The 65,317-nt window shown below is 35.5% G+C and overlaps 3 protein-coding genes across 3 annotated transcripts; all 3 read left to right on the top strand.

Moving 5' to 3' along the window:
* Positions 1–1,089: 1,089 nt before the first annotated feature.
* On the top strand, positions 1,090–17,018 carry LOC130047623 (aldo-keto reductase family 1 member D1-like). Its single transcript, XM_056142998.1, has 16 exons — positions 1,090–1,293; positions 3,105–3,272; positions 3,565–3,681; positions 3,885–3,974; positions 4,079–4,195; positions 4,382–4,497; positions 4,718–4,796; positions 11,459–11,626; positions 11,877–11,993; positions 12,669–12,758; positions 12,873–12,989; positions 14,591–14,703; positions 15,441–15,522; positions 15,790–15,873; positions 16,397–16,482; positions 16,844–17,018. Exons 1-16 carry the CDS (start codon positions 1,108–1,110, stop codon positions 16,872–16,874), a joined length of 1,761 nt encoding a protein of 586 aa, XP_055998973.1. The 5' UTR covers positions 1,090–1,107; the 3' UTR covers positions 16,875–17,018.
* Positions 17,019–20,373: 3,355 nt separating this feature from the next.
* Positions 20,374–42,719, top strand: LOC130047624 (aldo-keto reductase family 1 member B10-like). Its single transcript, XM_056142999.1, has 16 exons — positions 20,374–20,580; positions 22,327–22,494; positions 23,291–23,407; positions 23,896–23,985; positions 24,064–24,180; positions 24,361–24,473; positions 25,394–25,475; positions 36,229–36,396; positions 37,148–37,264; positions 39,035–39,124; positions 39,306–39,422; positions 39,510–39,622; positions 39,826–39,907; positions 41,570–41,653; positions 41,849–41,934; positions 42,621–42,719. Exons 1-16 carry the CDS (start codon positions 20,506–20,508, stop codon positions 42,652–42,654), a joined length of 1,653 nt encoding a protein of 550 aa, XP_055998974.1. The 5' UTR covers positions 20,374–20,505; the 3' UTR covers positions 42,655–42,719.
* Positions 42,720–51,598: 8,879 nt separating this feature from the next.
* Positions 51,599–60,535, top strand: LOC130047567 (aldose reductase-related protein 2-like). The gene is made up of 8 exons (XM_056142884.1): positions 51,599–51,673; positions 52,165–52,332; positions 53,121–53,237; positions 55,377–55,466; positions 55,575–55,691; positions 58,329–58,441; positions 58,824–58,905; positions 60,455–60,535. Exons 1-8 carry the CDS (start codon positions 51,599–51,601, stop codon positions 60,533–60,535), a joined length of 843 nt encoding a protein of 280 aa, XP_055998859.1.
* Positions 60,536–65,317: the final 4,782 nt, after the last annotated feature.

Genomic DNA, 65,317 nt, shown 5'->3' on the forward strand with positions numbered 1-65,317 from the left:
CATAAAATTGTGGAAGATACCTTAAAAGACCGTTTATAATATTCAGTTCGAACGTTTGGTAAATATAAAATGCCACTATCACTACTTCTTGTTGTTGTGGAACTAACTTGGTTGACAAAACTAAAAATATTTTGGTGTCATATTTTTACCTTGATTCTAAATAATCAGACTTATATCGTATTTTGGAAGATTACCGATGAGAAGGAATTGAAGAATTTGTAGAAATCTATCGGATTGTACAATTCCAGTATGTCACAGATTGAAAGGGCAAATAAGGTGATCGAATCCCTAACACAGCAAGTAAGTTAGGTGAGTTTGTTTATTGAGTTTGGTCATTTTAAGTAGGAGTGTAAAATGTATACAGTTTTAACTTGATGAAAATAGATTAAACATGATTTATTAGTTTACACACAATTCGAGTTTACCTTTCCATTTACATTGGTACAGTAATTGTTGCACTCCTCCTACACCCTGTAAAATATAACAGTGGACTCGACCTTTGACCTTTGGCCTGAGGTTATGTAATACACATCTTACCCATTTCCTATAAATGCTAATGGATATAGCTAACGTTATCTAAAACTTGTTTCTTTTTACTAGAACAAACCGATATACAGACAAGAGTTAAAACATTTTAGCTTGAACATGAAAAGGAAAGGGAAGGAAGAGATAGTGAATATATCTCACAATCTCATGGAAAGCGATGATTACAGCTGTGCAGAAAATCTTACGTACACACGCACCTCTTGATATCTACACAAAGACTAAGTAGGGAAGTCACGCATGTAAACATCAATATGCGCGGAATATACACTGAAATCTTACACAGCAGACGACAAAAACATTCTATTAGACTATTCTGTATACTTGTCGTTATAGTTGTAGAGATATTCTTTTGACCGATTAATGCAGATCTGTAGAGATATTCTTTTGACCGATTAATGCAGATCTGTAGAGATATTCTTTTGACCGATTAATACAGATCTGTAGAGATATTCTTTTGACCTATTAATGCAGATCTGTAGAGATATTTTTTTGACCGATTAATGCAGATCTGTAAAGATATTTAATGCAGATCTAGAACTGTGTGTAACCTGAATAGCCTGCATGGTGAATCATACACAGTGTACTTGTATTTTGTTAATACTTAGAAAAGAAAAGAAAGTTCCTGTTCATTCATATCCCTTTAGTTTGCACAACGTGCACACATTCATCAGGATGACTGCTTTAGAGCGAACTCTTAAGCTTAATAATGGACAGAGCATACCCATCATCGGACTAGGAACATATCTGGTGTGTATTTGTGTATTGTATTGTTATTGGGGACCCGGGACATATCTGCTTTGTATATATGTTTATTGTTTTGTTATTGGACTAGGGGCTTATCTGCTCTAAGAATCTGTTTATCATGTACATATATAATGCATAGATGTACCACGATAGACATTTTGTTCTTAATAAGAAAGCTTATCGTAAGCATTCGAGTTGTTAACCTGTAAATGTTACATAATTCCCATTTGTACTGGTATATGTATCGAGAGCTTGTTGCCGTTCCTATTCACTGAGATACAAAACACGTGGAGAACACTCCAATTCAGTTGCTATACCTATTCGAAAGAACGTGTTAAAGTGCAGTTCATCCTTATCATGTTGTCAGGAAATGAAAACACATACCAAATATGCGAGTATATCCAATAAGAACGTTATTTCCCACATGATATTAATAATCATTACCAGTGTTCACAGATAAATTTTGAAATTTTAAACATTGATTACAGCTGACTCATCACTTAAAACATAATCAGGTACAAGTTGATCATCTTGAAATATAAGCCTCCTAACACATTTATAATTTGTTAATGACATTGGAAGTCATGTCTAGTTATTCATTTTGAATTTGGCCTATTATGGATGAAGTTCTTGTTTCTCATAAACGTGCTTTTTACCGGCGCCACCGTCGTTTTCAATCCTCTTGATTATTTGTCGGTTTCGGTTTGGTGAACAGGTATTTAAGTTACTTGAATTGAAATGCATCGTTTTTGGAAAGAATTGTTATGTCAGTAGAGGACAGGTATAACCAACGAAGATGGTATCTATCTGGGTGCAGAGACACAGATTTGGTCCTTGAGTTTCACTAATGAAGAGATTTAATTAGATACCACCAAATGTCAGCTTATATATTTGGGTATCGCCATAGAAAGAATAATTATCTTAGTATCACAAACACAGGGGATGTTGTTTGGCATCACAAACGGAAAGGATAGTCATTCAAATATATGTAGTGAAGATGGTTATTTACTAATATCTAAGTATCACAAGGATGGTCATCAATAAAGAAGGGGATACTTATCTAAGAATCACCGAGTCCAGATGATAGGCTTTTGGATTTCACCGGTAGAGAGGACGACTATCTAAATATCAGAAATGAAGAGTCTCGATTGAAGTCAGCATTTTGCAAATTCTATGGTCGTTATAACGATCTAGTTCGTCAATACAACCTCACATTGGGTCAAATGCTGTCTGACGTGTTTCATACCGATTGTTAAGCCGTTCTTGGCACACTGATTTTGACTGCGGATAACTCCGTTTACCTGATCAGGATATAGGGCTCACGGCGGGTGTGACCGGTCAACAGGGGATACTTACTCCTCGTAGGCACCTGATCCCACCTCTGGTGTGTCCAGGGGTCCGTGTTTGCCCAACTATCTATTTTGTATTGCTTATAGGAGTTATGAAATTGTTCACTGTTCGTTATCTTCACCTTGCATTTATCACCAACGGAAAGGACACTTATTTAGATATCACAATATAAGAGCATAACTATTTTGGCACCACAAACTGCATACTCCTTTCAGTCTTACAGGAGACTTTTCTTACATTAGTTCTATACGTCCTGGAGTAGTGGTTAAGCTGTGTAAGATAATTATATGTTTTGAATGGAATATAAAAACATCGATATTATTAAAAATAAACGAATTAATTGTCTGCAAGATCGACAAACAATTGTAGTGCAGGATTGCGATATCGAAGCATAAAACTGTTATGAGATTGATCACTGTTAGTTATCTTCAGGCTTCATGTGTATGTTGTCACATTTTATGCAGAGTCCTAGAGACAAAGTTCGCACAGCCGTCCGTGCGGCGTTGGATGCCGGCTACCGACACATAGACACAGCCTACAATTACAAGAATGAAGGCGCCATCGGAGAGGTTCTACACGAATACATAGATAGTGGAAAAGTTAAACGAGAGGATTTGTTTATCGTTACTAAGGTAACCTAATACAATTCTTTAAATTGCTGTTTGTTAATATCATCGACGTCTGTGTCAATGGCATATAAATCGAGTTTTACTTTCTAAGTGTAATTTAAGTTATATCTATCAAGATGATTGCGTAGGTTAATGAGATGAAAAGGCATATTCGAGATATGCATAATGATTTATGCTTACCGTCAATTTCAAGAGAAAGAAATGCAAAGTATCTAAATATACAAAATTTGTTTTTCTTTTTTCTAATGAATCTTTTTAGCTATTATTAGAGTGCAATAACATGTACATTATTCAGTTGCCAATGATTCATATGGACCCAAAGCTGGTTAAAAGATCCATTGAGATGAGTCTGAAGAAACTGCAGTTGTCATATATAGATCTGTATCTCGTTCACAGTCCAATACAACTAGCGGTAATCTGAGTATATGTTTTTATTACAAACTATCATAAAATGATGCACAGGGTATTGAATTATACTTTTGGTGACAATTACAATAAATAACTGCAAAGGACAAATTTGACCTGTGTCGTCAATGTGTTTGAAATTGCCGAAATGATGTTATGGAATTTGTAACTAAGGAGATCGTTCTTACCAATCAATATGTTATTTGACAGTACGATGGGGATGATGAAAACGTATTTCCTTTAACTGAGACTGGAATCTGGAAAGCTGCCGACAAATTCGACCTTCTAGGAACATGGAAGGTATGCTATATGGCTCCTCATTAAAAAAAAGATATGTAAGATTTTCATTATTTGGAAAACTAAACAAACTTTAGAAAATCGATCACAAAGCAGCTACTTTATAGGCAATGGAAGAACTGGTCGATTTGGATCTGACCAAATCCATAGGAGTTTCCAACTTCAGTATTTCACAGATTGAAAGGATTTGTAAAGTGGCCAAACACAAACCTGTCACTAATCAAGTAGGTTATCATAGATTTTAATAGCCTCATCATGGTAATGTTATTAAGATTCAAAGGTTCACATGCAAAATGTTCATTTCTCAAGTAACATTAATCAGATCCCGTAGTATCAACAAAAAAACAATATTGTCTTAACATAATTTAAATCTAAATCTGCTATATTTTCTATCCTTTCCTTTTTCATAGGTGGAATGTCATATTTATCTACAGCAGAAAGAGTTATTGGAGGCATGTAAAAAGCATGCAGTAACAATCACGGCTTATGCTCCCATTGGATCTCCAGGATCGGCTGCAGCACATGCGTAAGTTGTGCATCACAAAATGATCTGTTATCATACCACCAATGACACTTATCTATTATAATGAAAACAAGTCATCAGATATTTCAGTTGGGTTGCATACAAATGTTGAATAATTCATTTTCATCGTTCAAAGAAATTTGAATAGGGGGAGATGTATTTGTCTAAACATGAACACTTGTATAGTTTGAGCAGAAAATGTTTTGCTTTTTATCATTAGAAGGGGAAAGGGGAATGGTCTCGCTCTGGAAGATCCTCTTGTCCAGAAATTAGCTCAGAAGTATGGGAAAACTCCCGCGCAGGTACAAAAGCTAAGGAACACATGATAGTATATTTTAGATTATATTAAAGAGAATATCTGTTCAAAATGCAATGTTAAACCAATGCGCTTTTAAGGGATAACTGAAAGACCCATGAATTCACTTCTAATGCCAGGTGTTTGGCGAAGGAATACCATTTTTTTTCAATTGCGAAAGACACATCGGATTTCAAACATTTCGGTTGAGCATCACTGAAGAGACATTATTTGTCGAAATACGCATCTGGTGCATCAAAATTGGTACGGTGTAAGTTTTACTTCCTATAGCATTTTAACGAATTGAACATGCATAATAACTACAAAGTTGAAAATAAACGGTCAATTCTTACAAAGATATCTAGCAGATGTAAATACGATAGTATAATGAAAGGTGAAGAAAACGAACAGTAATCAATCTCATAACTCCTATACGCAATACAAAATAAATAGTTGGACAAATACGGACCTTTGGATATACCAGAAGTTGGATCAGATTGCCCATGAGCTCTATATCCTGCTCAGGTAAACGGAGTTATCAATAGTCAAAATAAGTGTGCCAAGAACAGCCTAACAATCGGTATGAAACGTCAGACAGCATTTGACCCAATGATAGGTTTTATTGGCAAACTAAATTGTTATAACGACCATAGGATTTACACAATGCTGACTTTAAACGAAACTGTTGCGAGCTCTACATCATCAACTTTTTTGTCAGTAGCCTGTCTCGATTTAAAAACAGATCATACGCAGAACAAGCTCTTGTGTATCGAATCAGTTGAGAGATATAAACACCAAATGCAGGTGATGATGGGGTATTGCTACAAAAATATGGGATGTTGACGATGGAGAAGCTGAAATAATCCCTTTTATCGTAAAGTTGAGTCGGTAGTTTGCTGTAAAATCTATTTACAATAAAATATCTAATATGAAGCAGACGTGGACGGTTCTGTGGCGTCTTTTATTTCAAGTTCATTAAGATATATAGAATCGACATATAAATGAAAATTAGCATCGGTAATAGATAAAACGTCGTCGATATATCTAAATGTCAAATTGAAGACCACAGCAAGAGGTTTTTTTCTCCTTACGGAGAAGTTTTTGAATAAAGTTTGCTTGATATGAATATAAAACAGGTCATAGTAAAATATGAGATTGACGATGCAAATTACATATAATCGACTGTTCCTAGTTCAAGAGCTTTATAAATAAATGATAATCGTCTGAAGTTAGAGGAGGCGCCGGGATCGAGAATTTGATCTGGGCCTTCTGGTTGCTACGCAACTGCTATCACCACTAGGTTATATGATTGATTGATTGTTTGATTGTTTCTTGCTTAACGTCTCACTCGAGAATTTTCACTCATATGGAGACGTCAGCATGACAGGTGAAGGGCTTCAAATTTAGGCCTATGCTCGGCGCTTATGGCCATTGAGCACTGAGGGTTATTTAGCGTGCCACACCTACTGTGACACGGGTCATCCGTTTTTAAGGTCGTCCATGAGGACCCGTGCCATTCACACCTGATGCCGAGCGTTTGGCGATTGAACTGTCACTACCTGTTTTAATGACTTAGGTCTGTCGCGGCCGGGATTCGAACCCCGGTCTTCCGCATGCGGGGCGAACGCTCAAACCTCTCGGCCACCGCGGCGGTCCACTAGGCTACAGTAACCGGTGTAGTGATATTCTGATATTCATAACGATAGGTTTGAAGACTTTTTATTTCATATTCATACAGGTATTTTGAAAGTGACCAGATTATTTATCATTCTTACCGTTTCATTCATACTGTATTGCAGGTTTTGCTACGATTTCTCATGCAGAGAGGTATAATTGTGATTCCCAAGAGTGTGACCCCGGAGAGAATCCTCAGTAATATTCAGGTATGGATGTCGTTGGCATCGTGCAATCTGTTGTAACAATAAGGTGTGAATGACTTTGTTGACACAGCTTTATCACATCAACGGGCAGTGGTAAAGCGTTTGCTCAATACATTTGAGATTAAAAATTTGATAGCTTAACTCCTAACTAAGAGTTTGGTTTAAAATAAAATTGATATAACTGTCGAAAGCATGAAAGGTGAAGATAACGAACAGTGATCAATCTCATAACTCCTATAAGCAATACAATATAGATAGTTGGGTAAATACGGACCCCTGGACATACCAGAGGTGGGATCAGGTGCATAGGAGGAGTAAGCATCCCTTGTCGACCTGTCACATCCGCCGTGAGCCCTATATCCTGATCAGGTAAACGGACTTATCCGTTTAGTGTAGTTATTCATAACTCTATTATGTTCAGGTACAAACGAGTTGATAGGAGTATTCAGAAGAAGTATATTAGTTATTCCAGTTTTGACAAGCTGGGACAAATGAAAGAGACAAATCATAGACCGTTCTTGGCACATTGATATGACAACGGATAACTTATGAGATTGATCACTGTTCGTTATCTTCACCTTTCATGATAAAGATTTACATTCAATGACATATGCTTCAATTGTTCTACCTGAATTATTCCAGGTATTTAATTTCTCTCTCTCCAATAAGCTACTATTCACCGTAGAAACTGTTATTCATTTCCGGTTTTCACGAGTGGTCAATACAGGATATTTGGTAAATGACAGAGATTTACATGTTATAATATATTTTTCCATTGTTCTACGTGAATTATTGCAGGTGTTTGATTTTTCTCTCTCCAAAGAGGATATGGAGGACTTCTACAAGATCAAAGAAAATCGACGCTACTTTGATACGTCTTTCATGTAAGCCGCATGTTAATTTACTATGGTAATTTATTATAATTAAATGGATAGTTTATTGACTGTTATCTCTGATAAAGTGGGGGGGGGGGGTACATTTCGCAGAGAGAATATAAAATGTTCATGAAGAAAGAATTCCGGTTCAGACAGATCGTTTTGATTTGTAGTGACACCAATAACGAGTTACACAATGTTTTGTTTTTTAACCTTAGTATTCACAACATTTTATTACGAATACCTAAATCTAACTTTTTCATGTTGGAATTTATATTAAATATCAAAAGATTATGTTTTCAGGTTCCAAGGTCATCCAGAATGCCCATTTTGAAATTTGTGAGAACACACAGAGTTAACTTTGTATTCATGTTATATATAATGTATGACTTATGTCTCTTATGTTGAAGTTGCTTTCTTTGATATGAAATAAATACCGGTACACAAAAGTGTTTTTCTCTGCATTTCATTGAAATATTACTATAGCAACTGATGTCGATTTTTGAACTCCAAAGCGTTCCTCGTCACAGTGAATGGATGCGTTATCAACCTAAATTTTACTGATTTAGACCAAGTTTAAAAAAAGATGTATTTATTTTCATGTACATGGCTATGCATTTTCTAATGGGTACATTCATATAAATACCTTAGCTACTGGTGTACCTACACAGAATTAATTTCTTTTCAATTGAAGTGAAACATTCCTAGCACAGAATTCAGGGAAGAATATAAAAGTGATAGTAGAGCTAGGAAAATACGAATTTTAAAATATAAACACCTAATCACTCAAAATCATTCAAATTTCTTGCAAAATGCTCATCGCAAATATATACTACTCAAAATTTGATAAGGATCATAGATATTTTTCTGTTTAAAAAATTAATAACTGCATAACTGGGAATATTGTGTCAAAGTGAAATCAAAAATGTCTTCAACAAACTTGCACGTGCATATCATGCCATGGGAAATGCGTTTCTCATCACAGTTTATGCTTTTGCTACAATTGCACGATTTTCACTCAGACATCGGTTTCTGATTTTTTCTAAAATTTCAAACTCACTTGAGAGTTTAAACTACGTTTATCAACACAATGCCCCCTCAACGTGTAAGGCGTCGCCTGACGACAGAACAACTGGGCAGATGTATTGGAATGCTTGACGCGGCTATTCACAACGTGACGTTGCAAATGCACTAAACGTCAGCTAGAGCTTTGTAAACAAGGCCTGGAACCGACAGCAAAACGTTTGGTACAGTAGCACACCGACATGGGGGTGATCGTCAGAGGTCGACAACCCAACGCCAAGACCATTTTGTGGCTCTTCAGGTACGACGCCATCCCTTCTGGACAGCAACCAGCCTACGTAACGACCTCCTGAACGCCTCAGGGGTGAATGGGTCCACTCAGATGATACGGAGTCGGCTTCACAATGCAGGTCTCAACTCGAGAAGGGCATGTGTCCGAGTCCCTCTGACTGTTCGACACCGGCGAGAGCGATTGGACTGGGCTGAAGATCATGTCACTTGGACACAGAACGATTGGGTTCAAGTTCTGTTCACCGATGAGTCCAGGCATTGTTTGGACTTTACAGACAGGAGGCACCGACTGTGGCGACGACAACGTGAACGTTTCCATGATGCCAACAGCAGTGAACATGACCGTTATAGTGGTGGTTCCATCATGGTCTGGAGTGGAATCAGCAGGGATGGAAGAACAGATCTTCATGTCCTGGAGAGAGGAACAATGACGGGAGTGCGGTACCGGGATGGGATCCTCGATGTTTACGTCAGCCCCTACGCTGGTGCTGTTGGCCCTGAGTTCATCTTGATGGATGATAACGCCCGTCCTCATCGCGCCAGGGTGGTGAAGCAGTACCTTCAGCAGGAGACAATTGTTCGTATGGACTGGCCAGCGCGCTCGCCGGACTTGAACCCGATTGAGCATGAATGGAACATGCTGCAGGTTGCCCTTTCACGCCGCAGAGCACAACCCACGACTTTGGCAGAGGTCGGAAACGCCCTCATGGAAGAGTGGAACAACCTTCCCATTGGAAACATCCGGGTGCTTATTGACAGCATGGCTCGACGTTGTCAAGCCGTCATTGATGCAAGGGGGGGGGGGAGGCATACCCGGTATTGACATTTCATCGACTAAGTGTAATGATGGACTATCCCCCAAAACTGTGTAATGCTTTCTCTGGTTTGCTGTTAACTTTTTGTAATGAAATGTCTTTTGGTGTTGTTATCAGATTTCAGGCATTCCGTATTGATAAAAGTTCATGCCGTTCTTGAATTTTCATTCATAACCCCAGTAAACACGTTTCTGGGTCAAATTTATGTCTTTTGTTATTTTAGTGGTAAATTACACACATATGACCTAGTGATCCTTATCAAATTTTGAGTAGTATATAACTGTAATTTCGTCGAAATTAAGGAAACGGGTAATTTGAACGATTTCAATTCCATTTTTAAATATATGTACATGAATCACTCAAGAAATGTATTTTACAGTTTGGACATCATAATCTGCAACAAATATCAATTTAATGTTACTCAATACATTCAAAATTTGCTCATTTTATCCAAGTGAAGTTTAGGATTTTCTAACGTTTTGTCAAAAACTATATATTGTGACGTCATACTACAATATATGCACTCTTGATTCATCGCCCTGGATCTCTTCATTGTTAATATAGGCGTAGTCTTTGGTGATGGTGTCTTTTTATGAGGCATAATTTATTCAAAAGTTTCTACACGAGAATAGAAATATTTCTTGCTGTAGCCTTCAACTCGACATACAGACATATCAACGATATTTTATCTAACAATATTTAATTTCATTTTTATATCAATTCAATGTATTCCAGCGATCTCGAAATAAAAGACACCCCAAAGTCTTCCATAAATGCTTCATATTTTTAGAATTTAATAAACATAAATATTATCGGCAAACCAACCACTCGATTTTATGATAAAGATGATGATTGCAGCTTCTCCATCGCCATCTCCCATATTTAGTTAACAAATTTCATTTTCTGTGCATGTTGTTTATGTCTCTCAGTTGACTCGATACAAAAACCTTTGAAGATTTTTGACTCTAGACAATATTTTTGTCACCTCCATACAAATATAACAGAACCTCATTAGTAATACTTTGTTAAAAAAACCCCACGTAACCATTAAGAATAGTAAGCGTTTTAGGACATGAAAAAGTTTACACAGTGATAAGGTGATATATTGATTTAGGAATTTAGATGATAACACGAGAGGTGAGGTTACAGAACAAGTGTAAGGCCAGGTAAGGTAAGAAAAAGGTTCCAAAAGTTGCCTAGCCTCCACAATTCATCAGGATGATGTCTCTAGAGCGAACATTTAAGTTAAACAATGGGAAAAATATGCCAATCATCGGACTTGGGACTTATCAGGTATGTTAATTTATTGTTTGATTATCTTTATCGATGCAATATTTTTTTTAAAGGCTAAGTGCATGCTAGACTGTTGGGATATATAGAAGACATTTAAAACATGAACTATTTTATACTGACTCTTATCAAAAACGTACCAAATATCAATAGAATTTTGGAAGCAATAACACGTAATTTCAAGTATAACCTATCTATATCGCCTGTTTCATTAAAATAAAAAGATGAAATTAAGAAAATTGAAAAATAGTTGAAAATCTTAGTACGTTGAGCACGCCAGTTCATTCTTAAACAATGCGACTAACTGTTCGTGATAATGAGATATTGCTACACAGATACGGGTAAATTAGATATGTTTTTAATTGAATGATACTTTATCACAGTTTATTTTGGATATAAGAGTGATCAGTCGTAGTCTAACAAGTATGTTAATGAAATGTGAGGATAGTAAAAATATATAAGGTATATCTGTGAACCTTACCATACTTTATGCAGAGTCCAAAAGATGAAGTTAAGACAGCAATCCGTGCGGCGTTGGATGCCGGCTACCGACACATAGACACAGCCTACAATTACAAGAATGAAGGCGCCATCGGAGAGGTTCTACACGAATATATAGATAGTGGAAAAGTTAAACGAGAGGATTTGTTTATCGTGACTAAGGTAACGAAATAAAAGCGTCAATTCTAAATAGGATATTTGTCAGTTTCATGGAAGCACACACTTGCACAAGTCACATTTCCACATCCCAGGCAAAATCAAATATCTATGAGGAAAAGTATTTAACGTTTCTATAATGGAAAGATTATATCATGTAAAGTACAAGGCAGAAAAGAAAAAAAATATTTAAAGATAAAGTGAATGTGATATGAATTGTAGACAGTTCCAACAAATATGCTTAACTATTATTCAGTTGCCTATGATTCATATGGACCCAAAGCTGGTGAAAAGATCCATTGAGATGAGTCTGAAGAAACTGCAGTTGTCATATATAGATCTGTATCTCGTTCACAGTCCAATACAACTAGCGGTAATCTGCATTAATTTATTTTTTTGGAGCATCACCATTTCCATAATATGATGGACAAAATATTGCTTTAATTCTCAGTTTACCATAAGGCACGTAGAAATGACAAAGGGAGAGACACACGTCCTTCTTTTTTGACAAAGTTCATTTTCCGTTATTTTTCAAAAGCAAAATAAGTTATTTTAGATGCAAAATAAAGAATGTTGGGTGACAGGCTCCACACTTGTTCTTGTAGTAGTATGAAAAGTACTTGTAGTTTTGAATGGTAAGAATGAAAGCTTGAAGTGATGAATAATTGTATCCAGGTAGTGATAGAAGAACGCTGCCCCCGTACGGTTTAATATAAGGAAAGTTGGGTGTTAATGTTTTTAATATATTTTGTTAACGTTCGTCACATCCTCTCCTCTGATTTAAGAGTTAGATGTTTTGGCAAAGTAGGTTGTTTTGTATGCCAACAAGTTGTACACAACTGCGAACTCAACTTCTCCTGTTGTCCTCCCTACAACAAATTTTGAAAAACGGCGCTAAATGTCTGCGAAAAAACATGATGATTGTAGTAATAGTCTGTTTTGTACTTTTTAATGAAGGTGGATGTTAATTTGCTTAATAGAATGAGCTGATGATTATGCTATATGACTTAAAATGATCTTTCTCACTGAGCAACATGCTTATCAACAGTATGATGGGGATGACGAAAATGTTTTCCCATTAACGGAGACCGGGATGTGGAAACCTGCGGACAAATTCGACCTTCTAGGAACATGGAAAGTATGTTGTATGAATGGTGATTTGATGAAATATAGTTTATATGATAAAATATAATGTGTGAAGATGAAAATAACTAACGTCAATGAAATATATGGTAGAACGACCACTTTACAGGCAATGGAAGAACTTGTAGACTTGAATCTAACCAAATCTATAGGAGTTTCCAACTTCAGTATTTCACAGATTGAAAGGATTTGTAAGGTGACAAAACACAAACCCGTCACGAACCAGGTAAGTTAATTGGGATTTCGTTATTAAGGCAGTACCAAACAGATACGTAAAATTTTCCTCAGGTTCAATTTTTTTTAGTGTTTTCTCTAATGAACAAAACCTCTTAATGTGCATGGTATAAACGGAATTTATCCTATCATTTTTTCTCCACTTAGTTTCAAATATAGGGTATTACACCTCAGTTACAAAAATGTGAATTAAACTTTTGGGATATAAATGTGCCCTATGGAAAAATTATCTGTAGAGATTTTACAAAAATTGATACGTTTTATAAAGCTGACCTATTTCATTGCTAAATTTGACAAAATAAATTGGGACTGATATATATGTACACCGCGATTTACAATATAACATTCATGGTTCGTCAGTAGAAAATCTTAAAAGTAAAATCGCTACATATCAACTTCCCATATTTATGTAGCAATATTCCATTATCACCTGCATATGGTGTTTATATCTGTCAACTGATTCGATATGCACGAGCTTGCTCTGCGTATAGTCAGTTTTTAAATCGAGGTAAGCTACTGACAAACAAGTTGATGGTACAGGGGTTTCAACAGTCTCGATTGAAGTCAGCAAATTCGCAAATTCTATGGTCGTTATAACGATTTAGTTTGTCAGTATAACCTATCATTGGGTCAAATGCTTTCTGACGTGTTTCATACCAATTGTTAAGCCGTTCTTGGCACACTGATTTTGACTACGGATAACTCCGTTTACCTGATCAGGATATAGGGCTCACGGCGGGTGTGACCGGTCGACAGGGTTGCTTACTCCTCCTAGGCACCTGATCCCACCTCTGGTGTGTCCAGAGGTCCTTGTTTGCCCAACTATCTATTTTGTATTGCTTGTAGGAGTTATTAGATTGATCACTGTTCGTTATCTTCACCTTTAATATCAAACTATCTCAAAGGAAATGTATTGTTCAAATTTTGGAAAATGAACATAATGAACAAAATATACAAAAATTGTAAGATAAAGGAAATACAACCTAGCATTTCAGATATTTTTGACTTTAGAAAATCTAATATTGAAAGAAATGACACATTCGGCTAATGACGTCATCATATTTGACGTTTAACCTTAAGATATGACTATGACCTTCATTATACCTGAAGGCAGAAGTCTGCTTATATATGTGCCCAAATAACAGGTCTCAACTAGCTACACAGCAAAAATTACCCATTACTTTATTAGACAGTTAATTAAAATAAGAATATGAAATAATGATAATAAGTAAATGAAATAAATGCATTCAAGATTTAAATTCCCAAACCTCTAAGATATTGAATGTCTCTCATATTTTTCAGAATAAACCAAATACATGCCATGGATTATTTCAGTTTGTTCAAGACACAATTGAATATTAGTATTGTGGAAATTCATTAATCAGATTAATGAATTTAAGGAAATATAAGCGAAAACTAATTTTACAGGTGTTTGGTACTACCATAAAATGAAATTATTCACCTAGATACATTTTCAACTCACAAGTAACACACAAGATTATTTAATCCCAAATTGTTTAATTCGATTCATATGTACCTAAGTGTATTAAAAATATAATAGTTTGATGTTTCTATTCTGATTTTTTCCCCTAGGTGGAGTGCCACATTTACCTACAACAGAAGGAGTTAGCTGATGGATGTAACGAGCATGGGATAATTGTAACGGCCTATGCCCCAATAGGATCTCCAGGAAGACCTGCACATGTGTAATTCTTGCAACATTAAATTGTTTTTACTAACACTCAACTGGTGACATATGTAGGCTTGTACGAAACATTAAGGTCCAGAGTTGCAGGAGTATATTGTACTAATATTCATCCTTTAAAAAAGTTGTCTGCGTAACGTGGAATTTGTATTTGACAAAAATGAATCCTTGTGTTTGAAATTCCGGATATGAATTTTATTTCACGTAATCTGTATATTGTATTTAATATATTAATGCCGCACTTTTAGATTCTACCAAATTGACTTTGATGCAATTTTTTTCTATTATAAAAGTAACCGGTTTCGCTGGTATGTTGAATAAATTGGAAGCAACGTTGAATAAATTGGAAGCAACATATGGTGCTGCAATCTTTGGCCATGGTTACGATAAAATTTGAGTTAATCAAATGTGAACTGTAGTACCTAACATATTGGACTGGACATTGATTTATTCAGTTTTGTAATATTCTTGTAAAACAACTGTCCTGTGAACGGTTGTCAAGTATTTCTGCATATACCTATCACTTTCTTTGAATTTAACAAATTAATTTCCAATGACAAGAAGTTCTTTCCATTGATAAACATATGTCTTTGTATCTTATTCTTAAATAGATAAAATATGCTTTGAAGATATCGCTGCAGAGGCAAAATAGATACATTATGATGAACTGCAATATTATAGAGTTCTATAGTTTGACAATGTACAAATTTTGTGGAAGGGTTATCTTTTGATTACCAGGAGGGGGAAGAGTGATCCTGTCGCCCTGGAAGATCCTCTTGTCCAGACATTAGCCACAAAATATCGGAAAACTCCTGCACAGGTACGAAAACCTGAGGAAAGGAGACAAACACAATTTGAATGTAATGTTCAATCTAAAAAATATGCTGAAATCGGAAGGTTGTGATGTATGCAGAGTTTGCAAATGATATAGTTCTAGTTAATAATAGACCTTCCCCAATTTTGTTATCAATATACCATTCTGATCGGAGTATAATAATTACATCTTCATACAGTTTACTTTGAAACCGATCTATTCACTTAGTCTTTCCTCTGGTAACTGAACCCTATCGTTCCTATTGTATTGCAGGTTTTACTACGATTTCTCATACAGAGAGGTATAATTGCGATTCCCAAGAGCGTGACTCCGGAGAGAATCCGTAGCAACTTCCAGGTATGGATGCAGTTGTTGACACTATACATTCTGTGGTAAATTTCTGGTATGAACAGTTTTGTTATCAGAGGATTATGACAATGATACAGTATATGTTACATGTAGCTTCCGGGGTTGGTTGGTTCTGTAGTATGTCCAAAGTACAGGTCGAGATGAGTTTACTTCTAAGAGTATTCTATAAAGAAATTCATGAAATCTGATGACACTGTTTATATGTTTGTATAATATGTATCGATACTTCGAGCAAGTCACGTTCTGTCTTGAAAAATCTCGAATTTGCCTACGTTAAACATTGCAATTTTCTGATCTGTAGCTTTGACATTTCTTATTTTTCCATCTATGGTAGTCAGCCACAGCAATCCCCCAGGTGGGTGTATGAACACTAGATAATTAACTACAATTCACAGTAGAAACTGTTATTGATTTCCGGTTTTCACAAGTGGTCAATACAGGATACGTGATAAATGACAGAGGTTTACATGTGATAATATATTTTTTCATTGTTCTACGTGAATTATTGCAGGTATTTGATTTCTCTCTCTCCAAAGAGGATATGGAAGAATTCTCCAAGATCAAAGAAAATCGACGCTACTTTGATATGTCTCCCATGTAAGTCTCAATGTTTTATAGAAAAAAGGGTTTATCATGGCCATAGATTGACGATTAGATGGATGCGTAGTACTTCAATCGTGTTCCCTCTTAAACCGGGGTACATTACGTTTAGGAACTGAGAATACAACTGCGACATATTCACACAGTGAACTAGCGTGGAGGCGTTTGATGCATGTAGAAAGGACCTATCTTAAAAACAATTTATTCAGAACGATTTATTTTACTTGTGAGGACAACAAGCACGATTGAAACGATCACAAAATGTAATGCATAGACTATTGTCATTTTAAGAAGTCTTATTCACAGCATATCTTCACATTCGAATAAAAAACTATTGTCTGAAACTGTTTTTTTTCAGGTTTAAGGATCATCCAGAATGCCCAATCTGACGTAAGAAGATACACAGCCATCTTTTGTGTACATGTTAACTTTAAATAGTGCGTGCTGATACGGCTTATGTCCCTTTAGTTGAAACTATATTATAATGAAATATGGTTGATGTTGGAATAAAATTAATCCCGGTTGATTAAGAATGTTTTTTCTTTGCATTTAATTGAAACATATATCGTTTTGAAGTCTACGGGTATCGATGTTGATTGTATGCAAACTCCAAAGTATTCCTCAACACATCGATGAATCCGTTGGTGGATGTCTGAAGGGAAGGACTGCATCTGAACTGGTTTAAGAATAGTTGACTTTGTTCTTAGAGCTGGTTATTTACGAAACACATTTCATTTTAATGTTGGAAATACATGTGGATTTGAACTACGACTCTTCACAACAGAATACTTCACGAAGGGTCATTATTTCCGCCGCAGTGCCAGTCGTTAAATGGGGCGTGCTATATTCGTCACGTAGCTCTCTATATTCATACACGCATTGCTTACAACTGCATCGCGTTCACGAGAAATGACTATCATTACAATTTGGGAATATCTACATATCATAAGCTAAGCCATATACATATGGCATGTAAGATTGTCATTATAAAGACAAGAATATACATTCTATGCCAATTTGACAAAGTCCGTTGATATTGATCTTCGGTTATATTGAGTTTTCATATGGCCTACTGTGATCAAGTATTTGCGAAATAACCGACATCTGGTTAATTAAACAAACGCGGTATGACATCGGCAAACCATGTCGTAAAGGGTTTGAAACATGAATGAAAACGATTAACAAAAGGGGTAAGGCATCGGCAAAAAACCATGTTGTGCGGGCTTGACATATGAGACGTGTCTGTGAAACATATATCTACCCACCCTGTAATATTGGCATTTATCACCACATTGTGATAAATGCTTTTAATTTCAGTAGAAGTACGGTAACTCTTGTATTCTCGTTCGCAGTCAGGCATTCGTGAGACGACGAGTTTTATTAAAGATGAAGATAATGAACAATGATCAATCTTATAACTCGTATAAGTAAACTAAAACAGAGAATTAGGCAAACACGGACCCCTGGATATACCAGAGGTGAGATCAGGTGCCTAGGGGGATTAAACACCCCCTGTCGACCGGTCCCAACCGTCGTGAGGCCTATATCTTGATCAGGTAAACGGAGTAATCCGTAGTCAAGAAACGTCCTATACATTACACAGTATAATCAAGTCCCCTAGCGATATTAGTTCATAGATTAAAGCTGTCGAGAGGCAGTCATCTTTAAGAAATTTTTCTTACCCACCCTTTCCCAACATATATAAATAGAGCTGGCTGTGTTTTGTGTTTTCTCTGTGATTTCAGTAACAAGTTTATGTGAACATTGGAAAAGAAGTGTGAATGTGGAACTTTTTTAAATGCTGAACGCTTCGCAAGCTAAAATCGAGGATATAGTGTTATCGTGTACTTAGCGATACTTTGTTGTGCTTATTTGGATCATTTTGGGAAATATGACAAGGTCTGCATATCCAATTCGGCAGTGACATTTGGTGTATTGTTTTGGTAATCAGCAGCTTTCTGGTTTTATTTTTGGTATGATGGTGATTCATGAAAGGTGCAATCTGGAATGGGGGCAGCGGAATTTGGGGATAGCCAGGAATGAAGAATTTTGAAAATTATGTCTGGCTCAAAATTCTGGAGAATCTATCCTCAACACTGGATATGATTTTAGGGTTGCTTCAGTGGTACCTGAAAGATCAGCCTAATCCTTGCGGTACTAAGCTTAGGGGCCTGCCCTGGGGTATTAGCCCTATGGAGTTGGTTTTTACCAGGAAAGGCTGTATAGAGTTAGGGTCCGAGTCAGAGCTTAAGTTCCTCTTCTTGCGGGGCACTCACTCTTGTCGGAGTTACAAAAAGGTTTGTTCCCACCACAGTTTAACCTGCTGGGGTGCTGTTGCGCCTGGTCCTAAGGGAGATTTTCCCGGTAGACAGGTAGCGTCTCCCCGGAGCACGCCTCGGTATTTATATAGATGTATGAAATTTAACAGATTGCAACAAACACTTGCAATTAAATGTAATCATTGATTCTTTAATAAATTATATTGTAAATTATTGATAGCGTAAGTAGTTGGTGTATCTGGGATTGAATTAGATTAAGTCCAGAAGTCCAGAAGGAAAAGGTAAATTTCAATATGCACCCCGTAAAGTCCCATGAAACCAGTACTCCCGTTTCGTACAGGATGTTTATTAAATTATTTGGACATCTTCACCAATGTTGATATAGGGAAGTTTGGAGATGTACATGATGCTATAGTATTTGAAAATTCGTAAAGAAGAGGATGATGTGGTTGCTGCCTATATCCAATAAAATCATTGACTATCAAATAATGTGGATTCAAATCGAGAGAAAACATCAAACTTCAAAGGAATTTTAAAATCCAAATCATATAAACTAGACTTTAAGAGTGACTATTAAGTGTGCGATTAGATTTATCTATTTCTATCTATCTGTCTGTCGATCAAGTTGGGCAAAGATGGACCCTTTGATATACCAGAGGTTGGATCAGATGCGTAGGAGGAGCAAACATCCCCTGTCGCCGTGAGCCTTATATCTTGATTACATAAGGGTTACCAGTAACGAGGACTTATTTAATGTTTGACTCAAAACTCTGGGTATTGCACTTGCAGTGATAGTTTGGCGCTCACTTCAGTTTTCCGGAGGGATCAGCTTGGCCCCTGTATTATCAAGAAGGGCAGGTTGTGATGTCTGTCTCTAGGGGTGTTATCCCCACATACCAGGGAAAGCAGGATAGAGTAAGGGCACGAGAACTTGATTTCCTCTTCACGTGGGGTATTCACTATTGACATCAAGAGGTCTACGCTCACCACAGTTACCAAGGAGAGCGCTAGCGTGCCAGGTGGAAGGGGGGTAAATCTATCAAGAATTCAGTTCGTGATTCCCTGGTTTACGTCAAATAAATGTTAATGTTTTGTATAAATAGATTGCGACAAGTACTCGCTACAAAAATAACTTGTGATAGTTTTTAGAATAAATATTTAATATTAATTATTGTGGCTGGTTATCATTGCATCTGAAATTAATTCAATCCACATAGATACATGTGTAATAAAGCTGTATGCTTGAAATTCTAAATGTGGAAGAAATGATGCAGAAATAAATGTGTCATAAACCTATTACTACCTGTGGATTTATGCTATCTTAAAACTTAACTAGATTGTTGTCAATAATAGGTAAGTTTTTTTTTCTTTAATACAATTCTGTGACACTGTGAATATTTGATAACATCTGTGCACAGAAACATTTAAAAAATCAATTTCTTTAAGGACTTCTGATACAAAACAAAATCCCCACTGTAATCCAGAAATCATGGGCATAACTTATCCTCCATCCGGTAGATAATATTCATTTCACATCTAAAAACATAAAAAAAAGTTAGTTTCCATTCTCAGCATTTTGGGGAAAAATGTTTGTTTGTAGCAAGTGTCGTTGAAACAGCAAATTTATTCCTGTATAATGGGGGTATACACTGTCCGCACAGGTGCGATTTCTTTTTAAATGTCTGACACGCGTGACTCTCCACACACCGGTAACTGGAATTAGGACCAGGAATAGCAGAGAATGGACAGCTCTTTCACCTTCGCAAAGTTGTGTAATGGCTCATCCATGCCTGCAGTGGGACTCGGGACTTGGCAGGTATGTCCACCTTACTATTGTTCTACCATGATAACATAATTCGCGTTCAACATTATAGAGACATTAAAGAAATAAGCAGGGTCAATAAGTTAAATGAACGAGAGTTCCAATTATTGCCCTCACTAGACTGGTTATCTCAATGGATTACAATTTTAAAGGGTCGAATAAAATCTACACATTGAAACTTTGTTTATAGTTAGTTTCAGATATATGCAATTAACATTTGCTGTCTTATCAGGTTTATCCTATAAAAAAAAAATCGTCAATAGTTTTGCAAATACATTGAGTACCCTATGATGTTTAACTAAAGCAATGTTAGCTCTAATTCTGAAAATGAAATATTGTAAAGAGATGCTATTATAATAGATTTGTATGGCACTTTCACCTTTTTTAATGATAAACTTAAAAGGAAATGTAGCATTATATACAAGTTTATTTTTGTACGGGAAGACATTAATGTAATTTTTCTTCTTAATTATTCTATTTAATGTTTATTAATTAGACCGAGCTTAGTTCATTTCAAAAATCAAATTACAAGAACTTAGTTCCCTCTTCTAAATTGATTTATACACACGTGTTAATCGGGCATTTAATGGAACAAGAAAAGGAAAACAACCAAAGAAAACTGATGCAATGTAATGGTTGATAAATCGCCCGTTTCGTCCTATTAAGGTGGGTCCTTAGTCCTGGATTTTTGGGTTTTAGGTAGCATTTTTTTGTTTGCAATCAATAGATTAACATTCAGAGTAATGAGAAAAGGCAAATTAGTTAAGGATTTCCATATTTATTTTCATTACAGACACTACTGAAGTAGTGTACCCCTATGTAGATTTTTATGAAATTCATTGGAAACAGTTATCTGTTGTTTTTTTAAAAAATAAAAACCCCAAAAAATAATTTAAATTGCATTTATTTATCAGGAAACATGTCAATAACTAAAACACATGTTATTTTCAATATGTTCATCAAGTTTTAGTATAATAAGTGCAAAATTATTGAATTAACCTTATTCTCCAAAATGTTAAAAAACAAACAAATATAGACACAATTTCCTTATAGCATGGTTTACATATAATTTTTTCTGTTTATATTAGTAGATGTACATCTGTTATAGTTATTTATGGGAAAAAATCCATACCTTTCCTTAATGATTTCAAATCTATAGCTTCCAGAGTATGTATACCCCCATAAAAACCCTAAGTCTGTCACCATACAACTGAGCTATTCAAAACCACTCATGGATTAAAATTTTATGTAATTTCATGAAAAGACACAGATAATAATTCCTTATCACCTTGGTAAAATGTTTGTGAAAAATATAGGAAGTTTATTGCATAATGGACTTGATAAATAATTTAATGAAAACAGAGTTATTGTCCTTGGATTCAATATTTTGAAACACATAATTGACTATTCAAATATAACTAAGACTTTTAAAATATTTTATGGCTAACAATTTTTTTTTTACAATAACTATTGAAAAAGACTCCAACAAAATTTATGTTCCAGTCATTAAATTATTGACTTTGCAAAATCTTATGACGTCACAGGAGTGTGGAACTACGTTAAGGGCTCGACTAACAGAGTAAAAGTACATTAGGTCTATCTGTTTTAAAAAGGCAAAATGCTCTTTTTGGCGCCAATAGTGGGAATTTAAAGAGTTAAGGATATTTGAAGAAAGCTACAAACAAAAGAGAGGAACGACTTCACAATGAACTGTAACTGTAATATCTATAATTTACACAGAGTCCGAAGGTGGAGGTACAGACAGCCGTCCGCGCGGCTTTAGATGCCGGCTACCGACATATTGACACGGCCTACAATTACAAGAATGAAGATGGAATTGGAGAAGTTTTACAAGAATACATAAAGGCAGGAAATGTCAAGAGAGAGGACTTATTTATTGTTACTAAGGTAACCGAATACAATGTTCATTTACAGCTATAAAATTCTGATTTATTTTGTCTGTATATAGATTTGCTTGCAAAATTAATCATTCGATGAATTTATAGTTACAAGGTTTATATGTAATAGGAAAAACTATTTCACAATTTGCTACGCAATAGGCAATTATATTTGAACACATACATACACAACGTATCCCCCCCTACCAATATGAATTGCTATTATTCAGCTATTCAATGTAAAACTTATACGGTACCAATTTTTATGCACCAGATGCGCATTTCGACAAATGATGTCTCTTCAGTGATGCTCAGCAGAAATGTTTGAAATCCGAAATAACAATGACGTGTTAGAGCTATTATAGGCAAAAACAGTGTGCCAAAAAAGTGGAGTCAAATTCGTTCAAGGATAAGAGCTATGCGTGAGGGAGATAATCCTTAATTTTGAAATGAATTTCTAAATTTTATAACAGCAATTAAATATAATCCGTATTTTCAAGCAAGTAACAAAGTACTTAGCTACTGGACTGTAGATACCCTCGGGGACTAACAGTCCACAAGCAGAGGCCACGACCCAAGGGTCATAATGTAAAACTTATACGGTACCAATTTTGATGCACCAGATGCGCATTTCGACAAATTATGTCTCTTCAGCTATGCTCAGCCGAAATGTTTGAAATCCGAAATAACAATGAAGTGTTAGAGCTATTATAGGCAAAAACAGTGTGCCAAAAAAGTGGAGTCAAATTCGTCCAAGGATAAGAGCTATACGTGAGGGAGTATATAGTAATATATACATTATTCAGTTGCCCATGATTCACATGGACCCAAAGCTGGTGAAAAAATCCATTGAGATGAGTCTGAAGAAACTGCAGTTGTCATATATAGATCTGTATTTAATTCATCATCCTGTGCAGCTGGAGGTAAGATTATGTTATCTCTATTAAACCAATAGTAATGTTTACATTTGGGTGACTTTTGCTACTAATCAATTGTTGAAACGTTGATGATGTATCGTCATAATTAACTCGCAATTAGATGATTTTAGTTAAGAAAACACACGATTTTGATATTTAGGCTTTTGAATGGTTAATTTGAATGGGATGGTATATAGAGTATGTGGTATAATATTTCAATTATTATGTACCATTCCCGGGAGATTTATCATCCTTATGATACATGTACATGGGGTACGTTTTCTTTTAAACAAATAACTAGTGATGCTCTGCAATCCTGTTCTCATTCCTGTTAGTTTGAATTCGTTTTCTAAACATTTAAGTAGGTGTTGTTGTTCTCTAATTAACATGCTTTGATCAAAATTCAAACCATTACATAAAGTTAGACTGTACATGTCTTGATAAATAACATATTAGTAGAATTTTCATGACATAATCTTTTAACATATTTTCAGTATGATGGTGATGACGAGAATACCTTCCCGAGAACTGAAGCTGGAGGTTGGAAGGCGGCAGACAAATCCGATCTCCTAGGAACATGGAAGGTAAATAAAGTCGAACATTTAGTATCCCGCGTTACTACGAGTACTGAAGTCGGTTATAACAAAATGACTATCTTACAGGGAATGGAAGAAGTTGTAGACCTGGGTTTGGCCAAATCTATAGGGGTGTCCAACTTTAGTATTTCCCAGATTGAAAGGATCTGTAAGGTGGCGAAACACAAACCGGTCACAAACCAGGTGAGGAAATCTATGTTTATTTAACATGAACGATTCCACCATTAATTCAGAGATATTCTTATCTATGTGGTGGATGTTATCAGTTTAAATCTTCAGTGCACGATTAGCGGTTAACACACCTACTTCTAAATAACACATAATGATGTATTAGGTTCTCATCTTTTATTTTGGCGTTTTCAGGTGGAATGCCACATATATTTGCCACAAACAGAAATGGTTGAGGCTTTGAACAAGCTCGGTATAACTGTTACAGCCTACGCACCTATAGGATCCCCAGGAAGACCTTCACAAATGTTCGTACCTCGTGTACATTGTATCTTATCTTTTTGATATGAAATGTAGTATTGGTTATTCACAAGCAGTAATTTGTAGCGAATGAGCAGAAAATAAAATTTTATAAAAGCATCATTAACTGTAATGAGTAATTTGAAGTACTCTAGATTAAGTCGCAATGGACAGATGGTGAATTAAAGGTGTGGAATTGTGGATATTGCATTTGATGCCTATGTCAATACAAATTTTAATCTATTGGTAGTTTGATATATATTCCTCAGTGTTTGATGTTTCCAGATTCAAGGTTGAATGATAAGATTAAACTTGTTAAGTGTCATGTCAAATTAAACCATAGATGTAGATGATCCCAACTGATGTTGATTTGCAGGTTACAGAACACGTGTCTGAACTATGGCGCTCTCTATCTACAATAACTGCTTCACCCTTTACTTAATACGTATACGAAATTTTCAACGGGAATAAATCGAATTCGACAGGTCTTCAACATGTTATCTTCATTGTGGGCATGTTTAAACCAACATTTGAAATACATTTCTAATCAAAATGTTGATTGCTGTTCGTTATCTTCACCTTTCATTATAGATCACTTCGAGGATGTTTCACTCATACTCACCAGCTGTACCTGAAGTATCATGAATCAATCGTCAATCTGCAAAATATTACATACAACATATTAGATGCAACATATTGTTGGATAAAAGCAATGGCTCGACCATTTTGAAAACATCCACAGAATAAATTTCAATGTAGAAAATTATGTCCTTTGCTAATGCATCCATGTATTATTCATAATTCAAAAAAATTCTTCAATGAGTAAAGGAACCACATCACATAAGTGATAATAGGCTGCATATCTACCTGAATCACAATGACACGATTAAAATAATAATAGGGGAGATGTCTTTTTTTAATTCATCAGCAAAAATGAGGGTGAACCAGTGGCTCTGGAAGATCCAGTCATCCTGAAATTGTCCAAGAAGTATGGGAAAACTCCCGCACAGGTAGGGAAACTTAAGCCAGAAAATTGGAAATTACATGAACATGTACATGTATGTATGTATACTTACGGTCCATAAAGTTTCTAGACATATCTATCGTCATCTTCCCATATTTATGTAGCAATATTCCATTTTCACCTGCATATAGTGTTTACATCTCTCAACTGATTCGAAACGCAAGAGTTCGGTCTGCTTATTGTCAGTTTTTAAATCGAAGCAGATTACTGAAAAACAAGTTGATGGTGCAGGGGTTCCAATAGTCTTGTTTAAAGTCAGCATTTCGCAAATGTTTTGGCTGTTATAACGATGTAGTTTGCCAATACAACCTATCATTGGGTCAAATGCTATCTGACATGTTTCATACCGATTGTTAGGCCGTTCTTGGCACACTGACTTTGACTACGGATAACTCCGTTTACCTGATCAAGATATAGGGCTCACGGCGGGTGTGACCGGTCGACAGGGGATGCTTACTCCTCCTAAGCACCTGATCCCACCTCTGGTATATCCAGGGGTACGTGTTTGCCCAACTCTATTTTGCATTGCTTGTAAGAGTTATGAGATTGATCACTATTCGTTATCTTCACCTTTCCCTCAACAATATAATATTATGGAATTTTAAAACCAAAAATATGTCTTCTTCGATATACCATACGCACTTGTAGATAAACTAAATAATATCTAAATTCTCTATGAACCATTAATCTATTTGCATTGCGAATGAACATATAGTGTTTTTCTATCTCTTATCTTTATGTAGTAGGCTCACATTAAAGAATATCCGCAGAACTCTTCGATTGGATTGCACCTCATATTACTAGATATATGTTTTAGGTTTTACTTCGAAATCTCATACAGAGAGGCATAATTGTGATTCCCAAGAGTGTGACCCCGGAGAGAATCCGCAGTAATATTCAGGTATGGATGTCATTGTTGACACAATAATTCTGTATACATTCTGTAGTAACTTTCAGATTTTACCACTATTGTTATCACAGGATTATGAAAATCGTACATTTGTGTCTGTGGGTTTCTATAGTGTGTCCGGATACAGACCGAGATGGTTTTGCTTCCAGATGTTTGCTATAAAAAGATACTTGATAGGGCCTGTTCATAGATAATAGGACATCTAAGAAATAAGTTTCAGTTTTGAAAATATACAAGTGTAAGAACCGCAACGCTTATTGTTGGCTTCATAAAAAGTATACCGATATGAAGTGTCGTATTTTCATAAAATGAAATGTATTTCTGATATTTATCCTTAACGCGCTTCATGAAAGGTATGCAATCAATGGGAGTCGCAGTTCATACCCTCCTGTATTTTCAAAACTGAAATTTCTTATATTTACTTTCTTACATTCCAGTCGGAATTCTCAGTCGTAAAAATAGATGTCCCTACCATATTTATAGCTACATTGTGTTCATGAGAAAACTTTTCGCTATGATTACAACTTTTAAAGATACCAAAGGCAAAAAACATTTACAATGTAAATATTTAACTTTGAATTTGAATGTCTTTGTAAATGTTTAAAACTAGTCGCTGTAGCCCGGTTGATCGGGCGCTCACTTCGCAACTAAATATCTCGGGTTTGAATCTTAATCTTAAGATATTCAACATCCGTAGCGATGTTCCTTCTTTTTTCAAGCGCTCGGCAATAAAAGAGAGAGTGACAGGTCCCTAAAAACAAATCAAAACATGATAGGCAGTGACGCAATAAAGAGGCCTCACTACCACGGCTTTAAGCTTTATGCATAGGTGGAAATATGTGGAATTTCACCTACAGTTGATGACATCTCTATTTGAGGGGAAAATTTCTGCAGTGGAACGTAAAATAACAAACAAACAAAGATTTGAGTTAAGATTCACTGATTAATTTCAATTCATTGATAATGTCGAAGAAGAAAAACATAGAAGGTTTACGTCACTTATTGCAATACTAATGGCTATTGGCAAAAGTTGATCGTAAATATATGGATCCCCGAGGCTCCAATTAGTCTTCCGCACAAAGTGTAGGCTCATAGATCTAGTGTCAAAGGAGTACAAGCTTTATTTTACTGAAAAATTTAAAGGCTTACTTTAAACTTGATACCGAGGAACATCGACGATTTTCGAGATCGTCTGATTTGTATCTGAGTTAGCGATAAACATCCCTCTAGGTGGTATTAAACCATGGCGACCGATTTTCGTGTATCTACATGCATCAAACAAGGTATAATTATATAAGCTGTGATTTTCCATTGATATTTTAAGTAAATGGATGTTCAAATTAACCATATACGTAGTTTATGAAGTAAACCGTGTTGAAATGTATATATGCATTATTCCAGGTGTTTGATTTTGCTCTATCAAAGGAAGATATGGTGGAAATAGCTAACATAAAAGAAACTCGGCGCTACTTTGACATGATGGGGATTATGTATGTTACAGTTTCTTATCCATTTACGAATCATGTTACATATGTTTAAATTGTTAAGAAATTAACGTTGCTGTCACAGAAAAAAAAATATCTATAGAAATACACTATTCAAAAATGTATTCAGTGATATTAACGAGGTACATGTATGTGCAATGTGTTGAACCAACAGCAAAGCATTGTATCATAGCTACAATGGAAAATTCTCTTTTGTTTTCCAGGTTCAAGGACCACCCAGAACGTCCATGGTAGGATGTGGAAACCATAGCATAAATATCATATCTTGAACAGTTATGTTGCTCAACAGGAGGTTTTTACCTCGTAGTTCGTTATCTAAATTTTGTTAGGCTAATTATTCAAAGTTGAAACGGTACAGTGATGTTTTAAAAAAATAAAGAAAAAAAAAAAAGATTTTGAAACATTGAGAATTGTTATACCCCTATAAAACAGTTCCTATATAACTCCTTACAAAAAAAAGTCCAACATTTCGACTGTTCTGGCGACTGTTGGACCGGGAACTGTTAAAATCGACTGTTAAAAAAGACTGTTGACCGATGACGTCATATGGCGCTAACTCGAGTTATCTTTTCGTGCCGTTTGGATAAAGAGAAATGGTAGCCTGGTACCCGAGGCCTTCCGATGTTCAAAGAACGAAGTAGCGGATTCATAATTTGCGACAGCAACGGAAGATGAAATTCAATTAATTCTTCAAAGTACGGACAGCAAGAACATAAAAAAAATATTTGTTCATCATTTTCTAGAATCAATTGTATAAGATGAAGTTTACTTATTTTTATTTTATTCGTGTTAAAGCTGTTATACGCAAGTCATATGATTCTTGGTCTGCTGATTTGTTTACGTAATGGTGAGGTTCACTGATTTGACTGGTGATGAAATACGGAATTTATTAGATGAAAAGCAGAGCAGATACACGAAAAATATAATTATCAATTAGGATATTGAGTATGTTTTCTTTTAAACTAGTGGAATCAGTGATAAATGTATGTAATCACACTGTCCTGTTTAAAGTCAACAAACCATGTGCACCTAGTAAAAACAACCTAAAAAATGAAGGTGTATAACAAAACAGTTATTAACTGGGTCCTCGGACAACAGCTGTTTTGTTTGACCCTCGAACGGATCGGTTGCCCTCAGCCTACGGCTTCGGGCAACAGACCCGTTCTCGGGTCTAACAAAACAGCTGTTGTCCTCGAACCCAGTCAATAACTGTATAATATATGCATTGAGAAGTCCTCCGAACTTGTTGTGAAGAGAAACCAGACTAAATATATATCATTGAGAAGTCCTCCGAACTTGTTGTGAAGAGAAACCAGACTAAATATATATCATTGAGAAGTCCTCCGAACTTGTTGTGAAGAGAAACCAGACTAAATATATGACTGACAAGATTTGCAAATGTTTGCCTTTGATGAAATGATAGTTATTGACATCTGAGGATATTCATGAAAAGGAGTATTTCTTTTTCATTATATTAGAAAATATAGATGTTATTATCATGGTATAGAGGAATGGGATGCGTTAGTTATTACCGACTGCAAACACTCATATTTAATATCTCTGCGTAAATAGAAGAATTATTATACATGTATATGGTATTCAAATCAGCATTGTTTATGAGGAATGTTTGATAAATATGCATAGCTTGATTCCAGGTGTGATATTCTAATAATACGAAAATACGAATGTTTACATACTTACCAGGATATTTGTTGTTTAACATCTTCAAATTGGCAAACTCGATCGGTTCAAATTAAACAGCCGTAAATCAAACAAGAGAATTGCAGACTTTCCTGATAGTAATATATGGGAAGTTTCAATGATACCGGTGATTATGTTCCACTGTATGTATTAAGTGATGCACGTGTATGTATTTACATCAAAGTTTGGATATTGTTTTTCTGCCTCTATATGATATAAATCTATACTCCTGTTGCTAGGATATGTACAAATGTTCTGATACAATAAAAATTTTAATCTCTGGAAACATACTAAATAGCTATATTTCTCTTGCTTACTGAACAATTTACTGGAAATTCAAAAATATATCAAGTACGACAAACGTGTAAGAAATAAACATGTTCATGCTTTGTAATCTTGACAGCGATCTAGGAACCAGACAACAGTCTTGGTGTTGAGATGAGAGTTTGGAAACTTTAATCCAGGCCTTAGACTTTGGGCTCAGATGAAGATGGGCATTTAAGGCCCTTTAATTATGAAGTTTATAATGGATCTAAATAACGAAATTCCTATTAGAATACAGACCCACTATACATTCATTATATTTCTTCTGTAAAATTCCAGGATCTTTAAATTTCCGCTCCGTTTTTCTGTTCGTTCGATCATTCGTCCATCTGTACGTGTATTTCAATATCCTTAAAGCTATGATCTGCAAAGTTTATCATAATCCTTGTTTTTATTAATTTGTAGTTATCATTAAGGTTAAAGTTCGTTTCAATTGATTTACGCTCCCTAGATCTAGAGCTTTGAGCATGTGATTGGATTAAATCTCCGCACTTTCGTTCTTTTGAAAATGCTTCAAATATTCATATACATGTATATTAATCTTGGGTATCTAAGAAGTAGACACAAAATTGATTTAGTCGGTTTCGTTATACAGAACATAACTTTCAAACGAATTATGATCTTTTCTAGCTGACTTGTTTTTGTATTCTTATGAGGCAGAATTTATCACAATCTTCTACATTAGAAGATACAAACTCTTGCCTTGACTATCAACTCGATATTTAGGTTTATTTTCATTCATATTTCCATTCCATGTATCCTAGTGAACTTGGAAAAAACAAAACCACGATAGAGTCTTTCAAATCTTTTCCATGTTTGCATGTTTTATGAAAACATACTTTAACGACAAAATAGCAGTAACAACTCAACTAGTGAAGAAATGAAAGATGAAAATAACAGCGATCAATCTCATAACTACTTTAAGGAATACAGAATAGAGAGCTGGGGAAATACGGACCTCTGGATATACTAGAGGTGGGTTCAGATCAGATGGGATGGCTTCTGCTACTTCATTATCAACTTTCCATATCAATGCAGCATTATACTATTATCACTCACATATGGTGTATATATGCTGCATGAGAGCATGCTCTGCGATCATGATATAAACCCAGATAGTCTACAGACAAATAGGATAATGAGAATTTCAACAGTCCCATTCAAAGTCATCATATTGCACGGTCGTTCTAAAGAATGTATTTGCAGATAAAACTAATCACTAGATCGAATATTGTTTGACACATCTCATACCACTTAGACCGTTCTTTGCATACTGAATTTGATTACGGATTACTCTGTTTACTTCATTAAAATGGAAGACTCACAGCGGGTGTGGCTGGTCAACAGGAGATGCGTACTCGGCATTTAATTGAGAACCATGGATCTTTTGAATATGATCTTAATAAAAAGTGGAGGTCCTTTTTCGCAACAGGAGTCGACATGTTATAGAATCCTCCTGCAACAACCCCAAGACAAAGTTTGTGATACTTCACCTACGGCTGGAGGCGACTCAATATTCGTGACAGGACGCAAAACATACAAACAACCGTATATCATAGCTGGACAATATGAAGTAATCTTTGATTCGACGCCCGATGATCGAGCGACAATCGACCGACTTGTAATTGTTTACTTCACCAAAACTCATCGGTGCTACTAAAATCGGTGTGACTACTAAGTGCCGCCTTATATCTATGTCGGTTGACTATGCTTCTCGACCAACCAATACAAAAATTCTGATTGTCCGATCATGGGTTTAAATGTGACCCAGACGAAAGAAAAAAAACCCAACAACACGTGATATTGAACAAAATTGGCCCCAGATACGTGGAAAAAAGAGGATCCGGGAAATAACCAATTTGATAGATGTCTTCGAAAAACGTAAATCGAAAGAGCAAAGAAATCAAATTATAGGGAACACAAACATTATAATGTACACATGTTTTAGATGTTTCTTCATTTAAGTTACAAGATCTTTCGCAAGAAGGAACTATCAAATACAAGAGCTACCCAACAAGTTAATGGACATATGCCATTTTCTCTTTATAATGATGATTGTGGAAATTTTGTGAAATACTATATCAATATAGGCCATGATTATGTAAATATTCAAAACCCAGAGCAATGTACATTATCTTAAATGCGTTACCGCATAAACAGTTTATATACAGAAGCTACACTGTCCAGCCCGAGTCCGCCGCTGTGGTCTAGAGGTACAGCGTTCGCCCCCACATGCAGAAGGTCGGGGTTCGAATCCCGGCCATGACAGACCTAAGTCGTAAAAACAGGTAGTGACAGTTCCATCGCCAAACACTGTATCAGGTGTGAATGTCACAGGTCCTCGGAAAAACGGATGTCCCATGTCACAGTAAGTGTGGCACGCCAAAGAACCCTCACTGCTCAATGGCCGTAAGCGCCGAGCATAGACCTAAATTTGAAGCCCTTCACTGGTCTTGGTGACGTCTTCATATTGTTGAAAAATTCTCGAGAGGGACGTTAAACAAGATACAATCAATCTGCCCAACCAGACGTAAAGTCAGATTGACATTTCTACAATGTTGCGTTCATAAGTATCCTTTATTTTTCAACGTACTAATTTGATTAAAATACACTTTGCACATACCCTTAGCTAGGAGTCAAATATATTAGATAACCATTCACTGGCATCGGTCAGGATACTGAAACCAAATAGTTTTCAACTTCACAAATTTTAAAACGTCTGTCTGAATATGGGACTTCTAATCTTCATTACATAATAATGGTCTTCGACTTATTGCAGCAGCTCTCAAATCAACCTTACCATCAGGAAACTGTTTATATCACTTGTAGATAAACGATAATTCCTCCTTACTTTCATAATGTTTCGTCTCTATCGGCGTTTTCACAGGTTAACACAGAATTTTGCTGTTCTGTTCAGATGGCTGACATCGCCTTTTCAGGGGCATATCTATTATGATGTTTTTCTTGATACACCTATTTTATTAGCCAAATAACCTATGCTAACGATATCACAAAATGACTTAAGTTGGATTTAATACAGCAAAACTAAATTTTATGTAGCTTTGATCCGTTTTATGAAGATAAATAAAACAACATCTAAATAAAACAAAAAATATAATCTAAAAAATCAGAACGTTTACTCTGGACCGTGTAAACCTTCGGCGACCTCTTAAGAGACCTTCTTTCAGTTAATGTAATGATTCAAAATCAACTGACATCCACTTGAAATTTCATAAATGTTTGTTATACAGTATTCAGATCTAAAAAAACCCAACAACATTGAAAGTGACCACCACCGCCAAAAACCCCTCCACTGTCCAAGAACTGTTTGGACAGCCTTCATATGTCTCTTCAATGCATATTTCGGATAGAAAGGCATTTTATTTACAAGGTAATCATCCAATCGTGGTTGGCATGTATGTCCAAGTATAGACATTTCAGAGTGGACGTCCAATTCGCATGCACGAGAAACAAACTGGTCTTTTGCAGGAACAAAATGTGATAAATTTACAAAGAGTCAACTTACATTGCAAAAAATTGATATGAACCTTTAATAGACTAAACTAGTTCGAAAACGTTATTTTGTTTCTTTGAGCAATGCAGTGACCTGTAAATTTTGAATATAGGCGTGTCTTATTTTGAATCATTAAATTTAAAAAAGACGCTACCGAGTCTCCGTACACCGAGTATAGCAGCTGAGAAGAAATAAGGATACAAAGCATTTGCCATAAAGCAGACCAAAAATGGGCAACAACCTTAACACTGTAAAATTGTGTAATGGAGTAACCATACCAACCATAGGACTTGGTACCTGGCAGGTATATGATACTACTTTATATATTTGTTTGTTAAACAAGATACTTCTTTTAAAGAAAAGCATGAAAATAGTTTCTTTTTTATGTGATTAAAAGGTGAACATTTTCAAAGTTAGATGTAATTCCACAAAAATGAATTTAGCATATACCGGATACAGACATTGGTGCGTCTGTAAATGTAGAAAACGTGTGTTCGTAAGTGAAAACGTTGCTAGAATGGAAGAGTTATCTGTACATAGAATGGACTGAGGGTATTATCTTAGAAGTTGTAGTCATAAACAAAATTAAAGAAACCAAGGTTACTCTTACCAAGAAATGATGCTAAACAAAAGAAATATTAGAGTGAGTTTCTGTAAAAGTCGCCTAAAATTGTTCTTTCAAGAACTAAAGATACTGTATGAATTTGAAACCAGTCTGTAGAGAATTATTGAAGTACCAATCGTACAATGTCCGTTTGCTTATCGTTACTATTCAGTCACAACAATGTTAGCAATACAAAAAGTTCCGTTCATTTGAGTGTTTAATGTGTCCATATGCTGATATATTCTTTTTAATGAATTGCACGTTACAATTTTCTAACAAAATTGGTCCTTTAAATCCAAAAATAAAAAGATTGTGAAAAGAAGTTGTAAGACAAATATGCAATTATCATTCTATACAAGAAAACCAAATAAGGCACGATCTAGAACATTGTGCAATGAAAAGAATACAACGTAACCTACTGATTTCCTTACAGATCTACCCGTATTATTTTAAAGGCCAAATTTACCAACTCAAAGCTCCATACTGTCATTTACAAGGACATGACATATACGAGAAGCCGTGTGGACCAACACATATCTTTAAAACCCATATCTTGCATAATTTGTCTGTCTAAAACACGTCATGTGTTCTTCGTAACTCATACATTGTGATATAAAATGTTGCATTCATGATGGGAGCTATCGGCTTTCGAAATGTTATCACGTGAAAATAATTGGAAACTCTAACAAGCCATATTTAGTACTAATAACAGTTCTCAATGTAAATGTATATTATCTAATTAACGTCCCAATTCGAGAGAATATTTCACTCATATGGAGACGCCACAATTGCCGGCGAAGAGCTGTAAAAGTTAGGCCTAACCTCGGCGCCGCTTACGGCCTTTGAACAGAAAGGGATCTTTATCGTGTCACACCTGCTGAAACACGGGACCTCAGGTTTTGGGGTTTCATCCGAAGGACCGCCCTATTTAGTCGCCTCTTACAACAAGCAAAGGGTATTGAGCACCTATTATAACCTGGATTCCCCCCAAAAAACAGTAGTTCTATCAAAACATCATTGCGTATATGTACATGATAGCTGGTAGGTTGTGCCGTATACCAACTCATTGATAAATAACTCATTTATTTTACTATTCGATTGGATATTTCACAAAATGACCTTTGACTTTCCGTTTGCGCAGCGATCGCTTTAACCACCAGGCTACTGCTACCGGTAGTGCATTGAAACTACATACGTACGTTACTCTCCATTATGATGTCGACGTATCTAAAAATATACGGAACCCTATATTTTGATCAGGTGATCGGAGTAATCCGTAATCAGAGTCAGTGTGCCAAGAATGGCTTAACAATCGGTATGAAACACGTCAGACATTATTTGACTCAATGATATGATGTCATGCCTAGACCATATGTGAATATATTTGTTTCATATTTGGATACCCAATGAATATAGACATTAATGACAAACTAACGTATCGACTTTGTGACAAACAAGATGAATTCAGTTTCTATGGGTTGTTCATGTCTGTAAAGCAATATTTGCGTACAAGAGAGCATGTCGCCATTTTCACAAAAAATCTCAGGACTAAGATAAAGTTTTTGTATCTGCTTTATACTCTACTGAGTGCTAATATGCCCTGAGTAAGAACGCCAGTTTATCACCTATTCATATACTTAATTTTGCTCATTCAAAAATGTATGAGTGAGAATTAATGAATAATTACAGTCTTTTGGAATGTTCAACTTAATCGTAATATTTTCTGTGAAAAAGGCCACTGGTCTACGTATAATCCTTTTTAAGCGAGGCAGGTTACAGACACATAAAATGATGTTACAACGGATACCAACAGTCTTGTTTAAAGTCTGTGTTTCGTAAATCATATGGTGGTTATAATGATCTTATTTACGAAGAAAGCCTGCCATTAGGTCTAATCCCGTCTGCTATAGCTTTTGTTTTCATATGGATTCTGATCACGGATGGTCCCCTTACCTGATCACGATAACACAATCATGACGTGTGAACCTGTCAACAATGGATGCTTACTCCTCCAAGGCACCTGATCCACCTATATAATTTGTATTGTTTACAGGATTATGAGATTACTCAGTATTCGTCATCTTTATCTTTTTTTTTTTCATGCAAATAACACATATGGTGTAGGTGGATTTAATTGTAAAGTGACTTGCTTTACTATACATGGAAATGTACATTTCCCAGAGTCCAAAAGAGGAGGTGAAGACGGCTGTTCGTGCAGCTTTGGATGCTGGCTACCGACACATAGACACGGCATACAATTACAAGAATGAAGATGCTATCGGGGAAGTTATTCAAGAGTACATAAAGGCTGGAAAACTGAAGAGACAAGAGCTGTTTATTGTCACTAAGGTAACGGATGTATTTTGAGAAAATAATCACGCGGCATTGTATTGTTTTCCTTTGAAATATTGTTTATCTTCTTTTTAAATTTAGATTATTGGGTTTTAGGTATGCATGTAGAAATATATCGCCTCATTGATAGGACCATATCGACTTCGTAAGCAATTGGTATATGCATGATTCTGTATATTACTAGAACTTAAGTCTCTCATATTTCCTTCGATTTTATTTGATCAATTTAGGTTTTGAACAGCAACCTTTACAGCATGAACTTTACGATTATGTATGTAACTACTAGTAGTTCCCCTAAAACCATGCTAATCAGCTGGAAAATAACGTTTCAAGATCTCTATGGTCAGGCAGACGCAAGGCCATTTTACATTTGTGCTGTCAGGTGTTTGTTTGATTAAATCAGATCATACAATAGACACATAGTTGTATGACCATGTGACAATACAGACACAAACATGTCTAGTGACTCTGATGACTATATCTACACCAATTCTGATGAGGTAGGGGTACTAAACATTGGTAAGTTTTAAATAAAACCTTCAGATTCATCTGCAGTTGACATCTTCAAGTCATAAGACAAAAACTACCAGGAAGGTTTTTATAAAGAATTCTAGAATAACAGTATTTTTATCTTAGTTACACACATCTCTCCAAACTAAAATGCAACCTCGTTCGAATTCGCCAATGTTTCATATCTCTTGTCATGCGCGGATGGATATCTGTATAAAAAGGTGTACCTATCATTCAGCTTCCCATGATTCACATGGATCCAACACTGGTAAAGCGATCATTGGAGATGAGTTTAAAGAATCTGCAGTTATCGTATGTAGACATGTACCTGATTCACTTCCCTATACCCTTGGCGGTAAGCGCACTCTTTGTTTTTATCTTTTTTGTAAAAAAAAATGTATAAAAAACTAAAATTACTTTGTTACCAGATGTTTACTGCACTGTAAATACATGGAACTCGGTGGAAGTAATCCTCACCGACGGGTTCAATAGGAAAATATTTTTGTGAATTATCATGAATTGAAATTGACATCCACTGGTAGATAGTTTTAAAGAATAGAGAAAAGCAATTAAGTAAAATAACTGGAAATAGAAAAATGAACCGATTATTTTACTAACTGTACATTCTTTATAATTGTTTATTCTGTCTAAGAAGAAAGGTACTTATTTAAGTGTTTTAGATGGTAGTGACAACGCATATAGTATTTATTCATCTGTTGTTTCGATTGCACATATATAACTATTATGTAATGTTTTCCCCATTACCGACCACTTTCAAGTCTTTAAGAGCGAGTACAGCGAGCTCTAAAGTTAGAACTTGGAAAATATGAGTATGCACATATGGCAATTGAATCTTATTATTTCATAGACCCACCACTGCTTCAGTTATATCATATCGTTGAAACATAGACCGTGACGTCACACATTTATCGTCTTGTCTCGGCTATGAGCGATATAATATACCGGTGGCAGTATCTCTTTAGTAGAGCATTCCTTCGTAGCCGGGAGATCGTTAGTTCGAGTTTTACCCGTGCCATGGTCAAACCTAAGAAGTAAACATCGGTAGTGATTGCTTCCTTGGGAAACGCTCAGTATTTAGAAGTGAGAATTACGGGTCTTTTGGATATGACATAAAAACGGAAGTTCCATGTCGCGGCAGGTGTTGGCATGTTAAAGAACCCTCAGAGCTACGTTTCTGAGCGCTAATCATAGGCCTAAATTTGTGGTACTTCACCTTCAGCTAGGGATATCTCAATATGAGTGAAAAATTCTCGACAGACGTGAAACAAACGAACACAACTGAAACATTATATTTCATTGTAGTGGATCACAACACTATGTTCAAATTAAGATAAATTACTTTTAAAGTGTGTAATCTCCGATGTATTTATGCTGGAACAAGAAGATGGTCTTAAGGAGTATGGGAGTTTTCATTTTTCGATGCTTAATGTCGAGTGGACGGATACGTAAAATCGAATACTCTTGTTCTAATCTTTAGCCGCTGGGAAACTCGGCTGCGTCCAGTAATAAGCGTTATTTCCGAGAATAGATCGGGGAAATTGTATGTCGGGATCCCTAAATAGGTCGTGAATTATCTTATGTATACAACACTGCGCTTGACCTAGCGGTAACACCCTCAATATATCACATCATATAAAATCAGAAGTATGTTTTGCTATTCTAATAGCTTTCACTTCCTTTTGGGGTATTTAACATTTTAAATATTTAGATTCCTTAATCTAACCTGATAAGGATGTATTTGTCGAGCTTGAAATCAGCTCTGTGAGCATGTTAAAGATTCGCAAACCTCGAAAAATGAGTATTGATACGCAACATTCGATAATAAAACGATCATTGTCTTTCTGAAATTAAACATTGGTAAATAGAGTATATGATTCTGATAAAATATTATTCTAAAATTTATAGAATAAACTTTGTGTTTAAAATTATTTGATTGTCGATGCTTCTCCAAGTATCGTTATTGGGTTACAAAATTCCTAGTTGTTATATATGCATTATTTTTTTTGCCATGTACAATGATGACAGGATCAGTAACGTAACTCAGAATGTTTCATCTAATAGTTTATAAAATCTAGATACATGTATAGCCGGAAACTGTTTTTAGTATGATGGGAATGACGATGATGTGTTTCCAACGAATGAGGCTGGACTGTGGAAACCTGGGGAGAAATCTGATCTGATAGGAACATGGAAGGTACTCTACTGGGCTTTATTTGAGTTTAAGATGAAAGAGTAACGATAAGATGCTTCCACCTCCTAGGCACTTGATCGTACCTCTGGTGTTTCCAGGGGTCCGAGGTTGCCCTGCTCAAAGTTTTGTTATCTCGACATCATTCATGAGATCTATCTTTATCTTTGTCCTGATTACTTGACAGGTAATGGAAGAACTCCTTGACTTGGGTCTGACTAAATCTATAGGAGTGTCCAACTTCAGCGTCTCACAAATTGAAAGGATCTGTGAAGTGGCCAAACACAAACCTGTCACTAATCAAGTAGGTCATATCACAGGGATTTTCAATTTACTAATTTGTTACGCACATGAATAAATCTAGTTCTTCTGGGTTTTTTTCTTTCACTAGGTGGAATGTCACATTTATCTGCAACAGAAAGAATTGTTCGATGCGTTAAAGAAGCGAGGCATAACAATCACAGCCTACTCACCTCTAGGGAGTCCAGGGAGGCCCACATTCATGTGTGTAGTAGAAACATCTATAGACGTTTTAATATGAAAGATTAATTTATTAAATATGAGGCATTCAATTACTCCACATTCGTTAGTACATGCATCTTTCTTGATTATAACAGAATAAGTATTATATATGCCCATTGCTAGAAATCCATTAAACATGACAGAATATGAATCAACCTGAACTTGAAATAATGTTCAATATACAGGAAAGGACCAGAAGAACCTGTTGTAATGGAAGATCCAATTATCCTGAAATTGGCTGAGAAGTATGGAAAAACCCCTGCGCAGGTACTCAAATACATGTAATAATGGGAAACAAATAGAGAAATCGTGTATACATACGTATAGATTATCTCAATCAAAACCAAATAAAGATTATGCGATAAATTTCTATGGTAGTCCTACAACCATTTTCATAACAACAACAAAATTAATTGCGATAAAACGTTTTTATAGTGCCTGACACTGATGAATGGTGGTTTAATTGTTATGGAAGATCCATAATGAAACAAAATGTTAGACAATATCTAACGTTAGTAGTTTAGAAAGTGGCACCAAATAAATATATGTAAGTGAACAAGAAAGGCTTCCAACAAGCAGAGACGACGAATGTACATTTCCTACCGCGCACCTGCTTATACACAATGTAGCCAAAATTTTATCATATTAGCTGACCTGTTTTTATATTCTTATAAGTCAGAATTTATTCAAAAGCTTCTACATAAGAAATAAATATCTTGCTGTGGCCTCCAACTCGACATTTAGATATATCAACGTTTTATATATCAAAAATAATTTTTTTTACTTCATATATCGATTCGATGTATCATAGTGAACTCGAAGTAAAAGAAATACACATCTGCTTCGTACTTAAATATTTTATTAGAAATATATATTAACGGCAAGCTAACTCAACTTTACGACAAACGGGATGACATCAGTTTCTCCATCGTCAACTTCTCATATTTATGTAGCAATATTCCATTATTACTGCATGCAAGGTGAAGATAACGAACAGTGATCAATCTCATAACTCCTATAAGCAATACAAAATAGATAGTTGGGCAAACACGGACCCCTGGACACACCAGAGGTGGGATCAGGTGCTTAGGAGGAGTAAGCATCCCCTGTTGACCGGTCACACCCGCCGTGAGCCCTATGGTGTTTATATCTCTCAACTGATTCAATAAGCAAGAGCTTATTCTGCATATGATCAGTTTTTAAATTGATACAGGCTACTGACAACCAGGTTGTTGTTACAGAGGTTTCAACAATCTCGTTTAAAGTCAGCATTTAGCAAATCAAATTATATTGTCGTTATAACTATCTCGTTTGCCAATGCATTATGTCATAGAGTCAAATGTTGTATGACGTGTTTCATACCAATTGTTAAGCCGTTCTTGGGACATTGATTCTGACTACAGATTACTCCGTTTATCTAAAAAAAAAACATAGGGCTCACGACGGGTGTGACTGGTCGACAGGGATGCTTACTCAACATCGGTACCTGATCCAATCTCTGGGATGTCCAGGGGTCCGTGTTTGCCCAAGTCTCTATTTTGTATTCCCCATAGGAGTTATGCGATCGATCACTGTTAGTTATCTTCACCTTTTCAGAATGTGATAAAACGGTTGATAAATCATTTAACTTCCTTTCTCTCTCTCTCTCTCTCTCTCTCTCTCTCTCTCTCTCTCTCTCTCTCTCACACACACACACACACACACACACACACACACACACACAAGATTAAATATCTTGTAGTTTTAGTGGTTGGTATTATTATGTGTAGACTTTGTTGGTTTGTTATTATTCTCTGTTAATATTGGCCACATTACGCCATTCTTTTCATTTGTCTTGAAAAAGGGACATGTCGTCCCGAAAATTTGACAATCTCATTGCACGTGTCGTTGGTCATTTTAGTGGTTTGTATATATCAATATATCTTCTAGATTTGTATACGGAATCTCATGCAAAAAGGCATGATAGTGATTCCCAAGAGTGTGACTCCGGAGAGAATACGTAGTAACTTCCAGGTATGGACGCCGTGTTGACACTATGCAATATGTAACAAAGTTTGAGGTATAAGTGCCGTTGTTGATTAAATGTGCTATAAAATGTTTGTCTTGTAATATTAAAATAGATCCTGATGACGGTTTGAATTTAATGAATTACAAAATCTCTCTTTACATTTTATATCATTTCAAACTTATCTGGTTAATTCATTCCAGGTTTTCAATTTTTCCCTATCGAAGCAAGAGATGGATGAGGTCACCAAAATTACAACAGAAAAACGTTACCTTGACATGGCTGCAATGTAAGTTAGATCTCCATGTAGAATTTATTTTAACGCATTTGCCTGTATATTTCTCAATATTGCTATTAATGAACACCCAAATTGAAAAAAAATAAATAAAATAAAAACATGCTTGTGGCATGATTCATTCTGACACATTGTATATCTTTTATTAACATGCATGAAAATATATATGCTTCGCTTAAATGTCTTTATTGAAGTGAATTGTCAAAAGGAAATACCATTATGATTGATTTTCACTATACCAGGATATGGAGACTCCGAAACATCGTTTATCTTTCATGAACATGTATGATAATATATATGCTTCGCTTAAATGTATATATTGAAGTAAATTGTCAAAAGAAAATACCATTATGATTGATTTTCAATACACCAGGATATGGATACTTCATAAATCAATTTCCGTTATCGCTAGATTACTAAAACACGTTTAGGTAAATAACTTTTCAATGCAAAGTTTGCAATTATGAACTTTTCACGATTTTCTCCGAAGTTCAGTAATCAAAATATATCGCCAAATCAATTTTTCTTAATTCCAGACAACTCAATTTCATTATTTTAGAATGTTCATATTATTGCTTTTTAGTTTTCTCCTCAACATTAATAAACATGCTGCTCATTTGCATGAATATTTGAACACATTTATTGGATAATTAGATGTAGGTAAAATTCATATCTTCCAGGTTCAAGGATCACCCGGAACGACCATGGTTATAGAGAAAGACACTTTACATATGCCCAATAAACGACATCTTACTAAAACAAAGTTGAAGACAATCGTAGTAATGAGTTTTGAAGTCTTTTTAAATGGAACATCGACAGGAATCTAAGGATACAGATTTTCATTTCATGAATACGAATTCCGACCGTGTTCTTGAGCATCATATAACTATTTCAAATCAAAAATGGAACAGAAATATACAGTGACTCCCCGTTATACCGCCAACATTTGTACCTCGGCAATTTTTGCATTATAACGGAAGTGACATTATATCGGGGAAGGGTGTGTGTGTACAGCTGTCATAAAAAATCAAACAAATTTTATCTACTACATCAATGTGCCATCATCTGCCATACTCAGATTTAAGAAAGAATACTGCATATTTGAACTCAGATAATTATCGTTTACGTAAATTATTATCTGGTCCAAACGTTGATACCTGGATGATTAACGATGGATAATTGGTTGAGCCTGCTCACTGAAATTGTCCTGCCATTGATTGGCGATGATTAGCGGGGTTGATTATAACGGTAATTGACCAAAGCGTACCTGTAAATAGGTTGGTGGATAGCGGTATGCGGGGGATGACAATATAACGGGGTTTTACATAGCGAAGAAAACGGGACTTTGAACTTTTTTGGTGATCTGCGAGGGTGGCATTATAATTGGGGGCAATAAAGCAGGGTATCACTGTATGTTTGCCAGTCACAAAATATGAAACAGTTTGAAATAGACGTATGAGCAACGGAGTCCGAATTGCTGACCAGCAATGTCATCCCGAGTGTCTGAAATTGAAACAATATAAGCAATTGGATTTCGAAATGAAAGAACCTGATTCACAAACCCCAAAATATGGCCCTTAAAATATATAAAAATGAAAGTAAATGTTGAATACGAGTATTGGTGTTATAAATATGAATCAGAATCCGGGGTTTAAAAAAAACATGTTAGATTTTAAAAATAGGAGCACAACTAAAGCTGTATACATACTAGAACCGGATATGGTACCGTATTTTTGTCATTTTTCACCAAAAAGTGGTTATTTTGTAAAGGTTTTGCCATACTGGTTTCATCTCGCCCAAAATATTTAAAGTATTTTTATAATATACACCTTTTCAATTGACCATAAATGCAAAAATATTTTAGGGCGAGCTAGGAGCACTATTTTTATTTTTCAAAAAACGATATTCCAGATTGCTGAAAAATATTACGGTTATAATGCGCTGGTGGTGGTAGACTTGAATTTTACAGAAAATATGGCTGGTTTATGTATCTTATGGATAAGGAAACTACGTTTTTTATTTCGTGTCATGTATATGTACATAGGTCATTTTAGTTCGGTGTTTATTTTTAAAGCAAGGGGAATTTCCTCACCTAATAATAATTTTCGGTTGCAGCTTGTTTTGCCCTTTTACTATAGATGTTCATTTTCAATACCTAGTTGTTTTTATCTTTTAAGGTCGTTCACAATACATCTTCATTGCATCGTTGCTTAAAAACTGTGTACAATTTTGGTAGTTTTACATTATTATCATAAACATTATCATTTAACGAAACGACAGTTATTGAAACTGTTAGGCCTAGTGACTGAAATGAACATGGCACGCGTCTTCTTTCACTTTGGGATATCGGAAAATATTCAGGCTTCACGCAAGTATTCTTGTATGGTACTGATATCATATCGAATAATTTTTGCTTTATTTATTTTACAAAATTGTTACTACGCAACTTTAGACTGTCAACATTCGAAATAACTGTTTTATTCAACCTAACTTTATGTAGATCTAGATTCTATATTGGGAGCAAGTCCTTCTTTGATTTACAGTACATCCAAGTTTCGGGCTAAATATTAGCATGGCCTGGTCAGGCAAAAAGGAATTCAAAATAACAGATTTAAACTGCAGTATGACTTACCATAGCATGCAGCATTGCCGCCAGTTAAATCCGAAACACTAAATTATGTAAGCAATTCATAGATAGCGATCCACATGTTATCGATGAGACATGACGTCATCTGTTGTAAGACATTCATGACGCATTTTATGCTTCGATAGGCGGATCAAGTAACCCCCATATGAAAATACTCGATATACCGTTTTTTTTTTTTATTTCACATATGATATCGTTGTACATGTCAAGAGTTTTTTATTTTCTATTTTTATGTAACTTTACTTGTAAACAAAGACTGAGTTTTGTTTTTTGTTTAGGGGGGGGGGGGGGTAAGACAGTACAGTATTTATTGTGCATGTTTAATTCCGTTGATTTTCAATTTCATGGCCTAGTTCGAAGGCCTATCAACGTATCAGTGTTCCATTGTCCAATGTAAAATTAGAAAAGGAAAAATAGTGTCGTCTTGTTTGTCAAGGAGGTGTGTCCCTATGCCAAGTTACATTTATACAATATAAACAAATATTTTTTTCAGCGTGCTCAACAAATCAAATTGCGTGATACAAGTAAAATTAAATTATGACAGACGGACTGAATGCTATATTATATATGTTTTGCCAATTAATAAACTGGACATGTGTTGTGTCAATAAATATATCTTGATTTAATAATCCAGCCTACAATAGCAACAGGAAATTGTGCTTAAATTGCCCAATCTTCAAAACCTTAAATTGTGCACGTGTGTGGTGGCGGTGGTGGGTGGTGGTCTTCATCCACTCAAACTGTCCCAATCCCCCTCCCAAATTCAATTTCTTTAAGTGTACAGTGGATAGATCGCCACATGGACCCACCCAAGTCTACTGTAAGGATGTTTTAAAATATCGGTTTCAAATGCAATTAGTTCACACACAAAAATATATAGACATTATTTGACGATTTGCATTTTAGTTGCTTCTATTCATACACGCTATACAACATTACTGAATCTATAACAGAGAGAGAGAGAGAGAGAGAGAGAGAGAGAGAGAGCACCAGTAATTGTATACAGGTACGGGAAGTTTAATCAAATCTTAAATGTACAATATTATTCTTATTGATTAACCATTCCACTTCATTCTGATATATTTAATTTCCCTTTTTCCATGTTAAATTATTCGGCTGGCGCGAGTTAGGACTGCCCCCCTCCCTTTTTTAAACCGATGTTAAGTGCCTAGCTATCTAACGCCCTCTCAGTCAAAAATGAAATAAATATATAATCTATATTACTACAACTTCATTGGATTTACTAGACTTTTTTTTACCACCGTAATACATGTTTATGCAAGCGGACAATCTAGGCATTTTAAAAAAAAATTCCATCATCGATAGCAAAATGTATTCAGTCCACGAAGAGCAGAATGGACCCAAAACCCATGGCAAGCGAAGATGATTTTTACCCCCGTTTTCGGGTGTTACAACTGACCAAAAAAAAAAAAAAAAATAGTATGTTTTATAACTTTCATTCAGAAGACGGGTAAGTTCGTGAGTCACTGAATAAACAAAAAATCGTCCGCAGTCTTATTTTAATCGTGTTGTCAACTGTACACATTTTGATATTTCTACACTACCTGTAAACATGTAGACAGCGGATCTAAATCATCTAATATTCTTAATTACAATAAAAATTATACATTAAAAGACATGTGGTGCACTAATATAAATGTCAATCTTTTAAAATAATTGCACAAATAAACCAATGCTTTTACTTGTCATTTTATGGTCCACATTTCTTTGAGCTGGTATAATTCATGCTATTTAACAAATTGAAATCAATGCCAATTTATACCATGTGATATTCGTTTGTTCATTTTCAAAGTCAAATGATCCTGAAAGTCTCTTATTTGGTGAACTCGTGCTGCTCGTGCTGTGAAACAATGTACCGACTAACACGTACAGGTGTTTGTGTATGGGGTGTCGAGAATTTGGGCGTTTCATAAAGGTGTGAACGTCTGCGGGGAAGTTAATCCGAGATTCCTCTGACTCTTACCCCGCTTTTATATTTGACATGTGCGGGGGAGAGTCAGAGCGGACTCCATATTGAAAAGTGGGAATTCAGCGACACCAGCTGGTGTCGCTGCTTTACCTACCTCTTACAACTTTATTTCGCGGATCTATCTTCCAAGACGCGAGAATTCAGTTATCGGAAGATAAATCTGTAAATAGATCATGATTAATACGATGCTATCGCCGTTTAAACGGCCCTAACACCGACAAATGGAGCATCACTTGAATTCGGTCGCCGCCTCGCCATTTGATTTCTTTGCGCATGACGTCAGCACATATAAACACAAAATTTCATCGTTTAAACGGCGATAGCATCGTATTAATCATGATGTATTTGTAGAATAATCTTCCGATAACTGAATCCTCGCATCTTGGAAGATAGATCCGCGAAATAAAGTTGTAAGAGGTAAGTAAAGCAGCGACACCAGCTAGTGTCGCTGAATTCCCACTTTTCAATATGGAGTCCGCTCTGACTCTCCCCCGCACATGTCAAATATAAAAGCGGGGGTAAGAGTCAGAGGAATCTCGGATTACGGGGAAGTGTGCATACGGATATGTATCAATATCTTGATATATCTATATACAAGAAATAATCCCGATTTACAAACATGTTGAAGTTTCTACTTAGAGATAATTAAAATCCATTTAGCGACACTGTCCACTCTATATCTGCTTCAAACATATAAACGTGGAAAGTTAATACAGAACGGACGTCATAAGTTAAGGGTAACTATTCGAATAGCAAACTCCAACATGTAAACAATTTATTATAATAAGTAAGTTATCAAATCAGTATGATAATTCTTTAAAGATAGACAGTGAAGGTACATTTTTAAAAATTAAATTATTATTTTAAATTTACAATAATATATATCATTAAATAATATGAATATATACAAGTCGCCGTTTTATACGTTTTAATTTTCACCCACTAATATTTCGCTTAGTATTTTTTTTTTATCACACGAAGGTGCGCGGTGGCACAAAGGAGGCACATATATCAGATCTCCGTGGACTTAAATGTCTACCTCGCTCAGAAAATTAAGACTTCAGAGGTGCCGACAATTTCAAAGGTCCACCGTGTTTTATTTAAAAAAAAAAAAGTTTTAAAAATCCATTTTTGTAACTAGTTACTATAATTACTCAAGTTTAACCAAAATTATACAGTTGTCTCTCTTTTTTTTATCCTCAATTATATCAATTTTAATGGAAGTTGATACAAATAGATATATGCAACTTGAAAATATAAACTCGTCTTTGAGATAGACAGTAAAACAATACTATTTGCTGTGGTCCTTTCACTGCAAGGAATTTTAATTTTTGATCACGATTTTTCAATTATGTCCAGTACAGCGGGGGAAAAATTGTAGTGTTATGTAGTGGGAAGGGGGGGGGGGGGCAATATATCACAAATTTAAACATCGTGATAGAAAATATACAAGTTCCTAGTATTTTAACAGTTGTGATTTACAATCAGAATAAGCCCAAAAAATATATATTAACCTATGCGTCCATTTTTTGTGTATTACACTGTTATTCTCATAACGTCAACATCATGACGTTATATAGCTTTTCTGTTGAAAAACAACACAAAGTTTAAACGACTGTAAAACGAAAACTAGAAAAGATATAGTTATAAAATAAATTGTTCTATAACCTATAAATCCTAGAGCATCAACTGTGAAAGTCTCATTTATTTTGGTGAAATTTTAGTACTTTGTGGCTCTAGTTCTTTATTGCTATTGAGATATTTTAACCTTCAGAATTTCTTCTATGTGACATTCTGAGTTTATTACGAATATATTTTACAACGATTAAATACAGTTTATTTAACTTAATTATTGCTTCATGTTGGATAAGATATTTCCAGGAAAAGGTCAATAGGGCAAAAACTAGAGTATTTCCTTTTCATATTGTATTCTGACAAATTATGTCTCTTCAGTGATGCGCAACCGAAATGTTTGAAATCCGAAATAACATTGACGTTTAGAGCTATCATAGGCAAAAAAAGTGTGCCAAAAAGTGCATCGAATACTGCTATTAGAGGTGAGGGACCAGATATAGTCGATATAGATCCCTTCTCGTGAATATCATCTTCGCAACGTTCCCACATATTTGTCTTTGGAAATGTAAACTGATATCGTATGGTTTGTAATAAAATGTTGTTTAGTGGTAAAAAATGATAATTTTTTCTAGGAATTTTAACAATTCTCTTGATTTGTAAAAATTGCTCAATCAGTGTTTATTTCTAAACAGCTGGCGTTAATAGTCACTTCCTATGAAAACACGACCATATCTGGAGTAATTACAAAAATAAGATGATTCCTTATCCATACCAGTAACGGGGACTGTATCATGCTATTGGTCATCTATCGTGAATACACAGGATTTGTTCTTGTATCCTGGTAATTATCTAAACGCGATATTCAGAGCGTGACAGTGAATCAAACATTGCCTTTGACTGGACACTACATGTGTCATTAAACCCGATATAGGGTGGGGACCTCGGAGGGATATTCGTACTAGTAGAGGTTTCTGTTTCATTATGGAGTCGCATTATCAGAATTTGTGTCAAGCTTTTCTTTCACATCAGTACGTATTGAGTGAATACCCTTAGTAATCTGAGTGGCACTGGGTTTTTACACTCATCAGATCTGCGGCGCACTGTCTTTTTAACTTAGTCGGATTTGAGCAAAACACTTAATGTTCACGGTCTGTGATGTGATAAAATAGAGCAAAATTGCAATTTTCCTAAATGAATTAACGATGCATGCAATCAGCTAGTAATTTACTGGTTGTGTGGAGCCGGAGATCAACTTGAGTAATAAATTATTATTATCAGAGAACTAGTTAAAATACCTTCCTGACCGGAACCCCCCATTTTGTGTTCCATTTAAAATAACCCTATTTTGCAACAACGTTTCCACATCTAACGGAAATAGTAAATGAGTCTTGAGGCATGATCTTTTGAACATGTGGTAGCTATCTGTCAAAATTAGAAATAAATTTATGACAAGTGCCACATGATAAAGTTATAAAAGGCATCAACAATGGGACTCAGTGATCAAACCTCAGTCAGGAATTTACACAGTTAAGTGAAAGGTAGGACATTATTTGCGTAGAAGACGTGAATGAAAGGAACTTTTTCTTATAATGTCCGATATCATTTTTGATTGAACGCTTCAAGCTCTTATCCTTATACAAATTTGACTCCACTTTTGGCACTTTGTTTTCCACTAATATAGCACTAGCAAGTTTATTGTTATTTCGGATTTCAAACATTTCGGTTGAGCAACAAATTTTACAAACATGAATTGCACAATGTAAGGTTTTTTGTATATCTCAATTTAACAAAGCTCAAACTATAAAGGTTCACAAAGAAAAGGTTAAACAAATATCCAATGGCGTTATAAAAGAAGAAAATGGGTCAAGCATGCAGATAGTGAATTAAGATGAATAAATCAAAATTTGCCAATTTCCGTTCTGAATTCGCTTATGTAATTCTTGTTCCACATAATTATACATTGACTTTATGAAAAATGTCCTTAGTTAACTGCACATTTCTAACAATATGTAAAATGAAAGGATAAAACATAGTTCCGGTAGTAACTAGGAAATCTGCATTTATGGAATATTGTCCTTGTGAATGATAACAAACCAATAACGATGGCCAATCTGCATTTGAGGAATATTATAGGATAAACATTCTTTTTGACGAATTTATGTATGTGTAAACTTTGGACATTTTACTCATAAATTGAATACAAGTGCTTTATGTTAAGTTTGTGGGAAAATATCCGGATTTTACACATCGATTATTTTTTCAAGGAGAATGTTTGATTCTCATAATTCCTATTCGTTCACTGCTTTGACGATTTTATAAAGGACCTCCCCAATTTACCTATGACACACGGCTCACGATGATTTAGTAAAAAGTTTGAATTATTCAATTCAAAATGCCCCAAGATGGTCGTTAATACCTTAAATTAGAGGTGTGACATCTTATTTCACCGAAAAGTTCTCTAACATTAAGAGCTAAACCGTCTTTTGAAATCGCGTTTCTTTTTGTTAAATACCTATTGATATTCATCAAATAACCAACCGCCTTTGATTATATCGAGCACAAAGTTTTCCAGATTTTTCTTAAGATTCTATTATAAGTCGTCTTTGTAATAAAGAAAATTATATCGAAACGCAAGACTCGACAAACTTGTGCTGGTGATGAATTTCATAAAATTGAATACAAAAAAAAACACCCATCTGTAAAAACTATACGTTTTCTTTTACCTCATTTACCTGTATTGACCTCCGGTAGTAATTCTGTAGTTTTCAGGCTAAAAGTTGTCATTTTTAAAACTTAGTGTTTTACCATTATATTTCAATATCTCAGGGGAAAAAAGTACACTTACTGGAGATACATCAGTGTTTAATATTTACCAAGAAGTGTCATAGATAAAGCATTTTTTCTTTGAAAATATGGATGGTGAAAAAGGGATCGCAAGCTACAGTTAGAAGTTTGAGGCATCCCCGCTGATGTTAGGGCAACGGTAAGCCCAAGGTAACCTTAAACTTGCATATGTTATTTGTTTTCAGGCGCGTATGAATAACCCGCGTTTTCGGATTCATTGATGTATAATTTTTCAATCAGCTTTATTTTTGTCTAATCAAAACAATTGTAATAAATAAGGTTGGAATTATTTCCATGCGAATGATAACGCATCAAAAATAACATGCAAATTAATTTACATTTGGAATACCTGATTTATTCTCATGTTATGATCTTCATTACTCCTCCTCGGCACCTGATCCCAACTCTGGTGTGTCCAGGGGTCCGTGTTTGCCCAACTATCTATTTTGTATTGCTTGTAGGAGTTATGAGATTGATCACTGTTCGTTATATTCACCTTGCATTATTCTGTATTGATTAGGATATTGAAAGGAAAGGTCCATACACAGGTATAAAACGTACCGGAAGCGGAAACAGAACACAGAATACACAAATTCTACAAGATGGTCGATACAAAGAATACAGTTAAGCTTCAAAATGGGAAGAACATGCCAATATTTGGACTGGGTACATCTCAGGTTGGGAGTTCCTTTTAAATAATATTGTTTTTATTGTGCAACTATCCTTTGCAAGAAACCGATTATTAGGTAAATATACAAACATTGCTTGGTGTTTTCATTCCAACGTCATTTGAGCATGCTTTGCGATGCTTATATGATCATATTCTTAACTTGTATCATGTGCATGAGTGACACTCATGTGTTAAACAAAGATTCAAAAGCAAAATACCCCAGAGATCACAGATGTATTCACCTTCCACCTTCATTTGCAGCATTCCATTAATATGTAAACAAAACCATATACATGGAACTTCATTTTTTTCAATTTCGGGATTCATTTTTTGTTTGTATTCTTCAATATTTGGATGTTTGTAAAATCAGATCAAATTTGAGCAAAGGGTGTAAACCAAGGTTTAGTAGTTTTACATGTATATCCAAACTTAATAGTTATAGGATCTGCAAGTCGTCCAACCCCTATGACAATATGAAAACTCAGGTATATCGTATAGGTTTCAAAACATGAGGCACGGTCGGCCGTCCGTGCAGCTTTAGATGCTGGATACCAACAAATAGATACGGCATACAACTACTTGAATGAAGATGCCATCGGGGAAGTTCTACAAGAATACATAAAAGGTGGAAAAGTAAAGCGAGAAGATTTGTTTATCGTTACTAAGGTAACCACGATTCTAAATATATGACACAATGGAGCAAGAAGGAAATGTAGACTTTAGTATGCAAGGTGAAGATAACGAACAGTGATCAATATCATAACTCCTATAAGCAATACAAAATAGATAGTTGGGCAAACACGGACCCCTGGACACACCAGAGGTGGGATCAGGTGCCTAGGAGGAGTAAGTATCCCCTGTTGGCCGGTCACACCCGCCGTGAGCCCCATATCCTGATCAGGTAAACGGAGTTATATAGTCGGTTAAAGAGTTTTTTTTTTTTTTAGCTCATGTTATTTGTTTATTGTTAATAGTTGCAACGTTAAATAAAAACTTAATGTACACCAAATTCTTTATATTTACGTCATGATTAAAAAGAATATCTTTCTAATGCTACGTCAGTGATGGATATCATAATTTATATATACATCTTTCTAAGTGATATTCTAAGCGGTGAATATAATGATATAGATGAACATGACAGGATATGTCATGGTGCAAGTGCTATATCAAGACGAAAAGTCCAAGGCATGCTGCTAAATGAATGCAAACAATAATGATATGTCAAAACATGCATTCCGTAAAACACGTTGATATTGAAGTGCAGAGGACGGACATTTTTGATTCATTATAAACATAATTCGTTATTTCCAATAAGTTCATCATACGTTTTAAAACTACAGGGAGTAAAAATCCCTTCGTTGTAAAAGTGAATTCATTACAAGGGCATTCACAGCTACCCTGTGCACTATATAAGCATTAAATCGACGTGAATATCAATATTCATTATGCAGCTCCCAATGATTCACATGGATCCAAAGTTGGTAAAGAGATCTATTGAGATGAGTCTGAAGAACCTACAGTTACAATATGTAGATCTGTACCTAGTCCATCTTCCCATACCACTAGCCGTGAGTCGCATTCACGCTATATAGTATTTACATGTAATTCGCAGCTGAAATATTTCATGAACTAACAATATGGTGTTGGTGTTGATTGATAATTTGCAGCAGAAAGGAGAATCATTGCTTTTAGCTCACCCGAAAAAAAGTCCCAAATGAGCTTTTTTAATTACCTGTTATCCGTTGTCCGTATGCCCCTTTGTCCGTCTGTATACATTACACATTCGTTACTACTTCAGAATCACTGAGATAATTTCGGCCATCCTTGGGTAAAGGGGATTCAAAATCATTCAGATGGAGGATGACAACGTTTTTAAAGGGAAATGATAAGGACCCCCCTCCCGAAAACATAATGGCATCTTCTACTCAAATCCAAGAAAAACAGAAATTCAGAGATGTCAGATATCATATCGTAAGACTGGATGTATTTCCAATCACATCCTTATGTAACGGTTAGACTGGTTCAATCACTGAGGGCCTGATAGTTCAGTTGGTAAAAAACCTGAGTAGGGTTTTGGGATTTAGGAAACCGGGCTCGAATCCATGTCTGGTCCATTTCGTGTTACCCCTGTTTCAATTGGTGCCGTAGTCCAACCTCTGGAACTGAAATGTGAAAATGCCTGCCAGGGGATAAAGATTCTGAGTTAATGTCTTTAATGTAAGGTGAAGATAACGAACAGTGATCAATCTCATAACTCCTATAAGCAATACAAAATAGATAGTTGGGCAAACACGAACCCCTGGACACACCAGAGGTGGGATCAGGTGCCTAGGAGGAGTAAGCATCCCCTGTTGACCGGTCACACCCGCCGTGAGCCCCATATCCTGATCAGGTAAACGGAGTTATCCGCAGTCAAATCAGTGTGAGGAAATTTAAGTAGTTAGAATCTGGAGGTCCGACGGATTCAATAGCCGGTGGTCAAAACCAGCGTGTAAAGAACACCCTAACAGTTGCTATAAAACACACCAGGCAGTATTCAACCCAATGATAGCTTACAAGCATTAGATCATTATAACGACAACATCATTTGAGAAATGCTGACTACATTAGACCATTGAAATCCCTGTCACAGCAACTTTACGGTAGCCTGTGTCGAATGAAATTGATCATACGCAAAACATTCTCTCGCGTATCGAATCAGTTGAGACGAATATATGCTGATGATCAATCATTTCTTTATTTTTTAAAATGTCAACTAGAATGAAGTAGATTGGATATAGTTTGCGACATTGTAATCTGGTATATGCCTATCGGAATATACAGGTATGTTTAACTCAATTTTTGTCTAACAAGTTCCCTAGAATTTAGCAAATAAAACTTATGTTTGCTACAAAACAACGATTTTATTCTGCACGTGTAGTTATGTTATCAATGTGTGGGGATTTTTCAGATTTACTTGTAATGTCTTCATTAGTGTTTTTGTTAAAACTTCAACTTTTATCCGAATTATTACCCTAATGTATTTTTGTTTATTAATAATATTCATCCTCAATGCTTTATCATAAAATGTCAACAACTTCCATTAAAGGTGTTTCTGAAGTGTCATCTGTAAATATCAAGTATATCCATGTATCTAATGGGAAAGGGCGGGGTGAAAAAGAACTGTGATATTGGTAGTCTGTTTTTATCTGAAAACCCCTGACACAACAACACTTTTCATACTTGACGCCAACTACACACAATCCCTTTATACACATATGTAATCAGTAGTGAAGGTACATGTATTAGGAACCATTGGCTACATTCGATTATGAATGGTGAAGATAACGAAGAGCAACCAATCTCATAATTCCCACAAGCAATACAAAATAGATAGTGGGGCAAACACGGACCCCTGGACACACTGGATGTGGGAACAGGTGCCTAGAAGGAGTAAGCATCTCCCTGTCGACCGGTCACACCCGCCGTGAGCCCTATAGCCTGATTATTATGTCATCCAAAAAAGTGCAGTACAATACATCATGTACAATGAAAAAAAAATTCATTAATTTCTTTCCTGTATGCCTTCCTCTTCCCATCCATGTATTACACGACAATATATATTTGTAATTTTACATTTAATGAAACCCAAAGCTCCAGTTTCTACTAAAACGAATATATATATGAATATTCAGTTTTTCATAAAATTGAATGAAAATTAATTTCAGTACGATGGAAATGATGAAAATGTTTTTCCAACTGAAGCGAGTGGAGCACTAAAAGTGGCAGATAAGACCGACCTAATAGGAACGTGGAAGGTATTGTTTATTGGAACAGAACATTTGCTATATGTTATGGTATTATTGCATGTAAATCAACGCTTACACGAGTGGAATGTTCAGAAAGCTATTGTACAATACATATAGGCAGTAGAAGAACTTGTGGACTTGGGTCTGACCAAATCTATTGGAGTTTCCAACTTCAGTATCTCACAATTAGAAAGGATCTGTGAAATAGCCAAATACAAACCCGTCGTCAACCAAGTGAGTGAAATTCATATAGCAGTAATTTTTTTAAGTCACCTGGTTTACTCAGGTGATTTTCTGATGTTTGTCTGCATTCATTGTCATCTGTCGTACTTTAACAATTGAACATTTTAAACGTCTTATTAACTACCATTCAAATTCTTTTCAAAATTGGTATCAAACACTTTTTGAACAAGGGGGAATGGAAATGGAACATTTCATGACTCCTGTTACAAGGGGGCCTCTAGGTCGGGGCAAAGACTGCCAAATTTGACCAAGTTCTCTACAACCGCACATCTGTAAGAAAAAACTAAATGCATAGTCATTTAGAGGAGGAAGCTTTAAGACAGCTGGCGAAATTGAAATTTCATGATTCCCGGTTTAAATGTTCTAAGGCCAAGGCAGGACCAAAGTTGGCATATAAATGATATGTGAAACATTTAAATAACTTCCTCTTAAAATGTTTTGATACTAAATCGAAACTAAATAAATATTTAGAAGGAACAGTTAACCCTTTACCTTAATTGCCAATTTCACGATTCCAGGAATAGGGTTTTTGGTACCATAATGTGGCGAAAATGGTCAGGGTGACTAAATGTCTTTTCCAATAGAAAGAATTGTTTATTGTTGATTCTTGTTGAAAAAATCAATGGGAATCTAGGAAAAGCAGTATGAGATGCGCCAGAATTGCAACTTTTACAACCCCAAAGGTATAGGGTCGAAGTCGAAACGGGTCAATGAGGTCATATACAATAAATGGCTACCATAATTATATAAAATTAATTTCTAGAATTGGTTTTAACACGTACTGTATGCGTTCATCTAAGAAAGTAAATTTTTAAAAGAGTTTGATATTGAAGTCAAATTAATTTCAAATCATTTCATGAAACTGTTATAACTGGCCTCTCTCCATTTCAAACATTTCGGTTGAGCATCACTGAAGAGACATTATTTGTCGAAATGCGCATCTGGTGCATCAAAATTGGTACCGTATAAGTTTTACATTAGGTATACAATTCTTCTCAGAGATCGATGTTGTGAATCTAGGACGAAGCCAAGATGGTTTTACGATGTACAATATGTAAACGTTTTCGTCGCTATTTGTGCTTAGTATAGCGTATCGCATAAGGACTGAATACATTTTAAAAGATTTGGAAGGCTTCAACCGAAATTTTATATTTTCGGATCCAATGGTTGGGTTTCAACTCTGAATTAAGCCCGAATTAGTCGTAATAATGCTATATGAAACGTGAAGATAACGAACAGTGATCATTCTCATAACTCTTATAAGCAATACAAAAGAGAGTCGGACAAATACGGACCCCTCGCTATACCAGAGGTGGATTTAGGTGCATAGGAGGAATGAGCATCTCCTGAGGACCGGTCACATCCGCCGTGAGCCCTATATCTTGATCAGGTAAACGGGGTTATCCGCAATCAAAATCAGTGCGCCAAGAACGGCTTAAAAATCTATATGAAACATATCAGTCAGCATTTGACCCAATGATAGGTTGTATTGGCAAACTAGATTGTTATAATAATGGAATTTGCAATATGCTGACTTGAAACGAGAATGGTGAAACCCCTGCACCATCAGCTTGTTTGTCAGTAACTTACCTCGATTTAAAAACTGGTTATTCGCAAACAAGCTCTTGCGTATCGAATCAATTGAGATATATAAACACCATATGCAGGTGAAAATGGAATATCATGAGATTAATCACTGTTCGTTATCTTCACCTTTTTACATAAATATGGGAAATTGACAATGGAGAAATTAAAATCATCCCATTTGTCGTAAAGTGGAGTTGTTAGTTTGCGGTTAATATCTATGTTCAATAAAAGATCAAAGTACGAAGCAGAAGTGGACAATTCTGTGGTGTATTTCATTTCGAGTGCATATGCAAGGTGAAGATAACGAACAGCGATCAATCTCATAACTCCTATAAGCAATACAAAATATATATTTGGGCAAACACAGACCCCTGGAGACACTAGAGGTAAGATGTATAATAATGGAATATTGTATTACTTACCTCCACTGATCTTGAGAAAGAATTGAGTCCTCCATATCTGCTTCATACTTCAAACTAACAACTCGTCTTGGCACATTGATTTTGACTGCGGTTTACTCCGTTTACTTGATGAAGATATAGGGCTCACGGCGGGTATGACCGGTCGACAGGATATGCTTACTCCTCCCAGGCACCTGATGCCACCTCTGGCATATCCAAGGGTCTATTTTTGCCCACTCTGTATTTTATATTCCTTTTAGGAGTTATAAGATTGATCACTGTTCGTTATATTCACCTTTCAGTAACCTACCTCGATTCAAAACTGATCATTCGCAGAACACATATTATATGAGGTAGAGTATGGGCTGGTTGGGAGGCATTTCTTGTTTAATAAAACATCTTGGTTTATACTTTTGCTTAATATTATAATTTAGCTTAGATATGCATAGTAGGAAATTTATTATATATTTTGTAGCCCTTGTGGATAGTGATACTTTTAACTAATACTGGGAATATAGCATGTGGACCATTTGTTTGCGAATATGTCGTATGTATCAAGAGTTTAAATTTTCTACTTATATCAATGCAGGAATTGTTTTTTCTTTGATTATAATCTAACCGATATGCTTGGTTTTTTTAGGTGGAATGTAACATTTATCTACAGCAGAAGGAAATGTTTGATGCCTGTAAGACGCTAGGTATAACTATTACAGCGTACGCTCCACTTGGCTCTCCAGGAAGGAATGATTTGATGTAATGTCCTCATCTTTTCCGTTCAGTTAGAATTGATACTTGATCACTGTTCGTTATCTTCACCTTGCATACTTAAAACTTAGCTTAGAACTAAACGAAGTATTCTTTAGGTAGTTTTAGACATGTTAAGCCATAACATATGTGAGAAGATGTGCAATTAAATGCAGATTTTCAAATATCTCAAAGAACGTTTGCGAAATCTGAAATTATAAAACTTTTCTAAATTAACAGTATCAAACATTAGAATAGTTACTTGCAAGCAATCAATGACGCACTAGGAGTTTTGAAATATGATGCAGTTATAAATTGTGACCATGTTATGGAGATTGAATACATTTGTAATATAAGCTGAATGATGTAATAATGATTTGTTAAAACATAGGAAAGAACAGGGGGAATCTGAAGGTCTTGAAGATCCTGTTATACAAAGAATATCCCACAAATACGGGAAAACCCCCGCGCAGGTAGGTGTGGTATGGTATTATAAAAAAAAATGTCGACCACGTATTGGGAAAAGTGTAAATATTTCAGTCACAGGTGTATCGTTTGAAATGACATGATATGGTTTACCTATGTGAAATTAATGTTATATGAACAAGCATTATAGATTAATAATCAAAAGATATGCAAAAGAAAGAAAATGATGATTTATTTCAAACAAAAATGACTTTAGAAACGTCAACGCAACAGCTTAAAGGTCAACCTAATTATATGTTTTTCAAATTCATTTAAGATTTAAATTTCATTTTTCAAAATACATGAGGGGATGAAATGCGAGGACACTTTACGCCAGTATAACTCATAGCGCTTCGTGCAAAGTATACTGCTTTCAGTCACTGATGTACTTTCAAAAATGAAATTCATTTTCTATATTTACATTCTACTTTTTTTTCTATGAAGAATATTTCCAGCCGTCAAAATAGTTGTATTGTTTTTTTAAAAGCAATATTCATGCGAAAATTGTTTACATTCATTCCAGGGGTCCGTGTTTACCCAACTATCTATTTTGTATTGCTTGTAGGAGTTATGAGATTGATCACTATTCGTTATTTTCACCTTGCATTCATGAGAAAGTATCTAGGCTATGATTTCAATTGGTAACAATATCGAAGGTAAAATATTGGAAACATAAATATATTTAGATAGAAACGCTACTAATTAGTTAGTGAAAAGATTACACCGATTTGATGTATCTCTCATCCCGTGGTCAACACACACGTCACTATGCAGATGTAAACAATACTGTTGACAATATGAATAATGTATATATATAGTTTTTGATAACAGTTTAAATAACTTTTTAAGTATTATATTTTCCTCGCGATGGGCCTAATAACTTGTAAGATAGAATATTCTTATTTCTAATTGAGCATTCCATACGGATAAAATACCAAAGTTTATACATGTGAGAAATATATATGCCAACAGGATGGGGTTATTTTGCCGACATACTGTATCACTGAGATTGAATTTAACATAAAATGCATTGAAGGTAATCATTATGCATATATTGTCTGTTCGTTTGTGTGGCACCGCGATCCTGGACAGTCTTTTTAAGAAGCCAACACGGCTGTTCCTCAGAATTCGGTGAAATGTCAAAAGAGCCTTATCGTAGCTGCAAAAATGATTCGATACTTGATGTTAAGTTGAGTTTAAAAAATGAAATCAACCATATCGGGTGTGATAATGTTGTTATGACACTATCATTAGTTTCACTTTTCCTATCATTGGGTCATTGCTGTCTGACCTTTTTCATACCGATTGTTAGATCGTTCTTTGCACACTAATTTTGAATACGGATAACTCCGTTTACCTGATCAAGATATTGAGCTCACGGCTGGTGTGACTGGTCGACAGGGAATTCTTACTCCTCCTAGGCACCTGATCCCACCTATGGTGTATTCAGGGGTCCGTGTTTGCCCAAATCTCTGTTTTGTATTGCTTATAGGAGTTATGAGATTGATAACTGTTCGTTATCTTCACCTTTCATTATGAAGTATAATTTTGTTGCAGATTTTGCTACGGTTTCTGATACAGAAAGGTACTACAGTGATTCCAAAAAGTGTAAATCCCGAGAGAATCCGTGCAAGGTGAAGATGATAGTTGGTAAAATGGGTAGTAAAAACCGGGCCGGGTCGGGTCACCTTCGTAAACCGATTTCTTTAGTTTTTCTTTAGTTTTCTTCGTTGATATGTCTTTGCTGGTTTTGAAACTTACAGAATATATTCTTAATGATACATTCAGTCTTCGGTACACAATTTAGCATATAATATTACCTACAGATAAAGAATGCAATGATTGTATAAAATCTGGTTGGTAAAATGGGTAGCGAGACTAGAACACACATTATTTGACTCCACTTTTTTTGGCACACTGTTTTTGCCTATAATAACTCTAAAACTTCATTGTTATTTCGGATTTCAAACATTTCAATTGACCATCACTGAAGAGACATAATTTGTCGAAATGCGCATCTGATGCATCAAAATTGGTACCGTATAAGTTTTACATTATGACCCCTGGGTCGAGGCCTCTGTTGGTGGACTGTTAGTCCTCGAGGGTCTCTACAGCCCAGTAGCTAAGTACTTCGATACTAGCTTGAAAATACGAATGTATATTTAATTGCTGTTATAAAATTTAGAAATTCATTTCAAAATTAAGGATTATCTCCCTCACGCATAGCTCTTATCCTTAAACGAATTTGACTCCACTTTTTTGGCACACTGTTTTCCCTATAATAGCTCTAAAACTTCATTGTTATTTCGGATTTCAAACATTTCGGTTGAGCATCACTGAAGAGGCATACTTTGTCGAAATGCGCATCTGGTGCATCAAAATTGGTACCGTATAAGTTTTATATTATTGCATATTTTCTGTAAACTATGCACCTGCAGCTGAAAACCTTATATTTTTTCAATTCATAGAGAGTTGAATTTGATACTCAATGCATTATTTGACCATTTCAATGCCTTTTATTTTACTTACCGTCGATTTTTCCAAACCTGGGCCAAAAGGAAACTGGATGCGGTTGACCCGAGCCGGCGTTAATTATTCCGATGTAGTTGCTACTGTTTTTGATTAATTAACCGTAATTGTGAGATCAAAGTGATATCCATTCATAACTAGTAATTGATGGGACGCTGAATTACGTTCAGGACGCGTCGAAGATGAAAGTGACAGCTAACACTTTCAGTTTATTCGGAATTTTAATATTCGGCCATGGGTACCCGGGTCCGGTTTCCTTTTGACCCGGGTTTTAATAAATTCTAAATATCAAATATATAAGACTCACATAACAGGTACTGCAGCATTTTGGTCATAAATTATCATCATATTTATCTAAATTATGTCTAGTTTCATTGTAGTTACACGACATCGTCTTCTGTTCTTGACGAAGTCTTTCGTTGTATTTCGTAGATCAATAGTAGCTTATCAAACGCTCATAAACAAATATGTACCGCATACACCCCAAACTATTAAATGTGTATTTCAATTTCATGATGATCGACAAAATTAAGCGTAGGCCTAATACACGAAGTGTCGACTGTTGGTTTACAAAGGTAAACAACGATAAACCGGAAGTAACCCTGTGGAACATTTTTGACGCGGCGTGACTAAACACAGAATAAACACTGTGTTCCGGAGTAACTCGAAACACGACTATTGTAATCACAGACAAATGTGTATTTTTTCTCGTTACCCCTTTTACCAACATGAAATAAACAATCGTTGATATTTTCACAGTGAAGGATAATTATGCCGTAATTTTTGTAGCGAAGACCCAATGTATCATCCAGATTAAGATTAAGAAGTTTCACATCAAACGAAAATAAAGTAACGAAGAAAACTAAAAAAAAATTCCGATTACGAAGGTGACCCAGCCCGGCCGGCCCGGTTTTTACTACCCATTTTACCAACTATCGGTGAAGATAACGAACAGTGATCAATCTCATAACTTCTATAAGTTATACAAAATAGATATAACGACCAAAGAATTTGCGAAATGCTGAATTCAATCGAGACTGTTGAAACCCCTGTACCATCAACTTGTTTGTCAGTAGCTTACCTCGATTTAAAAACTGACTATACGCAGAACAAGCTCTTGCATATCGAATCAGTTGAGATATATAAACACCATAAGCAGGTGATAATGGAATATTGCTACATAAATATGGGAAGTTGACGATGGAGATGTTGAAATCATCCCGTTTGTCATACAGTTGAGTTGTCAGTTTGCCGTTAATGTCTACTTCCAATAAAATATCTAAGTATGAAACAGAAGTGGACGACTCTGTGGTGTCCTTTATTTCGAGTTCACAGGGATATATCAAATCGACATATGAATAAAAGCTATACTTCCTAAAATTTGCAGAAATAAATTCGGGAAAATGTCAATTTTTTGGGTCGACTGTTAGCTGGGCCCTGGCACTATACCACCAAACAGAATATTTGCGCATTACAACAAGCTATTGCATTGAATGTGCAGCATTAGATATGATTTCTAAGTTGAATGTATTACCTCAATTCATAAGTGAAGTCCGTAATAGCTCCAAGTGACTGAAAATTGCAAAACCGTCTGCTCTTTGATTTGTCACAGCCATTTTGACCGGTACAACTAATTACCCAAAAAGGATGAAAGGATCCATAACGATTTACCGACTCAAATGCTAAATTTTATTAATATTCATTCATTAAAGTATTTGAATTATGTTATTAACAGGTCTTTACAAAGACACAAATGTCTTATTTTGCCTCTTTTTATCCAAACCACATTAACACGTGTTTGATAATTTATATTAATAATGATAATTTTGTTAGTTAGCAGCACAGGAAATGATATAATTGATAAATGCTGTCCGTTCTTGCTGTCCGACATGTTTCATACCAATTGTTAGGCCATTCTTCAAACACTAATGTTGACTACTCCATATTTCTAATGAATGTATAGGGCTTAACATGGGTCGACAGGAGGCTTATTTCTCTTAGGCACCTGATCCCATTATGTCAAAGGGTCCTTGTTTGCCCAACTCTTAATTTTACATTCGTTGTAGGAATTACAAGATCGATCATTGTTCGTTATCCTCAATTTTCATAGAAATACTTATATGTTAGTAATATTTATTTTAAGAGTTCATATTCGTGGTTTTCAATGTAAAGGTGGAATTTACATAATCAAACAGTGAAGATAGTTTCTACCATTATTGGGGGTGTAAAGGTCGTACACATTGTAGGAAAACTAAATACAGTGCTGGAGACCGTCATTTCTCCCCAATCAAAGCTCACTACGTATATTTAAAACAATACCGATTAAACTAACTATACATGTAGAAAGTATTTCGAGTAAGAATCCCCTATTGACCAGTCACATCCGCCATAAGACCTATGTCTTGATCAGGTAGATCTTGGGTATGATCGAGTTCACTTGGCTCCATCCCCTTTTGCATGGATTTTACAATACTTACTGCGGAATGACCCGTTCCGGTCATTCACATAGACGAATGCATCAAACGAAGCATATTTGACGTATTAGGTGTAGTCGCATATTTTGCGAACAGGCTTCTTAAACGTACTTAAATCGTACCATTGCTGTTCTGAGTGATCAATGGGCCCGAAAAATCTTTTTTTTTTAAAATGAATATGTATTCGTATGGTGATACCCTTTTCCAATCACTCGGTATATTTCTGATTCTAAGTAATCTGTTGGAGAAAACGCACATGTACCGTATGAAAAACTTTTCTTTAAATTCTAAATGTTTTGAATTTTGTCCGCTCCTGTATCTTTGCTCAATTTCAAAGATGCAATAGCCTGTGAAATTTCTGGATAGATTCGTCTATTTGGTAAAAGTCATTTTGAGTAAGATTCTTAATATTGTTGTAGGTCGAGTCTATTTAGATTCTGTGTGCTTGACTGAAGTTGCTTTTATTTTATTTTACAATGGTTACTGATTCAGGACCGGTGACGTTTCTATAGATTGTGCCAGGGTAGATGTTATCACCACGTGGGCCTTGTCTACTGACAAGTTTCTAAAAGAGTTGAATGTCGCATTTTGCTGTAAGATTTATACCCGAGCACGCATTCTTGCTAAACCTCTCGATCGCTTGAATTTGGCATCTTCCCTTGGGGATCCGGATTAGAATAGGTCCTCAGTACCCCCTTGCTTGTCGTAACAGGCGACTAAATGCAGTGGTCCTTCGTATGAGACCGCAAAAACCGAGGCCCCGTGTCACAGCAGGTGTGACACGATAAAGATCCCTCCCTGCTCAATGGCCATAAGCGCCGAGCATAGGTTTAAATTTTGCAGCCCTTCACCGGCAGTGGTGACGTCTCCATATGAGTGAAATATTCTCGAGAGGGACTCCACGTTAAACAATATTCAATCAATCAATCAATCAATTAGTTTGGCATCTATGGAAATCTCTTTTTGCATGTTTATAATCAAAGTAATATTTCATGCTGCATGCCTCGTACAGTCTGCCATTGACTACCTAGATATTTATCACGTTCCGTTTTCTATTTTGAGATTCCTTCACTTTTTTGTCAGTAAGGTTTATAAACTATTTCACCGCTATGGTTTAAATCGCACATGTTCTTAAATAGTTTGCAAAATACTCAGTACCATTATCATCATTATCAAGTCTATTCTGTTTACTGTATACATCGAATACCGCTAGTAGAGGTGAGTGGCCAGACATATGCAGTATAGATCCCTCCGCATTCGATATAGACCCCTCCGCATTCGATATAGATCCTTCTTTGTCATTCACCGTGGCTTGTTTACTTCGTCGGGTTTGAACAAAACACGGAGATAGTAAAACGGCCCTATGCCGTTGAATACACATCAGGTGTGGTACGATAAAAATTCCTTAAAGAACACA

This window comes from Ostrea edulis, chromosome 7 (genome assembly GCF_947568905.1).
Source record: "Ostrea edulis chromosome 7, xbOstEdul1.1, whole genome shotgun sequence".
Lineage (NCBI taxonomy): Eukaryota > Metazoa > Mollusca > Bivalvia > Ostreida > Ostreidae > Ostrea > Ostrea edulis.

Coding starts and splice junctions, on each gene's coding strand:
- LOC130047567 (XM_056142884.1), top strand. CDS start 51,599: ATGGTCGATACAAAGAATACAGTTAAGCTTCAAAATGGGAAGAACATG. Junction 52,333..53,120: donor ATTTGTTTATCGTTACTAAG/GTAACCACGATT, acceptor TTCATTATGCAG/CTCCCAATGATTCACATGGA. Junction 55,467..55,574: donor ACCTAATAGGAACGTGGAAG/GTATTGTTTATT, acceptor CAATACATATAG/GCAGTAGAAGAACTTGTGGA.
- LOC130047624 (XM_056142999.1), top strand. CDS start 20,506: ATGGACAGCTCTTTCACCTTCGCAAAGTTGTGTAATGGCTCATCCATG. Junction 23,408..23,895: donor ATCATCCTGTGCAGCTGGAG/GTAAGATTATGT, acceptor ACATATTTTCAG/TATGATGGTGATGACGAGAA. Junction 39,423..39,509: donor ACAAACCTGTCACTAATCAA/GTAGGTCATATC, acceptor TTCTTTCACTAG/GTGGAATGTCACATTTATCT.
- LOC130047623 (XM_056142998.1), top strand. CDS start 1,108: ATGGTGAATCATACACAGTGTACTTGTATTTTGTTAATACTTAGAAAA. Junction 4,498..4,717: donor GGATCGGCTGCAGCACATGC/GTAAGTTGTGCA, acceptor TATCATTAGAAG/GGGAAAGGGGAATGGTCTCG. Junction 11,994..12,668: donor ACAGTCCAATACAACTAGCG/GTAATCTGCATT, acceptor GCTTATCAACAG/TATGATGGGGATGACGAAAA.